Source organism: Humulus lupulus, chromosome X (assembly GCF_963169125.1).
Source record: "Humulus lupulus chromosome X, drHumLupu1.1, whole genome shotgun sequence".
Taxonomy (NCBI): domain Eukaryota; kingdom Viridiplantae; phylum Streptophyta; class Magnoliopsida; order Rosales; family Cannabaceae; genus Humulus; species Humulus lupulus.
Window position 1 is genome coordinate 18,025,150 of NC_084802.1, and position 72,089 is coordinate 18,097,238.

Genomic DNA, 72,089 nt, shown 5'->3' on the forward strand with positions numbered 1-72,089 from the left:
AGAGGAAGGTACCAAAAAGTTTTTGATATCTCAATACTTCGATTTCAAAATTTTTGGTGATAAACCTATTCTTCCTCAAATTCATGAATTGTAAATAATTGTTAACAAACTGAAAGTTTTAAAGATTGAGCTTCCCGAGGTCTTTCAAGCTGGTGCTAAAGTGGCTAAATTGCCACCAACTTGGAAGAGCTATAGGAAAAGAATCCTTCATAAAAATGAGGATTATTCTTTGGAGGAGATCCAAAAGCATATTCGAATTGAAGAGGAATCGATATGTAGAGATAAACTTGTGGAGGGGTCTAATGGAGAGACTTCCAAAGCAAATGCAGTGTCACAACCAAAACATCCCAAAAACAAAGGGAAAAATGGTAACGAGAAACCTTTGGGTCCAAAAACCAACCCAAACAAGTTTAAGGGCGAGAAAGGTCCTTGCTTTGTGTGTGGGAAAAATGGTCACTATGCTAGAGAGTGTAGGCATAGAAAAGACCAACAAGGACCTAAGGTGAACGCAACTCAAGAGGAAATATAGTTGCTACCCTTAGTGAGGCGAATGCGGTCCAAGGCAAGGTGAAAGGGTGGTGGTATGAGACATGTGCCACCATCCATGTCACCTATGACAAATCATTGTTCAAGACCTTTGAAGAGTCAAAGGGCAACCATGAGATACAAATGGGAAATGAGGGCAAATCCAAGGTACTTGGCAAAGGTACTATTGAAGTCTACTTCACCTCCGGCAAGAAAGTTACATTAGTGAATGTATTTTATGTTCCTGAAATGAGTAGAAACTTGGTAAGTGGTGATTTGCTCGGCAAGCCCAGCATTAAAGCCGTTTTTGAGTCCGGTAAACTTATACTTACCAAATCAAATGTATTCTTGGGAAAAGGGTACTCTTGTGAGGGAATGGTTAAATTGTGCACCAATGATGTAACTTTCAATGTTATCAATAAAAATGCTAATTCTACCTATATTGTTGAGTATGATTATTTATTTTTGTGGCATCTTAGACTATCGAATATAGGTTTTTCAACCATGAAAAGAGTAGTAAAATGTGGTATGATTGCATGCAATATTAAAATCTATGGTAAATGTGAAACATGTGTTAAGGCAAAAATGATTAAGAAACCATTTCCTAGTGTAGAAAGATCATCTAATTTACTAGATTTAATCCATAGTGATCTTTGTGAATTAAATGGTGTTTTAACTAGAGGTGGTAAAAGGTATTTTCTTACTTTTATAGATGATTTTAGTAGATATACCTATGTGTTTCTTTTAAAGCATAAAGATGAAACTTTTGATGCTTTTAAATTGTCTAAATTAGAAGTTGAAAATCAACTAAATAAAAAGATTAAGGTGCTAAGAAGTGATAGAGGAGGAGAGTACTTCTCTAATGAATTCAATACATTTTGTGAAGAAAATGGTATAATTCATGAGTGCACTGCACCTTATACACCACAACACAATGGTGTTGCCGAAAGGAAAAATAGGACTTATCTAGAGATGATAAATTCTATGTTGGTGTTTTCTAAGTTGAACTTCAAATTATGGGGTGAAGCGCTTTTAACCGCTTGTCACATTCTTAGTCGAATACCGATGAAGAAAAATGAGATATATCCATATGAATTATGGAAAGGAAGAAAACCCAACATAGGGTACTTCAAAATGTGGGGGTGTCTTGCATATTGCAAGAAAAACGAACCTAATAGAACAAAGTTAGGTTCAAGAGCCATAAAGTGTGCTTTTGTTGGTTATGCCAACAATAGTAAAGCTTATAAGCTATTATACTTAGAGTCTAATATTGTGATTGAATCTAGAGAAGTTGAATTTTTTGAGAATATGTTATGTGACAACAATTCTCAAGCTTCAACATCTCTAAAGGAGAATTTGTTATATGAGAACAATTCTCAAGCTTCTACATCCAAAGTTAATTCTCAAAAGGATGTAAAGCAACCCTTTGAACCTAGAAGAAGTCAAAGGCTTAAAAATCATAAAAGTCTAGTAGTGGATGAGATAGATTCTCAACGAATTTCATTTTACATGGTAGAAGGAAATAGAGAGGAAGTTATTAGGAAACTACCTATTGCACTTCTCGGTGAGGATGATCCTAAGACTTATAGAGAAGCTATGCAATCGAGAGATAGTACATTTTGGAAAGAAGCCATCAACGATGAGATGGATTCCATTCTTTCCAATAACACTTGGGAATTGGTAGACCTCCCACCGGGGTCTAAGCCAATTGGGTGTAAGTGGGTATTTAGGAGAAAATACCACACTGACGGCACTATTCAAACTTTTAAAGCTAGATTAGTAGCTAAAGGGTTTAGGCAAAAAGAGGGTATCGATTATTTTGATACTTATGCGCCTGTTGCAAGAACAACTTCTATAAGAATTTTGTTCGCTTTAGCTTCTATACACAACTTGTATGTTCATCAAATGGATGTCAAAACGGCATTCCTTAATGGTGACCTCAATGAGGAGGTCTATATGGAACAACCCGAAGGGTTTGTCCTACCAAAATATGAACATAAAGTTTGTAGACTTGTAAAATCCTTATATGGATTGAAACAAGCTCCTAAGCAATGGCATGAGAAATTTGATCAAGCCATCATGTCTATTGGATTTAGACATAACAATGGAGACAAGTGTTTGTATTCCAAAACTTGTAAGGGATATGTGATCATTGTTTGCTTATATGTGGATGACATGCTTATTCTAAGTAATAGCATGAAAGGGATAGAAGAAACGAAGAGGTTTCTATAATCAACCTTCAAGATGAAAGATCTTGGAGAAGTTGATACCATACTCGGTATCAAAGTAAAGAAACATAGTGGGGTTTTTACTTTAGGGCAAGCCCACTATGTTGAGAAAGTATTGAACAAATTTAACCATCTCAAGGTTAAAGATGCCAATACTCCATTCGATCATAGTGTAAAACTAGAGAAGAATGAAGGAAAAGCGGTGGCTCAATTGGAGTACGCTAGTGCTATAGGGAGTCTAATGTACGCTGCCCAATGTACTAGACCTGATATAGCATTTGCGGTAAGTAAACATAGTAGGTTTACAAGTAATCCAACTGTGGATCACTGGAAGGCAATTAGAAGAGTCCTAGGTTATCTCAAGAAAACCAAAGGACTAAGCCTTCACTACTCCAAATTTCCTTCGATTTTAGAAGGATATACAGATGCAAGTTGGATATCCAATCTTGGGGAAAACTTGTCCACAACTGGTTGGGTATTTACACTTGGTGGAGATGCAATTTCTTGGAGTTCCAAGAAACAAACCTGTATATCTCATTCCACTATGGAAGCAGAGTTCATAGCTCTAGCTACTACCGACAAAGAGGCCGAATGGTTAAGGGATCTGTTGATAGAGATTCCCCTAATCAAAGAGAATGTATCTACTATATCGATACATTGTGATAGCCAAGCGACATTGGCTAGAGCATACAGCGGAGGGTATAATAGGAAGTCTAGACACATTAGTCTAAGACATGGATATGTAAGAGAATTGATTCAAAGAGGAGTCATCTCAATATCATATGTGAGAACAAGTGAAAATCTGGCGGATCCTTTCACTAAGCCACTAACGAGGGATTTAGTGGCCGCATCATCTCGAGGGATGGGACTTAAACTCCCTAAAGAGATTCACGATTGATGGTAACCTATCTTAACACTAGTTATTCAACTAGTGTTAGGTTCAATAGGTAATAACAAGTCAATCAAGTGAATATTAGTTGTACTCAAAACAAGTCTCGTCTGAGATATTGAGTACTTGTGTGTTACCAAGTGAAGGGTTAAAACCGAAAGATTTTTTAATAGAATTCAGTCTTGTAAAGACAAGTATTTTTGGTAACAAAATACTGTAAGAATTCTACCTATATGGACCTAGGGGTGGTGCTGCCTCTCATGAGAATTGGGAGTATTCTCAAGAACGTCCTTGAATGGAAAGTGCACATTGCCATTAACGGTGCAAAGCGAGACATAGAGGTCTCAAGTGAATATCGCAAATGTGTGTGTGTTATCACCGATTTGTTATCATGAAAATATGGTTCAATGCCTAGTGCAACCAAATTTTCGACAAATTTTGTGATAATTACACTATAGTAAAGTTCAAGTTGAAAACACTTTGCTTTATGCACTAAAGCAATGACTCCTATAAGAGAGAGTGCTTATTTAATCAAGTGGGGAATATGTTATATTTTAAAATATAATGATTGATTAAATAAGTGTTACAATAGATAACTATTTAATCTAGTGGGGGAATGTTATATTATTTTATAATATAATGTAATATTATATTATATTATAATATAATGTTTTAGATTAAATAAATGTGACAAAGAGTGTCACATATTGTAACATATAATAGAGAGTTACAATATTTAGATATATGAGATATATCCAAATAATGTAACATATTTGGTGTTACAAATTTGTAACTTCCAAATATTACCCTTTATTGTGTAAATTTGTTGTTACACAATATTGAGATGAATTTCATAAAGCCATATGTGATATGGTTGTTAGAGATATGATTTTAACCCCAATAATGTGTTTTGGGAGTTACAAAACCATTTGGGAGGGTTTGGAACCGTTTAGAAAAGCATCACATTTTTTAGTGCTGAAAATGGTCGGTGGCCGCGGCCTGTGGGACAGGGCTAGTGGCCGCAGCCACTAATGTCTCTGGCCACGGCCACAGGCTAAAAACTGACCATTTTTTCAGTTTTTTCAATCTTTGTTGAACGACTCAAAAAACCCAATAACTCCCAAATCTCATTTTTAATTCCATATTAATCCAATTAAACATTGGTAACAGCCATGGGGGTTGGTGGAATTTGAAATTCAAAGGGTGTCTCTAAACTCTATAAATAGGAGCCTATAGCTCACTTGTAAGACACAACATTTCTATCCATTAGAGCATTTGGCTAGAAACACCTTGAGGCTTGATAATTCCAAAATGCATTTCCTATAATCTGTGAGAGATCCCTTAGTGCTTGAGTTAGGGGGAAATAATATTTTGGACAAAGGTTTCAAACCTTGTTCAAGTTGGTGATCCCCAACACTCTTCACTTTGGTAGTGTGAGTGAGAGTTGTTTATCTTTTGTTTCTTGTTCCTTTCTTTATTCTAATGTTTTTCATCTTTATATTGTTCTTCTCTATTTACTTGTATTTCTTGTTCAAGAGTCTTAATCTTTTCTTTTCTTTTGTTTCAAACACTTTACTTTATTTGTAACCTTTTGCTTAGAGTTGTATTTTACTATTCTCTTCTTCTTCATCGTCTTCTTCATTTTCTTTGTTTATTTGTAATTTTCAGTTATAGAGTTGTAACTCTTTTTAATCAATCATTATTTATTTGTAATATATTGCATAGAGTTGTAATTTATTATTATTTCCATTGAGGCAAAATACATATTTTCCTAACAACTCCTTGTTTAGAACCTTTGGCTGCCTATGATTTCCTTGCTTAAGGTCATATAATGCTAATAAGTTACAATATAGATCTATTTCTTGCATCTTTTTAGGTTATAGCACACAATACAAAGGTTACCTTTGTTTAATACCTAAGAGTCACAAGATCTATACTATTAGACATGTAATGTTTGATGAGTCCTCTTATCCATCATATATAACTCACTCACAAACCAACTCCACCACTCCATCTCCATCCACTACACCCGCCATAATTCCTCTCCATCATCTTTCGTCTTTTCCCACTGTTTCCAATTCTTCCACAAACCCCTCCAATCCCGTCCCCCCTCCATCCTCTCGTCCTCCTATCCCTCTCCCATCTTAATCATCAATATCTACACCACCACCTTCCACAACCCCTCATGATCATCATAATATTACTAATGTTGTTTCTATTGATGTTGTGCAGCAAACAACCCCTACTAATATTGATTTTGTGCAGCAACCTAGTCCTACTGTTGTTGATTTTGTGCAACCATCAACTCCTACTAATGTCCATCCCATGATGACTAGAGGAAAGTGTGGGATACATAAACTAAAGGCCTATGCAGTGAACTGTTCCTCTTTTGTCTTTGTTGTACCAAATACTTACAAGCAAGCTCTCCAACTTCCTTCTTGGAAAGCAGGCATGGAATCATAAATTAAAGCCCTTGATGATAACAAGACATAGAAGCTAGTCCAACCACCCTCCAGAGCTCACATTGTCGACTGCAAATGGCTATTCAAATTGAAATACAAACCAGATGGCACGGTGGAACGACATAAAGCACGTTTAGTAGCCCGAGACTTTACCCAAACACAATGGGTATTTTACTTCGACACATTCAGTCCCGTCGTCAAACTGGGAACCATAAGAGTAGTGCTTGCCTTAGCTCTGTCCAAACATTGGGTAATTTGACAACTTGATGTTCATAATGCTTTCCTTAATGGGGACATCTTTGAAGACATCTTTATGAGACAACATCCTAGATTCAATGATTCCCATAAACCTCTCATGTGTGCAAAATGACCAAGACACTTTATGGATTAAAATAAGCTCCTCATGCATGGTTTTCCAAGCTCAACTCAACTCTCCAACAATGGGGTTTCTCTTGTTCTCGGGCAAACAACTCCTTGTTCATTTTCCATTCCAAATGTATCATTGTCTACATACTAGTTTATGTAGATGATATAATAATCACTGACAATGATGCTATGGCTATTGACAAGTTTATTCTTCATCTTCACAATAAGTTTGCTCATCTTGATCTTGGCATGCTTCATTATTTTTTGGGCAATGAAGTCACCTATTCCAGTGATCAGATTCATCTTTGTCAACATAAATATATTAAAGATATTTTTACTCAGACCGATATGCTAGAATCAAAAGCTGCTCCAACACCTGGTTCTGTGGGCAAACTCTTGTCTCAATTTGATGGAATTCCTCTAGAAGATCCCTCTGGATACTGCTAGATTGTTGGGTCTCTACAATATGTTACTATGACTCATCCTGACATTGCTTTTGCTATGAATTGCACATGCCAGTTTATGCATTAGCCTACGTTGTCCCATTGGCTTGCTGTAAAAAGAATTCTCCGCTATCTTAGAGGCAAGCAAACTCATGGCATCACACTGATTGCATCTGCTCCTTTACATTTCACTGCTTTTATAGATGTCGATTGGCCTCCAATCCGGATGACAGACGAAGTACAGGAGGCTTCTGTGTGTTTCTTGGTGCTTGCCTTATCTCACGGTCCTCATCAAAACAATGAGTTGTCTCTCGCAACAGCATAGAGTCAGAGTATCGTTCCTTAGCAAATGTTGCTGTTGAGTTATCTTGGTTCAAGCAACTATTTGCTGAACTCAAGCTCTCCATAGATGTAGTTCTGACGATCTAGTGTGATAATATGAATGCTACACACCTTGCTTCCAATCCAGTATTCTATGCCCAAACAAAGCACATCGAGATTGACATCCACTTCATCCGCAATATGGTCACTCATGGCGATCTGAAAGTTTCCTTTGTTCACTCTAAAGATCAGGTCGCTGATGTTATGACCAAACATCTCCTCATACCTCGTTTTTCAGCTTTGTGCAACAAATTGACAGTCCTCCATAGGGGGGGGGGGGGGTGTTAGAGTGGATTAATTAAAGGCTCTTCACTGTATTCTGTTATAGCTATAATTAGTTTCTAGTTAGTTATTTTTCTGTTTTGAGCTTCAGCTCTCTTTGTACTCGGTTTCATTTTTCTCTATAAATAACAAGAGAATTGCTAAGGGGCACCAGTGGTGCCCAACAACACAAGGAGGTGACATACCGCTATTAGTGAAATCTAATATCGGGTCCCACACATTTTAATGTAATAATTATTATGAGGTATCGCTAACCAATTAAAGGGTGACACATCTTGTGGTGTTGTGATTCTTTGTTTGAGATTGAGATTTAATAATGTGATTGTTGAGTCTGATTGTAAGCGGGTTTGTTTGGCTTTGTCTAACAAAACGTCCCTCTTAGCTGAGTTTGGTTTGGTCATTGCAGATATTTTCTCGCTTTGTAATAGTTTTGTTGTGGTTGGGTTTTATCATTGTAACCGGTCAGCCAATTCTATAGCTCATGATCTTGCCAAGTTGGCTCTTTCCATTGACAATGCTATGATTTGGTGGCCTGGCCTTCTAAGATGTATGAGTCCTTGACTTTAGTGTTAGGCAGTTGCCTTTTAATGAAATCTTCATTTCTTTCAAAAAAAAAAAAATAATAAATAACAAAGGGCTAGACTCCTGATTAAAAAACAATCAAAGCCTTTTACTTCACTTATTCTTCTCTTAACTGTAACTATTTGAAAACTTTATATAATTATATATATAGATAGAAGACATTGTGTAGTTAACTATACGGTATAATTATTGTATTAAATGAATAAAACAACATATCAACATACACAATGTTTCATATATAAACATAGTTATGTATCTAATAGATTTTATTTTTTTATCAAATAAGCAACTATGTCATTATGAAACATCATTTGTATTTATTGCTATAATGATGTTATAAACAAATGTATCAAATGATGTTTCATATGGGCATATACATTGAATATATAACTTATTTGAATATAAACAATATACTTGAATACTTTCATACAAATATCTAAATAGTTTCTAATAATGTGAAACTAACAATTGGTTAAACAACTTGGGAGACAATCACTAATATAATTATTTTAATATTTTTTATTTTTATTTTTCTTCTTCATCTTCTAGTCTTATCAAGAGGTAACAACCCTAGAGATGCACATATAGTATAAAAGTATATGTCTTCTTAAAGTTAGGTAATTAGACTCCTCACAATAATAGTTCTCACTGGAGTGAATTGTTCGTTGTAGTAATGGCTTTTTTTATAATTTTTTTATTATTATGATAGTGCCTAATAATTTGTTGAGAGATTAGATAGAGAAGCCAAGATGTTGACTTTCATTAGCCAAACTTTTAGCTTGGTACCAATATACCGCGAATCATGTGCTATATAGAATTAAGTTGACTTACATTAGCGAAACTTTTAGCTTGGTACCAATATACGTGCTTCACTTAAAATAAAATATATAGGCTAAAGTTTAAGATGTAATTAACTACACCGTATAGTCATTGTATCAAATGCATAAAATGATGTATGAAATATACAAAATAATGTATCAAATAGACAGAGTTATGTTTTTGATAAAAGTTTTATAAATTTAAATCTAATTTATTGGAACTCATTTCCACGGTTGAGATTATTGACTATACCGTATAGTAAATAACACAATATCTTTATTGTAAAATCCTTTTTGGCTAAACTTTAATTTAGACAAAATATTTTAATTGTTTAAAGAAAAATCAGTAGCATATCTCTATATTGATTTTCGGTTTTATTGATAATATTTTTAGCTGGTTTTGTAATGTGAAAAGATCTTTAAGTGTGAATATATTTGTTGCCTTATTTATCTCAAATAATCAATTTTTGGTAAAAATATATTGTGCAAATATCTTGAGATTATTTTCAGGGATTATGTGGGATATATGTCTATTATAGAATTAAGTTGATGTCGAAAATGAACATGGTCAAAAGAAATGACCATGTTCGTTTTGCCAGATGAGACTGATTTCGTTGCTGACTCATCAGTTTCCTTTTCTGTCGACACAGAATGCATATTGTTGGCTGATTTCCTAAATCAAAGGAATTCGCAAATTGATTTCAAAGATACCAGAAAATCATGGCCTTTGACGATTTCCCTGCCTATAAATACCTTGCCAAGGCCTTTGGAATTTTCACCTCTTCCATTTTCAATATTTATAAACATTATGTTATTTTGAAGAGTGTCTTTATTTGTAGAGATTAAGTTTGTTCACCTTAATCTTTGTGAGAGTGCTGAGTGTACTTGTGGATATCTATCTAGTCCATTGTAAATAGATAGTATCTATTGTGAACGTGTTCATAAGGATCTTCGGGAGAGGATTCTATCTAAGTCTCACTTCGGGAGGAAGTGTGCACTCGCTATTCTTTGAAGGGAGTTTAAGAGAATCATCGTTTCATCAAACTAGATTCGTAGAGAAGAGTACAACAAGATTGCGGCAATAGTTTAAGAGGGAGTCTTACATTGTTTAAGTCAATGCTTTTGTACACTTTGTTTCTTTACTAATTGGTTTATTCTCTGGGCGTGGTCCCAAGGAGTAGGTTATCCAAAAGGGTTTCTGAACCTTGTAAAAATTCGCTGTGTTCTTTAATTTTTGCACTGTCTATTTATTGTGTTCAGTTCTGTCGTGACAAGTTCGGATTCTGTTCCGACAGAACTGCTTTCTGTGTAAACAATTAATTACCATTCCGCATTTTAATTAATTCATGGTTTAATTAATTTGGTAATTACTAAAAACGAAATTTCAATTGGTATCAGAGCGGGTCACTAAACTCTTAGTGCGATCTTGTATTTTTCCGTTTGTTTTGTGCTTTGTGAAATGTCTATCTTTGCAGAAGGTGGATCTATAACTCGCCCTCCATTGTTGAATGATACAAATTATCCATACTGGAAAGTAAGGATGAAAGCTTTTATCAAATCCCTTAATGAAAGGGCTTGGAGATCAATATTGACCGGTTGGACACCACCTGTCGAGAAAGATTTGAAATCCGGTAAGACACAGGTAAAATCTGAACTTGAATGGTCTAATGAAGAAGATAAATTGTCAATTTATAATAATAAAGCTTTACATGCAATTTTTAATGGTGTTGGTGAGAGTTATATAAAAATGATTTCATCTTGTGAGTCTGCCAAAGATGCTTGGGAAATCCTTCAAACTCAATTTGAAGGAACCACTGATGTTAAGCGATCTAGGCTTGTAATGTTGACCACATGATTTGAAAACCTTCACATGTCTGAAAAAGAAACCCTTACTGAGTTTTATGAAGAATTGTCTGACATTGCTAATGAATATTTTGCTTTAGGAGAAAAGTTGTCTGACTCTGTTTTGGTTAGGAAAATTGTTAGATCTCTTCCTGACAGGTTTCAATCCAAGATCACAGCCATTGAGGAGGTAAAGAACCTTGACACCTTGAAAGTTGAGGAATTGATGGGATCTCTTCGAACTTTTGAACTTAATCAAAAGATCCGCCAAGAGAAACCAATTGCTGTGAAGGAGAAATTGATTGCCTTGAAATCTTTCAAAGAGAAAATGGAAAGCTCAGATGAGGAAGATGATGATGAAATGTTCTTGTTATCGAAAAAATTTAAGAAGTTTATGAAAAAGATTGGTAACAAGAAAAACATGTCTAAATCCTCCAAAGGTAATAATTTTTCAAAACCTTTTGAATCTACTAATAAAAAAGGTATTCAATGCAGGGAGTGTGAAGGTTTTGGACATATTCAAGCTGAATGTGCCAATACCTTAAAGAAAAATAAGAAGGTCATGGCAGTCACTTGGAGTGACCAGAACTCTGAAAGTAGTGATGAGGAAGAAAAGTCTAATCTTGCCTTAACTTCTGCGTTTTCTTGCTTACCTCCTTCTGTGCAGGTGAATGAGAGTCTTGTTTGTTTAAATAATACTATTTCAATAGATGAGGGTTCCCATGGTGATTCAGATGAATCTGATTTGGATGAGGATTCTTTGAAAGAATCATACAAAAACATGTATGATCAATGGTTGAAAGTATGTTCAGATAATCGTTTGATGGCAAACAATAACAAAGTTCTCAAGAAGACAAATGAAGAACTTGACTCTCTTGTTAAAAAATATGAAATTGAGATTGTTGCTAGAGATTCTGAAATCAATCGTTTGTCTAATGAAGTTGATAAAATTGTGAAAGGTGTCAAATTGCTTAATCATAGATCTATGGTTTTGGATGATGTTCTGTTTGCAGGTCAAAAAGCTTGTGATTTTTCTAGGTTAGGATCAAATGGATCTAAACCTAAAGGAAAAACAATTTATATTTCTGGAAATCTTCCTATTGTTTCGACAACTGACCCTTTTGCAGGAACAACTCAAACTCATGTGGCATCATCTTTTCAATCTGTCACATCACATGAGAAACTGGCCAGAAATTTCGAGAATAAAAAATCTGGCCATTTTATTCCAATTTGCAATTTCTGTGGAGTGAAAGGTCATATTCGACCTAAATGTTTTACCTTGATGGATTTTCTTCACAAAAATTACTTTAATCATCATGGTAATTTGAGACAAATACCATTGAAGAAAATGACTCCGCTTAAGAAAGTTTGGGCGAAGAAAAATAAATTCAAATGTCTTGCTGCCTTTACTTGTCTTACAACATGTGCTTCTAACTCTTGGTTTTTTGATAGTGGTTGTTCTAGGCATATGACAGGTAACAAAAGCATACTCACTGACTTCAAGACTTTGAAAAATGGGGAAGTCACATTTGGAGATGGTAAGTCTTGTAAGGTACTTGGTAGTGGCACTCTAAATTCTGAAGGACTACCAAAGTTACAAAATGTTCTTTTGGTTGATGGACTTAATACTAATCTAATTAGTATAAGTCAAATTTGTGACCAAGACTTGTTTGTAAATTTTTCTCTTGATAATTGTTTTGTGCTTGACCAAGATGGAAATTGTGTTTTGAAGGGTTATAAATCTGTCGATAATTGTTACACATTATCTCAATCACACAATTGTCACACAATTACAAGGAGTGATACTAATTTGTGTCATGAAAAACATGATCATGTGGATTGTGAAAATTTGAGAAAAATTAGAAGTATGAGTCATGTTCATGATTTACCGATTTTAAGTAAATATTCTTTTGGTAAATGTGAACAAGGTCGATTGGGAAAACATTTGAAAATTTTCTCATGAAAATTGTTTTTGTGTTGATGATGTGTCTCGACACACTGAGGATCTTGTTGAAAATAAAACTTTGGTCTTAGAATATATTGAGTGTGACAAACAAATTGCACATATTTTCACAAAAGCCCTTGATACAGTCAGGTTTGATTCCCTCAGGAAATCCTTGGGGGTTTGCCCCAATTAAATTGGTTTGTGTTGTACCTTTTCCCTGTGCTTGAAAAAGTTGTGTGATGTCTCCATGTCCTTGCTCTCCGAAAAAGTTTCAATCATTATGTCAAAATATATTTTTACTTCAAGTTAGAAATTATAGTTAATAAAATTCATGCTATTTTTCGTCAAAATAGAATTAAAAAACAAATAGTCCCTCCAATTAATATTTCTTCAATTCAATCTGTGTTTTTGTGTGTGAGCTTTTGTTCCTCGAAAAGTATTTCAAAGCTCCATCTTAGAATAGAGCTACCTACACTGTTGTGTAAATTTCTTAACCTTGAGTAAGTTGGAACTATGTAACTAACAATTATGTAGAAGATACTCTACCACTGTTAAACACAAGCCTTCAGTGTAGTGTGAAAGCGTCTAATTTGGTTACTCATTGAGAAAAAGGCTGACAATTGCCACATAGGGCAATGTCCCTGAAAAAGGCTAAAAATTGCCATACAGGGCAATGATCTCTGCTTTCACAATCACACACAAATGCTTGCGATATACTGTTGGGCAAAATTTGTAAGTCTCATACACACTGATTGATTTGAGTGAAATATTTTTTGTGATTGGAATAAATGTTTTGTGATATCTTATTTTGAAAAATAAAAGCATGATTTATATTAAATATATTTTCTAAACCTTATAGTAAAGATGTGTTTTGATCTAATGATTGTTTCTTTTTCCACATGCAAGGGCACGAAGACATTAGGCACTAATCAAAATGGGATATTTTTTTTTGGTACATTCGGTTCTACTACTTAATATAATATCATAAAAAAAAATAAAATAAATAAATAATATATATTATATATATTTCTTTTTGAGGGAAATCAAATCTGAGTGTGTCAAAAAGGGTATGTTGTATCTTGATTGTTTTTGTCCTTATCTCATAATTTATTAAGATCAAAAGTTTTCGTTTTTGGCTTGTTTCCCAATTTGTGTCGTGCACTATTGTTGGCAGTTATTATTGAGATATTTGGTGTGTACTTTCCAAAAGTGTTTATCCTTTTTAATTGTCAAATAAAGGAATTAAAGATCAAATCCCTACCTTTTTCTGTCTTTATATTCAGATTTCCTTGGGCCCAATACTTCAACCGTCTCCATTCTTCTCCTTTTTGGTTCTTTGTTTTCCCTTGGCAGTTTTTCTCTCATTCTCGTGCTACAATGGTGAGAACCAGAGGAAGTGGCTCTCGATCTGTCAAGTCAGTGGCTGGTTCGTTGACTGCATCTCCATCCCTCACCAAGAAGAAAGCTCGGAAGAGTACCTTGTCTCATCCCATCCACATTGATGGTTCCATCACCACGAGCAAAGCCGTGGTCATTCCGGACCTTGAAGCCCCCAAAGTTCCGTCTGAACTTCCTCCATCGGCGGCTCCGCTCGCCTCTGTCCCAGGGTCTTCCAAAAGGGGTCGAGCATCTCCATCAGAGGATGTCTCTGATCATGGTCGTGATCCTGCCAAAGCCCATTCTGATTCCTCAGAGTCACCTGATGTGCTTGCACCCAAGAAGAAAAGCAAAGGTTGGTTCCAGGTCTCTTCTTCTCGAAAATCTCCTCGTTCCAAAGGGACTAATCCGTCTGATTCCATGCCAAAGGCTTCATCTCCTGTGGGTTCCACTCCTCGTTCCAAGTTTAGGTCAAAGGTAAAGAAAATTCCTCCACCTTGTTCTTCTTCTGAAACTGACCCTTCTTCATATTGTGTTCCCTATGATGAAGATCCCCTTGAAGACGACCCCTCTCTTGAGGAAAATGTTGGCTCTGAAGATGAATCTAACCCATCAGAGGACCCTCCTGTTTCACCAAAGGGCAAGAAATCAGTGAAAATTCCTGAGATTCGCACCAAGTCTCCTTTGGGTCCCAAAATCTCTCCAGGTTCTTCCTTTAAGGCTCACTCTCTGAATTTTTGTTTCAATGACAATGAGAAAAATATGAAGCATTATGTGCATCGTGATTTTATCTGTGAGAAAAAAATTTCATTCTCGGCCCATAGAGTGTTTGGGGTCATCAAAAATATTGAGGATCGAGGGTGGTTAGGTTCTTTAACCGGGCTGGATGGTTTTGTTCCTAGAGTTGTTCAAGAATTCTTTGCCAATCTCAATGATGATTTTTTTGATAGGAAGTCTTTTATGTTTGGACAAGTTTATGTCCGAGGGAATTGGTATTTGTTCAATGCTGCTGAAATTGCCAAGATTCTTAATTTGCCTCCTTCTGTTGATAATGTTGCTGTGGAGTTTAACAAAGATAAGGTGCTTTCGGAGTTGGTAGGACAAAATATGGTTTGGGAACCTCACTCAGTTCTCAAAGTAACCGATCTTACTCATTACTATGCTGTGCTTCACAAATTTTCCACCTCCAATTGGATTCCCACTACTCATACCTACACCATTACCTTTGATACGGCCTTCTTTCTGTACAAAGTCGGAACTGGTCTCCAAGTTGATCTTGCCTCTCTCATTTTTGACCAGATCATTGCCTTAGGGAATGCCAAAAAGAAAGGTCAATATTTGGTGTTTCCCCATTTGATCTACAAGTTTCTTGATTCTCAAAAGCCTCTTCGCTTGGAATATGAGATCTTGACTCCTCCTAGTGCCGGAGCAGACTACAAACTCAAGAAGGAACCATCATCTGTTAAAGCGACTAAAGGAATTGCTCTCAAGGCTGGCGATGCTGATTCTGTTGCTGCTGAACTCGCTGGTGTCAAGGCCACCGTGGAATCTGTTCAAACAGAAGTGATCAGCCTCAAGAGTTGTCTCTCAACCATGGTGTCTCACTTTGCAGCTGGTCCTTCCATCTGAGTCCATTTAGTTTTATTTTGCTTTTTTTTCTTTTTTTCAATAAATTGTAAAAGAACGCTTTTCTTTGTGTCTTTTTGTTTTTGGGTTACTCCTTTGGCTTCTTGCTAGACAACAAGGGGGAGTAATATGGTTCATTTTGGTCAGTTTATCATATTTTAAACTATTTGTTCCTATTTGAATTGCTTTTCGCAGGGGGAGTCATGCTATATTTTTTTTTTATCCTTGTTAATTTGTGATAATTTTCGCAGGGGGAGCAATCCATTGTTATTTTTCTATTTGCTCTAACCTGCCTTGTCTTGCAAGATCTTTTCAAAATAAACACTTAAAATATTCTTGTCTATCAAGTTGCCAAAGGGGGAGATTGTAAAATCCTTTTTGGCTAAACTTTAATTTAGACAAAATATTTTAATTGTTTAAAGAAAAATCAGTAGCATATCTCCATATTGATTTTCGGTTTTATTGACAATATTTTCAGCTGGTTTTGTAATGTGAAAAGATCTTTAAGTGTGAATGTATTTGTTGCCTTATTTATCTCAAATAATCAATTTTTGGTAAAAATATATTGTGCAAATATCTTGAGATTATTTTCAGGGATTATGTGGGATATATGTCTATTATGGAATTAAGTTGATGTCGAAAATGAACATGGTCAAAAGAAATGACCATGTTCGTTTTGCCAGATGAGACTGATTTCATTGCTGACTCATCAATTTCCTTTTCTGTCGACACAGAATGCATCTGGCTGGCTAATTTCCTAAATCAAAGGAATTCGCAAATTGATTTCAAAGATACCAGAAAATCATGGCCTTTGACGATTTCCCTGCCTATAAATACCTTGCCAAGGCCTTTGGAATTTTCACCTCTTCCATTTTCAATATTTATAAACATTATGTTATTTTGAAGAGTGTCTTTATTTGTAGAGATTAAGTTTGTTCACCTTAATCTTTGTGAGAGTGCTGAGTGTACTTGTGGATATCTATCTAGTCCATTGTAAACAGATAGTATCTATTGTGAACGTGTTCATAAGGATTTTCGGGAGAGGATTCTATCTAAGTCTCACTTCGGGAGGAAGTGTGCACTCGCTATTCTTTGAAGGGAGTTCAAGAGAATCAGCGTTTCATCAAACCAGATTCGTAGAGAAGAGTACAACAAGATTGCGGCAATAGTTTACGAGGGAGTCTTACATTGTTTAAGTCAATGCTTTTGTACACTTTATTTCTTTACTAATTGGTTTATTCTCTGGGCGTGGCCCCAAAGAGTAGGTTATCCGAAAGGTTTTCTGAACCTTATAAAAATTCGCTGTGTTCTTTAATTTTTGCACTGTCTTTTTATTGTGTTCAGTTCTGTCGTGACAAGTTCAGATTCTGTTCCGACAGAACTGCTTTCTGTGTAAACAATTAATTACTATTCCGCATTTTAATTAATTCATGGTTTAATTAATTTGGTAATTACTAAAAACATAATTTCATTTATTCTATATATATATGAATAAAATCATCATTTTAGAGACATTATTTTAAGAGAAATTTACAGGAAATACTAATTCCTTACAAATCTTTTTTTTTTTACTGTGGAACAGAGTTTCTTTCTTTTTTATGGTCTTCAATTAATTTTTACTATTTTACAATTTATTAAGGCTTTGTTTCGTCTGTAAGAGAAGGAACGATCTCGGCCGATTATTACCGAGAAAAATGAGTTCTGATGTGACTCTTGTTCCCATTATCTCTTCATGTATGAAGAGAATTCTCTGTTTTTGATAAGTAAAACAGGGTCTCTCTATTACGTAGAATATATAAGTTATAGTATCTAATATATATATATATATAAAGTAACAAGAATATAGTTAATTGGTGTATTATTGGTTATATGTATTCAACTGTTACCTTTAGTTGTTAGTTGTTTAGTTACAGTACTGATTAGTTATTTGGGTTGTTAAGAATATCGGTTAAGTCTGTTAACCGACTTCTACTGTGCTATATATATTGTACTCTGTTCTGTAATTCATTACATTCACAATCAATAAAATTCTGCCTTTGATTTCTTCATTTCCGCAATATGGTATCAGAGCGGGAAAGAAAAGCTTTCCCCCGATCTTGAGACTTCACCTCCATCATCGCTGTGTCACCTTCTTCTCCAGCGATCTCTTCACCAGAGTTAACTATCTTCCCAGCTCTGTGTTCTCTGCTTTCTGATCAAGTGTTCTCCACCTAATCTTTCTTCATTCCAAGATGTCAAATGAAAATCAACCAAGTCCAGCTGCAATCGGAGACAACTCTGCTCAAACCACTATCAGAGAATCCGTGACTCCGATCGTACAAAGAAATCAAGCTCAACAGATGGTTCAACAAAGGAATCCTCTGGAAGATCCATCAGATCCTTATTATCTTCACCATGCCGACAATCTAGGTAATGTACTGGTTTCTCAACTACTCACGGGACAAGATAATTACATGTCGTGGAGTAGAGCAATGCAATTGGCGATTTCAGTCAAGAACAAACTCGGGTTCTTGGATGGTTCGATTTCTAAACCTTCTCCTACTGATCCTATTTTGTGTAATGCATGGACTAGAAATAACAATATTGTCATCTCTTGGATCTTGAATTTTGTGTCTAAAGAAATTTCCTCTAGTATCTTGTATGACGAATCTGCTGCAGCTATATGGAATGATCTGAAGGTTCGGTTTCATCAAAAGAATGGGCCACACATATACAATTTAAGAAAAAGCTTGATGAATCTAAAACAAGATACCCAAGGAATTAGCATGTATTTCACCAAACTTAAAACTATTTGGGAACAATTATCTCAATACCGGCCCTCTTGCATTTGCAATAGCTGCACCTGTGGTGGTGTCAAGAAGCTCCAAGAACACTACCACATGGAATATATCATGTCATTCCTAATGGGTTTATCAGATTCTTACTCACAAGTTAGGAGCAGCATTCTCCTCATGGGCCCTCTGCCCGAAGTTAATAGAGTGTTCCATCTGGTTACTCAAGAAGAAAACCAGAGAGAAAACTCGAATGCTGCAGTTGATCAAAACCCGAGTATGGCCTTTGCCTTCCAAGGTGACAAGAACAATTCGAGCAAATCGGATTCGAATGGAAACAGGTCATATCCACAGAAGAGGAATAGACCTTTCTGCACTCACTGCAATATTCATGGTCACACCATCGAAAAGTGTTATAAAGTACATGGATACCCTCTTGGTTACAACAAGAACAATAAAGGGAAAGATGAAATGGCAAATCAAATTCAAACCAGCAGTGAAACTGGAGCTGCTGCTAGTGACAGTCAAACACTTCTCCCTCAACTCACCTCAACACAATATCAGCAACTCCTGAACTTACTTGCTGTGCAACAATCTGGTATGGCCACATCAGACCAACATATATCTTCAACAGGTAACACAGGTATCGTACTCTCCAATATATCTTCTTTTCCTATCCATGGATCATGGATCTTAGATTCTGGAGAAATAAGACACATCTGTTCTAATATCAAGCTTTTTCAATTTATCTGCAATGTCACTCCCACTAGTCTCCTGCTGCCTAATAATGAAAAATTATTGGTCAATAAAAGTGGTTCAGTTGCTGTCTCACCCCATCTAACACTAAATGATGTTTTATATGTGCCAACCTTTAAATACAATATCATTTCAGTAAGTTTTCTGACTGATCAAAATGCCCTTTATGTCAAATTCTTTACTGATTCTTTCATCATACAGGACACCATCCACAAGAGGATGATTGGAAAAGGTGAATCCAAGAATGGCCTCTACATACTGGATTCCACAGCTAATGATTCTCCTATTCTCTCTATAAGTGCTGATGTTTGGCATTCTAGGCTAGGACATCTTTCTCATAAGTACTTACATTTACTTAGAAATAAAATGAATTGTAACACTGCTATTTTACACAAAGATTCCCCTTGCTATGTGTGTCCCTTGGCAAAACAGAAAAGACTTCCTTTTCCTAACAACAATAACTTTGCTTGTAATGTCTTTGATCTTATAAATTGTGATATTTGGGGACCATACCACATTACTTCACATTCTGGACACAGATTTTTTCTTACTTTAGTTGATGATCATTCAAGATTCACTTGGACTTATCTCTTGAAACATAAATCTGATGCTTTGAATATTATTCCTCAGTTTGTATCTTATGTACAGAATCAATTTAACTGTATGATTAAGAAATTCAGATCAGATAATGCTCTTGAACTTGTTTTCAAAGAATTTTTCCAGAAACATGGTATTCTACATGATTTTTCTTGTGTTGAAACTCCTGAGCAAAATGTCGTTGCTGAAAGAAAGCATCAGCATTTACTGAATGTGGCCAAGGCTCTTTGCTTTCAAGCTCATATCCCTATTCGATTCTGGACAGAATGTCTAATGACTGCTGCCTTTCTCATCAATAGAACCCCTACACCTAACCTGAAAAATCGATCTCCTTTTGAGCTGCTATTTAAAAAGGAACCCGACTACAGTTATTTGAGAAGTTTTGGTTGTTTAGTTTTTGCTTCCACTCCCACAGCACATAGATCTAAATTTGCTCCTAGAGCTCGCACTTGTGTCTTTATGGGATATCCATAGGGAGTAAAAGGTTACAAACTTTATGACATCAACTCTAAACAGTTTTTCACATCTAGAAATGTTGTTTTTCATGAAAACATTTATCCTTTTCATAAACTAAATGATGATGTCACTAACATTGATCCTTTTACAGATCTTGTTATACCTTCTTCTGTTATAACTAATACTCCTATAAATGATTACCCTACACAACAAGCTAACCCTGCAGAACCAAGCTTACAGTCTCCAAGTGATAATGCTTCAGCTTCTACTGCACCTAGCATACAACCAACTCCCACTGATCCTATCAACAGCCCATCTAGGGAACCTGCTGCACCTCCCAGAAGAACAAACAGACTCACTAGACCACCAATCTATCTCAAAGATTTTCAATGTTACTCTTCCATTCAAGATCAATCTTCTACTCCACATCCTCTTAATAAATTTCTTTCTTACACTCGTTTAGCCAATTCTTACAAGGATTTTATCCTTGCAGTTACTTCTCAAAAGGAACCACAGACATACCAACAAGCAATACAATTCAGCCAATGGCTAGATGCCATGAACACAGAACTCACTGCCCTTAGGAACAACAAGACTTGGTCTGTTGTTCCACTCCCACCAGGCAAAAGAGCAATTGGTTGCTGTTGGGTATACAAGATCAAATTTAACAGTGATGGATCCGTTGAGAGGCACAAAGCTCGACTTGTAGCTCAAGGATACACGCAACAAGAAGGACTTGACTTCTTTGATACTTTTTCCCCAGTGGCCAAAATGGTCACATTCAAGTTACTCCTTGATGTTTCCACTGTGAAACAATGGCATATGTTGCAACTCGACATTAACAATGCCTTCTTAAATGTTGACCTCAATGAAGAGGTCTATATGCAATTGCCACCAGGACTAACTTTGTCATCTTCTTTGTCTACAGATTCGAACCTGGTTTGCAAACTTCACAAATCAATTTATGGACTTCGACAATCATCCAGAAAATGGTACAAAAAGTTATCCGAGGCTTTACTCCAAGAAGGGTTCAAGCAATCCCAGGCAGATTATACTCTTTTCACACGAGGCACAAATGATCAGTTCATTTCTCTTCTCGTTTATGTCGATGACATAGTTCTAACTGGACCAAATCTTGCTACTTTACACCAGCTCCAAGCTTCTCTACATCAGAAATTTAAGCTCAAGGCTCTCGGACCCTTACGATATTTTCTTGGCTTTGAAATAGCCAAAGGAAAAGATGGTCTGTTTCTTTCTCAACGCAAGTATACGATTCAATTAATCGAAGACACGGGTTATGCAGGCTGCAAACCAGCAAAAACACCCATGGATCCGCGAATGAAACTGGATGATCAACAAGGGGAACCTCTTACTAATCCTTCCTCATATCGTCAGCTGATTGAAAAACTTCTATACTTGACCCTATCGAGACCGGACATCACATATGCTGTGAATTGTCTAAGCCAATTCATGACAAACCCACGAAGCACACATTTACAGGCATTAAACCATCTACTTCGATACCTCAAAGGATGTCCCGGACAAGGTCTACTTTATTCACCAAATTCTTCCTTACATCTCAGAGGTTTCTCCGACTCTGATTGGGCTTCCTGTCCTATCACACGACGCTCCACAACCGGTTTTTGTATCTTCATAGGAGATTGCCTAATATCCTGGAAGACCAAGAAACAACCTACTATTTCTAAAAGCTCTGCCGAAGCAGAATACAGGGCCCTAGCAGCAACTGCGAGCAAGATCACATGGCTTCATTACCTCCTCAACGACTTGCAACTACAGCAAACTAAGCCAGCTTTCATTTATTGTGACAATCAGTCAGCAATACACATTGCCAACAATCCCACATTTCATGAGCGAACTAAACATATAGAACTTGATTGTCACTTCATTCGTGACAAAATTAACAACTCCACTATTCGCCTTATCCTTGTTTCCAGCAACCTACAACTTGCAGATGTCTTTACTAAACCTTTACCATCTACCACTCTCAATTCCCACATCATCAAGATGTCTGTATATAATCTATACAGTCCACCTTGAGGGGGGGCTAACAAGAATATAGTTAATTGGTGTATTATTGGTTATATGTATTCAGCTGTTACCTTTAGTTGTTAGTTGTTTAGTTACAGTACTGATTAGTTATTTTGGGTTGTTAAGAATATCGGTTAAGTTTGTTAACCGACTTCTACTGTGCTATATATATTGTACTATGTTCTGTAATTCATTACATTCACAATCAATAAAATCCTTCCTTTGATTTCTTCATTTCCGCAATATAAAGTATTTTCGACATTATCATCATTTCTGTGTATTTTTGTAGTTCCCACAGTGGTGGTGGTCAGCGGCGAAACATAAGATGATAATTTGATCTTTGCCATTACTTACTCATTACTGTCTTACATGAGAAACATACATCAAGAGAGAGAGAGAGAGAGAGATGTCATGAAGACCAGCAATCGATTGTTGCAGAGCGGAGCACCGAGATCAATCCAAAATTTTATAAACTTGTTTTTGAGGTCAATGAACATGTCACAGAAAGACCAAGAGTTGTGAACATGTCACCGAGGTAGCGGCTTCACTGTTAACGACGAACAAGATTTTAGCTAGATGAGGAGTAGACTTCCAGGCAGTGGTGAGTGTGAGGGATATGCGTATGGAAAGAGTCGATTGGTTACCATCATTTACACTATTATCTCTGTAACTATGGCATCAACTCTCTTACCAACTTTTTTGCTAGCCATATCTGCCGTCATCATTTCTCTAGTGTGATCACCACCTTTTCATTTTGGTTCATGTCAATCTTCTTCTTCTTCTCTCTCTATATATATATATATTTATGCATATCGTGTATATATTTTATTTTTATGATGTTTCTTAGTTTCATGCTAAGTCGGTGGGTGAATGCTTTTCTTGAATGAAAGCAACAAAAAAAAAATTCTGCATATTGAATATATATATATATATATTATACACATAAAGTTGAGTGCATGCTTTCCAATAATGAAAGCAACAAAAAAAATGTGCATATTAAATATATATATATACATATATAAAGTATAGCCCTCATAACAAAATATATATATATTATAGTATATAGAGGGCTATAATGTTTTGGGGGAGTATTGCAAATTTCAGTTTTTAGTATTTTTATTATTAATTTAATTTATGTTTTTTTTAAGTATACTTATAATTTTAGTTTATATTTAATATATGTTGTGTTATTTTTGTGTTATTTTTTTTTAATTGTGTAGATTTATTTGTAGTTGTTTTCATGTTATTTTTGTATTGTTTTAGATTTATGAATGATTGTTTTCACATTTGTTTTTAGTGGTTTAGATTTATCTCTATTTTTATTCCAATTTTATTTTATTTCTTATTTCTTACATTCTCTCTTAACTTATTATCCTACCACTCTCTCTCCATTTGTTTCTTTTATCTAGTCACATGTTATCTTTCATTCTTATTATTATATTTTGAATTTTAAAAAAAAAAATGTGTTAGTATGCGATAGGTTGACTTCTAGTTGTTCAATTGTTATTTTTTAGTTATTTTTTAATGCAGTGGGTTGATGTCTCGTTGTTATCAAATTATTGTTTTTCAGTTGTCTTTTAACGTGTTAGTATGTAGTGTGTTGATGTCTAGTTGTTGTCTAATTGTTATTTTCTAGTTGTTTTTTTTTTAATTATATTGCAGCGTGTTACTTTTTAAAATGTAATGGGGTTGCACTGTGTTGTTATGGGGTTGTTGTTTTTGTGTTGTTTAAATTTTATGTATAGTTTTTTCATGTTAGTTTTTAGTTGTTTAAGTTTATTTATAGTTGTTCTGTTGTTGTGTTGATGTCTATTTATTGTTTAGTTGTTTGCAGATATATTTTAATTTATTTTAAAAAAAAAACATGTTAGTATGCAGTGGGTTAATGTTTAGTTGTTGTCTTAGTGTTGTTTTTTAGTTGTTTTATTGACACAGTATTTTTGTAAATATAAAACTTTAAAAACGTATTTTTGATAACTTAAGTTAGTATTTTTGACAAAAAAAATTAGGGACCGTAAAAAAGCAAAAAAATACAAAAATAAGTATATTTTTTTAAAAAAATCTCATTTTAATCACATAAGAAAAATTGTTACTCAGTATAATAGTGAGTAACTTTTAATTGTAAGAAAAAAAAATGGTAAATAATATTTGGTTACTAAAAATTATTATATTGATATGAGGTAGCATATTTAATAGTTTTGCAACTAATGAGAATTTGCAATAATGCAATACAATAATATCGTAATTATGCACGTATAGAAGAATTAGTTAAATTCATTTACCAATTAAGTTTGTTAGAAAATTAAATAGTTTGTTTCAGCTGCAATCCTCATTTTTTATATTTTGTAATACTTAGATCTCGAAAATTAATTTTGTATTAATTAGATCTCCAATCTTTTCAAATCATATCATTTATGTCCCTAAATTATATTTTTATTTCTTTTTTCTTTCAAAATACATAAATAAAATATAAAAAATGTGAATCAATCTTAAAAAAAATTAGATTACTTAATTTATAACAATATCAAACATGATATTGAAAAAATATATATTTTCATGACATTTCAAAAATATTTAATGATTTTATAAATTAAATTAGTTTTTCATTAAAAAAATTCTTATAAATTTTTAATATTAATAACTGAACTATCACGAGATTATTAATATTTATAATGTCCATATTTATTTTTTATTTTACAAATTTTTTCTATAATGCAACTTATAAATAATCATATATATATGCACATAAATAATTTTATATATACTATTATTAAAAGAATGTATAAAATAAAAATGCATAATCATAATAAAAATTGACAATATCAAGATAATGGAGATAACATAGTTATTAATATTAATTATAAAACAACAATGTAGGAAAGAATATTTTTTTTAATAAAACATTAATTTAATTTATAAAAATATTAAATATTTTTAAAAAGGTCATGAAAATATTTTTTTCTCATGTTATGTTTGTTATTGTCATAAATTAAATGTCCAAACATTTTAAAAATGATTCACCATTTATTTTATATTTTTTATGTATTTTCAAAGAAAAAATTTAACAAAAATAACATTTAAGAACCTAAATAATATGATTTAGAAAAATTAAGGACTTAACTGATACAAAATTAACTTTTTAGACCTAAGTGTTATAAAATATACAGAATAGGACCACAACTAAAAATAACCCAAAATCAAACTCCAAAAGTTTGGTGGAAAGTATTAGACATTTAATACAATTTTATTTGGTGCTGTAAAGTGTATACTTTTTTTTTTGTACCAAGACATTATTATTAGAAAATTTCTAGAAGCCGACTCTACTCTTAACTCTTAAGCCATGATCGAAGGCTCCTAATTTTAGAAAGCCACCAAATTTTTAATACTATATTTAATTCTTTTTAAATAGTACCTGGCGATGAAAAAACCTAAATTTTTTATTTTGTATGACTTAAATACCAAAATTTTTTTTTTTTTTTTGAAATACTTTCTGTCTTCTGTCACACTTTTGTAGCAACTATAAGTACATCGTCGTTAAGTGTCAGGCAAGTGTTTATATGCCAGCCTCTGATTGATCTAGAATAATAATATTTTTTAAATTTATTTCAATATTTAAAAATTAAACAAAAACTCATTGAAAATCCATTAAATGATTAAAAATTACAAAATTGTGACTTTTAATTAAATTAAGATTAAAAACTATTTTCAAAAATTCAAACTTATACAACTTGCAATATCTCCTAATTGGCCTTGTTTAATTTGGGGTTCCACATTTAATGATGGAAAATAATTTAGTAATTTTACTTGTAAAAATAATTAATAAATAATTATTTATCTAAATTACAATTACATAATTATCATTTACAAAAATATTAGATTCAATTTTTATATTTGTAAATAATTTAAAATTCAAAATTAAAATATAAAAAGTTATATTTTGACGACATATTAAAATTCTTTTTATGGCATGTCGCTAAAAATATAACCATTCTAATGACTTAGCTATTGAAAAAAAAAATTACAATATACATATATTCATATAATATATTATATAGATATAAAATAAAAGAGTTATGATATGTGCACCAAAACATAACAACAAATGACGTGACAGTTTTATTTAACTAATCAAATTTATTTCATGCGGAACTTACTGTTTTAAAAAACAATACTACATCAGTTGGTGTAATGTTTTGATACCTAATTTTGGTGCCGATATTATTATTTAAAATAAAATGAATCTTTGAAATAATATTTTTATAACAATTAAAACCTAATAATAATTAGATAGTTAGGTAATCCATACTCAGCCAGACTGCCCTATCTAGGCATTCCTCTATTCTATACAAGTAAAGTTAGTATATCTATCCCTTCACACAGTATTTTCGAATAATTTCATTTTATTAGCTACTCATATTTGTCTGTTATTCTCTCTCTTTCCAGTTGAGATGGAGCTCTCATCAGCTTGTAATCTTTCACTTAAACCTAATTATTATTATTATCCAACTTCATTATTCCCAAGTAATAATAGTTATAATAATCTCAAGGCCTCATCTTATTACCAAACACAGAGACCTATCAAATGTTGTAGTTATTCTCCTTCAAAATATTGCTCCACCAAGAAGTTGCAGACAACACATCTACTTGGGCTCTATGCAAAACACAAATGCTTGAAACCTTTTTCAATCGGTCATCTTCCAAGGCCAAATTCCCTTACGGTACACATGCTTAATTACTTTATTTTTATTTCGCATTAGTATGTTCTTATTTTTTACGGTTCTAGAAAGATTTTTTCAAAAAGAAAAAATATACCTCATTTAAAAAATATAACTCACACATAACTTACACATGTATCAACTACACATATACTAAAACAGATGTGTCCAAAATTTTCAAATATTTTCAAAAATTTTAGACAGTTAGCCTACTTTTAATATTTTTTTACAAAATTGTGTTTGTCTAAAAATTCGACCGGCTGACTAAAATTTTCAACGAGTTGTTTGAATTAAACTATTATTTGCAGCAAAAAAACCGCTGCAAATAATTCTGGATTTTGTCGTAATTGACCTTTATTTGCGGCGAAAATTTTAAATAATTCACCCCAAATACAATATATTTTCACCGCAAATAGTGTAACAAAAATTAAAAAAATTAATTTAATATATTGTTATACCCAAAAATTGGAAATCAATGACGTGGCAATAAATGTGACAAGTAGCAGTGCATGGTCAGTAAAAGACACGTTAATAGTCAATAAATACATTGACTCCTTAGAGTTGTGATAAAGTGACCCGGTAGACTGACGAAGAATTTAGACTGCTTCAAAGATGTCATAACCAAGCCAAGTGCACCTTGGTCCTAGGAGGCTAAGGAGAATGCATCCTAGGAGGCTAAGGGGAGTGCATCCTAGGAGAGCCAAGAGAGTGATCCTAGGAGAGCTAAGGAGGTTGCCTCGGACCTATCCGGGGTGAGATGCCAAGGAGGTTGCCTCGGACCTATCCGAGGTGAGAAGCCAAGGAGATTGCCTCGGACCACCTTGGTCCGAGGAGAAGCCAAGGAGATTGGTTCGAGGAGAAACATGGCATACTAGAGGAGAGTGCCATGTTAGAGGAGAGAAGTGCATGTCCTACCACCTTGGTCCGAGGAGACCCAAGAATTTGGTCCGAGGAGAAACATGGCATGCTAGAGGAGAGTGCCATGTTAGAGGAGAGAAGTGCATGTCCTACCACCTTGGTCCGAGGAGACCCCAAGAATTTGGTCTGAGGAGAAACATGGCATGCTAGAGGAGAGTGCCATGTTAGAGGAGAGAAGTGCATGTTCACCATGCACAAGTCCTACCACCATGCACGTTCGACCAGCACTTGCATGGGTGGTCAGTAGGAGGTGGATCAACTAGCTAGAGGAGACTAAGTCAAGATTCCCAGAGACAGCTTCAACAACATACGCGGGAATCTCTCATTCTTCCCACAAATGGGGGGTTTGTTACATTTCGAATTTTGAATGTTTCTTTGTAATATAAATATAAGATGAATAATAAAATATCTCTATCGTAAGGGGATATCAGTTGAGGATCCCAGGCCTATAAATAGAGAGCTTATGGGATGAGAGAGGAGCTTCTTTATGCTTCTTCTTTCTAGAGAGAGAAAATTGGGTCTGTGGATTCTAGAGAGAGAAAGTGCTGATATTTGAGAGAACTCTTGTATTTTCACAATTTGTACTGAAGAAACTCAGTTGGCTCAGTCCATCTGATCTTGAGTATAGATATATAAATCACAACTCTAAGTGGATTAGGCTATTACCGACAATCGGGGCTGAACCACTATAAAATCTCTTGTGTTGTTTATCTTTCTGTTCATAAACTGTCTGTTGTCGTTTACATTCTCTTGAAGGCTTGTCGTATTTGACTGTACGCCCTGGTTTTCCCACGGGCTGATTAGCAGGTCGAGCCTCGGACTAATCATGGTTAGTCCGTAAATTCCCCCAGGCCAGGGCTCCTGTTTTCGAGTTCGTACTCTATTAGCTCGAGGTATCCTCAAGAACTCGCCAAGGTTGCCCAAGACTGGGGGAAGGAGTCCGAAGGCCGAAGGTCGGGTCAGGGGAGAAGCTCGTGGTACGAGCTGCTCCTGGATCTCTGACCCTTTGTAAAGTCAACACACGCAAGATAAACGTGCCTATATCTGACATCACGTGTCCGATATCTCCCTGACTTTTCGGACACGCAGCAGGAACGTGCGTATTCAGACACCCACGGCTGGGTTGGGCCGTGCGGCCCATTATCTTCTTACCTATCGATTTGACCATACTTATGTGTCAGGTTTAGGAATTAATCATGAATGTCACAGAGTTGATATGACAAATAAGAAGGTCATGGGATGACCTCCCTACCGACTTGAGGTGCCTTCTCCTATAAATATGGAGACCCTGGGAGTTGATAAGGGTTGGAACAAATAGTCTCTGAAGAGATATACTTTGTAACCAAATAATCAGAATATATCAATAATATTGACTAGTGGAGTAGAAGGATTTTAACCTTTGAACCACTTAAAAACGTGTCTTGAGTCACCAAGTTCATCCTTTAAGATTTCATATCTGTGACGGTTCTACTTTCAGCACTAATCACTTTCTCTTCTTCTCTTAATTACCTGTTGGCGAAGAACCGCGTCAGCATTGACGTTCTCACGTCGTTGGCTAAAAACGCAGCCAACATATATAATAAATTTTAAATCAGAATTGTAGTCTCCATTAATTGATAAGAAAATAGATCATACAATCTAATATTAATAATTGTCTTAATAGTATTAAAACAAATAAACACTACTATTTATATACTATATAATTTATCATAAGTTGATTGCATCATCATCGTCACTGTCTTCTGAAAACTGAATGACTGAGAGCGATGGAGATCGTGGCGGAGGTGCTGACGAAGACGTGCCATTTCTAAATGTAGATTGAGGTGGGACTGCAGGGGAACATATGTAGTCGTGTCATCTCCGAACATATATGGAGGTTGTGGTGGAGCTTGTGAAGGTGTAGCCGCATACATCTCCCACCATTGAGTTACTTCATTTGATCTCATTTTTGAGGTGGTAGACAGGATTCAGGAGGAAGGCACTGAGACAGGAACTCAGTGTTTGCTTTGTATTGTCTCAGCAACTTAACGATAAGACAATGCATTGTTTCCAAACTATAATTAAGCCTTACATTAATTTTATAATGATTGATATTAATTTTTAAACTAAAAAATTTATTTCATTTCTTAAATTAATTATTATAGAAAATTTTGATTAATTTTTATTTTTATTTTTTTACATATTATTTTTTTATCTTTTATAATTATTAAAATCTAATTTTATTATTTATTAACATTTGATTTGAATTATTATTAAGTTAAGTTATCTAAATAGATTAATTTAAACCTTCATTTTATAATAATTCATAATTTTATTAAACATTAATTTTTATAAGTTTTTTAATTATTAATATTTTATTTTATTTCTTTAAATGTTAAAATATAATTTTATTGTTAAAGTTTAATTTTAATAATTTATTTAATTAATTTAATCTTACATTAATTTAAACTTTCACTTTATTATAGTTATTTCGTAATTTAATTAAATAAAAATCTACTCAAATTTCGGCAGCATAACAGCTTATTTCTACCTATCCCAAAATTTAAAACCCTGCAAATAATACTTAAATCCAGTCCCAAAACATACAAAATATTTAATACAATAAATTAGTAAAATAATTCAAACCAACATATTTTTTTACTCATATTACTAACATCATACTTTTAAATTAAATAAACAACAAAATTTTATCCTAACAAATCAAACTTAGAAATTATTTTACATCAAACTTTCGAAATTAATTTTAACTAAATAAATAAATAAATATTAAAATGAAATCAATAATCCAAACACAATAACATTTTTTCCTATTATAACATAATTAATTTTTTTATAAAAATATTAACATAACCAAATATATATGTACCTATCGGTAGTGGGCAATCTAGGCATCGGTGATTTCTCGGTAGTGAGCAGTTGTGACATTGCTCCGGCTTAGCGGTGGTGGTGGCGGCAACACAATACAATGAGAGCAAGAGTGATTATACATAAAAAAAATTAAATGGATAAAAAAATGAGAGAGTTAAAGGGACAATACCTGTGTTGGCAGTGACTTTGGCGTGGTGATGGACTATTTCCGGCGGCAGTGGTGGTTGTGAAAAAATTGGGTTTTGAAATTTTTTTGGAGAAAGAGTTTTTTTAGACTTTTCAAGATGAAAAGGGCCGGATTGTGACGAGGGTGGGGCATATGGGGTCGGGGTGGGGCAGGTGGGATCGGGTGGGGTCGAATGGGGTTCGGAGGTGGGGTTTCCGGTAGAAATCTCTCGGAATTGCAAAGAGAAACGAAGAGGAGAGAGAGTGTGGCGCAGAAATGAGGAAGAAGAAAGGCTTCTGGAACATATATCAAGCCTTTTATTTGCGGCAAAAAATTTCCCTGTAAATTCCCTAGGACTTCGCCACAAATGTGGGGCTGTGATAAGCAATCAGCAAAACGGAGTTGTTCCATTAAAACCCTAATATTATTTGCGGCAAAAATTTCACCACAAATACTACCTAATGCATCGCAAATAATTTAGTGAAAAATAAGCTGGGAAATTTTCCCACCATTTTTTTCGTGAAAATTTCTTTCGCCGCAAAAGCCCTTGTATAAAAAGTTGACTTTAGTGTTCAAAATGCACAAATCGATCTCGATCGCTGTCGATCTGACCCATATGTGATAGTCTAAGGCATCCTTGACTAATTACGGACTATTCTTGACCTAAGCAACAATTGGTTCACTATTCGAGGTGTTCTAGGAATTATAATCGCACTAATCAAGAGTGTTTTGTTGACTTTAGTGTTCAAAATGCTCGAATTGGTCTCGATCGTCGTCGATCTCACTTATATGTGGTATTCTAAGGCATCCTTGAATGATTATGGAGTACTCTGGACCTAATCAACGGTTAGATCTCTATTCGGGGTGTTCTAAGAATAATAATCGTACTAATCAAGAGTGTTCTTGTTGACATTAGTATTCAAAATGCACAGATCGGTCTCGATTGTCATCGATCTCAACTATATGTGGTATTCTAAGGCAACCTTGAGTGATTATGGACTACTCTGGACCTAATCAACAGTTAGAAAGCTATTTGGGGTGTTCTAAGAATAATAAGTGCACTACTCAAGAGTGTTCTTGTTGACTTTAGTATTTAAAATGCATAGATCGGTCTCGATCGTCGTCAACCTCAACTATATGTGGTATTCTAAGGAAACCTTGAGTGATTATGGACTGCTCTGAACCTAATCAACGGTTAGATCGCTATGCGGGGTGTTTTAAGAATAATAATCGCACTAATCAAGAGTGTTCTTGTTGACTTTAGTGTTCAAAATGCACAGATCGGTCTCGAACTCCATCAATCTCAACTATATGTCGTATTCTAAGGCATCCTTGAGTGATTATGGACTAATATGGACCTAATCAACGGTTAGATTGCTATGCGGGGTGTTCTAAGAATAATAACCACACTAATCAAGAGTGTTTTTGTTGACTTTAGTGTTCAAAATGCACAAATCGGTCTCGATCGTCGTCGATCTCACCCATATCTGGTAGTCTAAGGCATCCTTGATTGGTTACAGACTATTCTGGACCTAATCAACTGTCGGTTCGCTATTCGATGTGTTCTAAGAATTATAATCGCACTAATCAAGAGTGTTCTTGTTGACTTTAGTGTTCAAAATGCACGGATTGATCTTGATCGCCGTCGATCTCACTTATATGTGGTATTATAAGGCATCCTTGAATGATTATGGACTATTTCAGACCTAATCAATGGTCGAATCGCTATTCGGGGTGTTCTAAGAATAATAATCGCACTAATCAAGAGTGTTTTTGTTGACTTTAGTGTTCAAACTGCACAGATCGGTCTCGATCATCGTCGATCTCACCTATATGTCATACTCTAAGGCATCCTTGAGTTATTATGGAGTATTCCAGACTTAATCAACGGTTAGATCGCTATTCGGGGTGTTCTAAGAATAATAATCGCACTAATCAAGAGTGTTTTTATTGACTTTAGTGTTCAAATTGCACATATGGCTCTCGATCCCCGTCGATCTCACCTATATGTCGTATTCTAAGGCATCCTTGAGTGATTATGGACTATTCTCCACCTAATCAACAGTTAGATTGCTATGCGGGGTGTTCTAAGAATAATAACCGCACTAATCAAGAGTGCTTTTGTTGACTTTAGTGTTCAAAATGCACAGATCGGTCTCGATCGCCGTCGATCTCACCCATATCCGGTAGTCTAAGGCATCCTTGACTGATTACGAACTATTATGGACCTAATCAATGATCAGTTCACTATTCGAGGTGTTCTAAGAATTTTAATCGCACTAATCAAGAGTGTTCTTGTTGACTTTAGAGTTAAAAATGCATGAATCGGTCTCGATTGTCGTCGATCTCACTTATATGTGGTATTATAAGGCATCCTTGAATGATTATGGACTACTCCAGACCTAATCAACGGTTAGATAGTTATTCGGGGTGTTCTAAGAATAATAATCACACTAATCAAGAGTGTTCTTGTTGATTGTAGTATTCAAAATGCACAGATTTGTCTCGATCGCCGTCGATCTCAACTATATGTGGTATTCTAAGACAACCTTGAGTGATTATGGACTATTCCGGACTTAATCAATGGTCGGATCGCTATTCAGGGTATTCTAAGAATAATAATTAGTATTAATCAAGAGTGTTATTGTTGAGTTTAGTGTTCAAAATGCACAGATCGATCTCGATCGCGGCCAATCAAACCCCATTTATTTATTTATTTTCAAAAAAATTATTGTAAGAGTTTACAAGAAAGACAAAGAGAAAATTGAAAGAAATAAAAATTGAAAGAAAAGTTAAAAAAAATCCAAAAAAAAAATACTATTAACACCAAAGTTAATTATTTTCTAAACCTAAAATATTTTTTTATGAAAAATTTTATTTTGTAAAAGAGTAAAACAAAAGTTATATTTTTCTTTAAAATTATTAACTTCTTGAAACCAAAATATTTAATAAATTTTATTTTGTAGTTAAAATATAGAAAAATTAAAAATTGTTGAAAAAAGTATAATTTTTTTGTTTAAATTCAAAAATATTAGCGGCGAACATCTCGCTTCAAATACTTATGATTTCGCCGCAAATAACCTCATGAAAATAATAGTGAATTTTCCCCTCTGAAATGGTTGACCAATTTTTTGACCTCATTAGCTGCGACTAATTTCGCTGCAAATAACCTTAAATTTCGCCGCAAATATCCCTGCGAATGAATCAGATTGGCGGGAGTATTTCCTACCAAATCTAAACCCTTTTTGCGACGATCTACTCGTCGCAAATAATTCTCTTTCGCCGCAAATAGTTCCATAAATCTATAAAAATATTTCCGAAGATTATTAGCGGCGAAATTGAAATTTCGCGGCGAAAAAAGATCGCCGCAAATAATGTCGCCGCAAAAGACTTTTTTTCTTGTAGTGTCAACTGTCTAAACTTTTCGACTAGCTGTCTAAATTGTCAGATGTCATTTTGTAAAAAATTATCAAAATCATACTAGATTGCAAAATAATTTTAAAAAATAAGTTATTTTGTCATGAGACCCATTATTATTTTATGAAAAACATAATATATAAATTTCTAATTGAAATATAATGTGCTGCTAGGCTTGGTCTCATCAAAGTGAATTTCCTAGTACAATAGTTACCAAAGGTTCAAATTTTGGACATGCTTCGTGGAAATTCGTAAGGCCCATTCCATTTGTAGCAGTATCTATCATATGCACGTAAGTAGCAATTTAAATTATATATACATGTATTATTTTATTTTTCTGATGCAATATACTTCAATAAGTTTTTATTAATTTGTTTCTTACCTATAGATTTTTGTTTTTGTACTTGTTGCTTGTACGTAGTTCTTTGTTTGGAGCAGAGCTGTTAAAGAACCCAAATCTATTTAGCTGGCAATTGATGTTTGATGCATTCCAAGGCTTAGTGGTTATATTACTATACCATATTTACATAAATGGCCTCAATCAGATTTACGATTTGGAAAGTGACAGGTATGTTATAAAACTACTTCTCTTGTATATAATTTTTTTAGAGCATTGCTACATGATATTTGTGGTGCCCAACGTAATCATACATAAATTGATGTAATTAAGTATTGAGTCTATTTATTATACATTAATTGATGTAATTAAGTACTAAGTTTATTTATTTTATTTTAAATTAAAATATGTAAGACCCAATATAAAATTACACCAAGAGCAGTACACTATATCATATGGTATGAAGGTATAAATTTTTTTATGTGTATTTTGCATTAAAATTAATCATACCTTATTATTTTATCAAGAGTTGGTTTTTGTAATGAAAAATGTTCAGTATGATCTTAATATTTATTATATATCATTGTATATAAAAAATGTATGCAATATTACTCATATCTTACTTAATTATATACATGAATTTATTCTTCTCGTATTTCTAAATACTTATTTACTATTAGATACAAATAATGTGCAATACATGTTAGTTTTATTTAAAAAATTTATTTAAATTTTTTTGATTGTTATATAAATTTTAAATAAATAAACAAATGTATTATAATAATAATATTTTATAACATTTGAATTTATATTAATATAATTATTAAATATCTAGTTTTGTATTAAATATTATAATAATGATATTTTATAATATTTGAATTTATATTAATATAATTAATAAATATATTTTTTAATTAAATTTTAAATTATATTCCATTAAATATTTGTAATATTTCTTTAAAGTAAAAAAAAATCGTCAAAACTAAAAAATTCGTTAAATATATACTTTTTATATAAAAGATAGAAGAGATATAGAAATTTTTTTAAAAAAATAATTAGTTTTCATGTTTTTTTTTATCAATTTTACATTTTTACAATATTTCTTTCAAAGGTACGGTTGTCAAAAAATTTCCTTCAAAATTAGGACTTTTAAAATATGTATTATTTTTCAAAGCAATTACAACTAAAATCTCTTAAAATTTTGTCTTCTGAATAATTACAACCATTCATATACTTATTGTCTGTAAAACCCAGCTTCGACTCATCAGTCTTCCCTATATCAAATGTATATAACTTTGAAAATTTCTAGTTTTCTACTATTGTTTATTTCAATAGCTAGGATGTTTGTTAGAATTAGTTTTGAAGTTAGTTTGGGCTGTTAGTTTAGTGAAGAAGTTGTTAGCTGATTAGTTACATATTAGAAACTAATTTCCTCTTAACAGTAGCTTATATAAAAGACAACTCTGGTCAGACTTGTAATAACCCTTTTTATTTTTCAATATACAATTTTTTTTCCCTCTCATTTTCTTTCTCTGGTTTCTTATAACTAATATGGTATCAACGCCTTGGGCATAGATCCGAACCTTCCTTCATCTTCATCCTTCTTGTTCGATTCCTTGTTCGATTTCTCATGGCTAGTGACACTCAGAGGAAACCCACCACGATCCAGGTACCTCTACTGACGATGACCCTTTCTTAGTTCTTGATCAACCAAATCGGTCCTCTACGGAAGATACTCGAAGCCCCTACTACTTCTCTAATGGCGATCATCCAGGAGCAAATCTTGTTTCCAAGATCCTTACTGGTGGTAAAAATTACAACTCCTAGAAATGTTCGATGATGCTTTCTCTTCTTGCCAAGAACAAACTCAAATTTATCAATGGAAAGCTTCCACAACCAGATCCGACTGATGATGACTATGATATCTGCTATAGATGTAATAATATGGTTATTTCTTGGATTCTCCATGTCGTTTCTCCTGATATTGTCGATAGCATCATGTATTTGGATGATGTCGCTGCCATGTGGTCCGAGCACCATGATCGTTTCCATCAGAATAATGGTCCCCGAGTGTTTCAAGTCAAATGTTCTATGCAAGCCTTGGTTCATGGTTCTAATGATGTCACGACTTACTTCACCAAACTCAAATCCCTTTGGGATCTTTGCAAAGAATTTCACCCATAGCCTGTTTGTAGTTGTGGCGCAATGAAGGTTTTCTTAGACTATCAAGAACAAGATCGGGTTCTTGAGTTTCTTGTGCGACTTAATGATTCATACACAACATCAACAAAGTCTATGATGCCATGATCCAAGAAGAACGACAAATAGGTCTCTCTAATCCTCGGCTAGACCTTGCCGACATCAGCTCCAATTCTCATGGCCAATTTGCTGGGAGTGCATCTTAAACACAACCAAAGATTGTTTGCAATCATTGTGGCATTGATGTTCACACTATGGCCAAATGTTACAAGTTACATGGCTATCCTGCAGGCTACAAGTTCAAAGGTTGTCCCACTGCCTCCTCTCTTAAAAAATAAGCTGCTCATTTTTATGGGTCTCATAATAAACTCGATGAAGATAATTCGGGAAATTCTAACTTGATTTCCAATCTTTCCTCCTCAACGTGCCAGAAAATAATTTCTCTTCTTGCCCAGAAAGTTCAAGTTTCGCCTCCTACTTCTTCTTCGTCCTCACCTTTCGCTGACCAGCCTCTAGTCTCCAATTTTATTGGTACATCTCTTTCTTTGTCCCAAACAACTTGGATCATTGATACAGGTGCTACGCACCATGTTTGTCACGATTTAGCCTTGTTTCATCATACTAGTTGTCCCAAATAACTTGGATCATTGATACAGCTGCTACGCACCATGTTTGTCACGATTTAACCTTGTTTTATCATAATAGTGCCAATAGTTCTATTACCTCTATTACTTTACCCAATGGTCAAATACTAAGATTTCCTCTATTGGCTATGTTATTCATTCTCCTGATCTTACTCTTTTTAATGTTCTTTGTGTTCCTGATTTCCAATATAATCTTCTTTCTGTTAATTCTCTAACCAAATCTGCTTCTTGTTCTTTCCTTTTTCTTGCTGATAAATGTGTGATTCACGACAATGCTCAAGTAGTGCCAATTGGGATGGGTGAAAGACTTGGAAACCTATACTATCTGGATCCATCCACACTTTCTTTTTCTACTATATTTAATTTTTCTGATTCTAAGATTTGTTCTGACACTTTGTGGCACTATCGATTAGGCAACCTGTAACGGCCTGCTAATTAGGGTTCGTTATCCAGTGTGTTTAAAATTAGTGCAAGACTCGCTAAACGAGTCATTTGGACTAAAACATGTGAATAAGCCACAAAGGGTTCAAGTATTTAAAATTTTGGTCAAGACATAAACATTTCCATTAAACAAAACTTTAGTATTTACATATGATCCCAAAATACAAGTTTAAAAATTCCATTACAACTCAGGGATTACAAAACGAGCCGACCTAAGCAACAAAACAGGGTCCAACCCTAATTCCCCTGCGATATCTCGACCGTAGTGGCCGAGAGGACTACATATGTACACATCACTGCTATCGCTCTCCAACTCATGGCTGGCCAAGCTTCTCCTTACCCTTACCTGCACAAAGCATGTGTGAGCCAAAAGACAAAGCAAGAAACATGATCAGACAGTTCACAGAATATAACTGCATGTTTAATAGTAGTAACTGGAACTAGCATACACATTGTACATATGAGTGACCATAGAGTCACACAAGTGCATGTTGCACTCCCATTTATTCATATGGCATCCGAGCCAGTCAAGGGCATAAGGCACTCCCAGGGTGGCCTAGCCACAACGGCCTGCGCTCAATGTGCATAACACCAAACACGGCCTATAAGCTGAGTCATGCAAATTCTCAACTTATAAGTAAAGTCTTAAGAACCCTCGACTTATAAGTCGGGCCCTAGAAACCCTCGACTTGTAAGCCGAGCCCCCATTTTTCCAAATATACCTTTGACTAGCAGGTCAGGCTTTAATCAGATATAACAGACAAATCCTTGGCTTATAAACCGAGCTCCCCGGTCATAAAGAACAGTCACATAATACATTCATCATACACATAGATACAATGCATTATAGTATACTAAACAGATATACACAGGAAAAATTATAATTATGCTCATCAGCTGGGCCTGAGCCCTAATCACGTTTACACTTAACAAATGGGCCAAGCCCCAATCATGTATCTCACGTGTTGGGTGCAGTTTTCTTACCTTTGGTCCAAGTACAGGCTACCAATGAACGACCCTCGAGCACAGTCCTCAAATCTGAGCTTTAACATAAATCTAGTCACAATGTACCCAAAAATAACAATCCAGCAAGCCTTAATCAAATAATAACTTTGAAATAATATTCTAGCCTCCCGGACCTTGAATTCTACTAAACTTGGTAGTAAAATCCTTCCCAAGCCTTAACGTTTGAGTTCCTGAGATTTAAACCTTCATTTCCCCTTTTTTTCTTATTTTGAGACGCAGTTCGCCCCTTAGGGCCGCGACCTGCTGCAAGTCAGAGGGCAAAGCCCTCTCTACTGAAGGACATGGGCCGCGGCGCGCTAAACCCTATGCTGCGAAGCTTGGGTAAATTTCGGAGGCCCCAGGTCTCTGCATTCAAATGGGCCACGACATCTGATGAACAGGGTCGTGGCTTGAGCCTCGAAACCCAAAAATGTCGTTCATTTTTTATACGTTTTCCCCGAGCCTAAACCAACAATTCACATCCAAATCATTCTTTAAACCTAGAAATGAGTCTATATTTCCTATCCATACAGCCTAGTCATCTTAACAATCCTATAAACAACTTCATATCTTCACCAATTCTCAAAATCAAACCAAAGTTCATTCCCTCATGCAAGCTTAAAGTTACAGCAGAATTCAAGATAAGGAAATCAAATTGAATCCTTACCTCTGTGATATCTTTACCCTTGAGCTAATCCCCAAGTAAAACAAGCCTAACTCTTCAATTCTTTGGCCTAAAGTTTCCCCATAATTCAACAACTTCCAAGCTTCAAGAAGAGGGAGAGAGAGAACTGTGAGGTAGAGAGAGAGTAAGAGCTGAGACTTGGTGATCCTTCCTTCTGTTTCTTTCTAAGTGACTCTAGAGTCTCAGCTGCCTAAGACCAAGCTCAACACTTTGCTAAAAAGGTCCAAAATACCCTCAAGACTATCTTAAATCCTCTAGTGTCACCAAGGGCAATCCCGTCAATTGCCACTTCCCGCCAAATCCTCAGGTGTTCCTATAAATCCCCAACTATCTCCAAATAATAACCATTTAATCCCCTATTACCCGATATACCCCGATAATGTACTAAACTACCAAAATACCCCTAGGCTCACCCCGAACCAAGCATTTAACCCCATTGTGGCTTTTCCACTAACTTGCTCATTGGACCGCCTTATGCCGAATAACCCAAAAATATTCACAAAATAATGTGGTCTCAATCATAACACACACACATATATATATATTTATAATTATACCCTCAACGGGTCTAATTTATGAAAATGCCCTTCTAATAATAAACAAGTCTACATGCATATTTAATACTCCTAAACATGCAAACGTAGTTATATTATAATATAGTTCACATAATGACATGCTCATAACACATAAGCACACAATTAATACAATTATTGCCTCCCGACCCCCTAATCTAGGCACTAAGCCACATTAGGGAATTTGGGGTGTTACAATTATCCCCTCCTTATAGGAATTTCGTCCTCGAAATTTTACCTGAACAGCTCAGGATACTGGTTTAGCATGGTTGATTCAAACTCCCAGGTCGCCTCCTCGACCTTGTTGTTCCTCCATAACACCTTAACTAAAGGTATAGTTTTATTCCTCAGGATCTTGTCCTTCCTGTCTAATATCTGGATTGGCTGCTCCTCAAAGGATAAGTCTGTCTGCAGCTCCAAATATTCATAGCTCGGTACATGAGTCTCATCAGATACATACTTTTGTAGCTTTGAGATATGGAACACATTATGCACAACTGACAATGCCGGAGGTAAGGCCAATCTATAGGCCACCTGACCGATTTGCACCAGGATCTCAAAAGGTCCTACAAACGTAGGGCTTAGCTTGCCCTTCTTCCCAACCCTCCTCACCCCCTTCAGTGGAGAGACTCAAAGGAATACATGGTCTCCCACCTAGAACTCCGCGTTCCTGCACTTCAGATCCGCATAATTCTTCTGTCTACTCTGTGACGCGAGCATCCGAGCTCTAATCTTCTCGATAGCCTCATTGGTCCTCTGAACTGCCTCAGGACCCAAGTATCTACATTCACCCTTCTCATCCTAGTGAATAGGTGGTCTGCATTTCCTACCATACAACATCTCATAAGGAGCCACTCCTATGGTCGCCTAGTAGCTGTTGTTGTAGGAAAACTCTATCAGAGGCAAATATATACTTCAGGACCCCTCAAAGTCCAGTACACATGCTTTCAGCATGTCCTCCAATATTTGGTTAGTCCTCTCAGACTGACCATCGATCTGAGGGTGATAAGTTGTACTAAACTTTAGTTGCGTGCCTATTGCCTTCTCCAAACTTCCCCAAAACTTGGAAGTAAATGTGGGGTCCTAATCTGACATGATCGACCTCGCAGCTCCATGAAGATGTACTATCTCTTTCACAAAGAGATTTGTACACTGGTCAACAATATAAGTCGTCTTCACTGGTAAAAAGTGAGCTGATTTGGTGTACCTATTTACAATCACCAACACTGAATCATGCTGACCCACCGTCCTGGGCAACCCCACCACAAAATCCACAGTGATGTCTTCCCATTTATACTCTGGGATGTTTAAGGGTTGTAGCAGCCTCGCTGGTCTCTGATGTTCAGCCTTGATTTGTTAACATGTCATACACCTGGCCACATACTCGGTTATGTCCCTCTTCATCCTGGCCACCAATATAAAGTTCTTAGGTCCTGGTACATCTTCATGGTGTCGGGATGCAGCGAGTACGGGGTAGTATGAGATTCATTCAGAATCTCCTGTCTGATAACAGTATCCATTGGAACATAGATCCAGCCTTTATATCTCAGCAAACCCATATCAAATACTATATAGTCCCTAGCCACTCCAGCTAGGACGTCCTCTCTAATCTTCACCAGCTGTGGCTCTTGTAGCTAACTTTCCTTTATCCTTTCTAAAAGAGTAAAATACAGGGTAATATTGGCTAATTGGCCCACTACTAGCTTAATCCCTGCCCTGGTCATATCCTCTGCCAACTCCTTGGATATCTGCCTCGACTGTATAATTGCCCTAGACCTCTCCGACTTAGAGCATCTGCTACCACGCTGGCTTTCCCCGGATGATAAAGGATGTCGCAATCACAGTCTTTCACCAGTTCCAACCAATGCCTCTGTCTCATATTCAAATCCTTTTGTGTAAAGAAGTACTTGAGGCTCTTATGGTCAGTATATATTTCACACTTCTCTCCATAAAGGTAATGCCTCCATACCTTTAATGCAAAGACAACTGCTGCCAATTTCAGATCATGGGTAGGATACATCTGCTCATAATCCTTTAATTGGCGTGATGCATAAGCAATCAACTTCTCTACCTGCATAAGGACACAACCTAACCCTTGTCTCAAAGCATCACAATAAACCATAAACTTCTCCTGATTTGTTGGAAGACTTAAGACTGGGGCAGTAATCAAACGTTGCTTCAACTCCTGGAAGATGTTCTCACATCTGTTTGACCACGCAAACTTCTGACTCTTGCGTGTCAATTAAGTTAGTGGAGTATCTATCCTTAAGAATCTTTCCACAAAATTTCTATAATAACCTACCAACAAAAGGAATCTTCTACCTGAGAGGCATTCCTTGGCCTCATCCAATTCCTAACAACCTTTATCTTAGCTGGGTCTACCTTGATTCCATCTCTACTAACAATGTGACCCAAGAAAGTCACCTGAGGTAACCAGAACTCACATTTCTTGAACTTTGCAAATAATCTGTGTTCTCTCAGCCTCTGTAAGACCAACCTAAGGTATTGCTCATGCTCTTCCTCTGACTGTGAATATACTAGGATATCGTCGATAAAAATGATCACAAATCGATCTAAATAGTCCTTGAACACCCTGTTCATGAAATCCATGAATGCGGTCGAGGCGTTAGTCAAACCAAATGACATGACGAGGAACTCATAGTGCCCATATCTTTTACGAAAGGTTGTCTTTGGTATGTCTTCCTCCTTGATCCTCAATTGGTGATAACCAGACCGAAGATCTATCTTCGAGAACACCATTTTACCTTGAAATTGGTCAAATAAGTCATCTATCCTTGGCAGAGGATACCTGTTCTTAATGGTTAGCTTATTCAGTTCCCTACAGTCTATGCACATCCTCAGAGAATCGTCCTTCTTCTTCACAAATAGGATTGGCGCACCCCATGGCGAAAAACTGGGTCTGATAAAACACAAGTCTAACAACTCATGTAATTGTACCTTCAGTTCCCCCAACTCTGCTGGGGCCATTCTATAAGGTGTCTTAGACACTGGCTTTGTCCCTGGTGCTAGCTCAATAACAAATTCTATCTACCTGTGCAGTGGCAACCCTGGTAACTCCTCTGGGAACACATCTAGGAATTCACAAACTAACCTAATCTCTTCTGGTCCCACTATCATGACCTAAGTGGTATCCACCACGCTAGCCAAGAATCCTAGGCAACCTCCTCGCAATAGGTCTTTAGCCCCCAATGCTGAAATCATAGGTACTCAGGGTCCATGCATAGTGCCAACGAATACGAAGGGGTCCTCACCCTTAGGCTCAAAGGTTACCATCTTCTTCTTACAATTAATGGTTTCCCCATATCTAGTTAGCGAGTCCATCCCCAAAATCATATCAAAGTCGATCATAACCAACTTTATCAAGTCAACCGACAATTCCCTACCTTCCACCATCACTGGAAGTGATCTGACCCATCTCCTGGAAACCACTAACTCCCCAGTGGGTAATAACGTCCCAAACCCCACAACAAAGTAATCACATGACCTACACAGTCTATCAATTATCCTACTAGAAACATCAGAATGTGTAGCACCGGATTCAATCAGCATAGTATAAGAAATGCTAGCACTAGAAAGCTGACCTGTGACCATTGAGGGCCTAGCCACAGCCACAGCCACAGCCACAGCCTCAGCCTCAGCCTACGTCAATGCAAACACCCGAGCTAGAGTTGAGCTATTTGCCTTCTTTGGTTCCTCCTTCTTCATCCTTGGGCAATCCTTCTTGAGATGCCCCACAATCCCACATAAGAAGCAGGACTTCGCCTAACACTCTCCTATATGACGTCTTCTACATCTGGCACACTCTAGATATGTCTTCCAGTTCTCATTGTTGCCCTGGCAGCCAATTTGAACCCCACGTGGCCTTCTATCAGGACCGGAAGCCAAAAAAATATATGGGGTTTTTCTTTTCTAGTCATTGGGGCCTCCGCCCTTACCTAATCCTGTGAACGGAGGTTCTGTCCTGCTCATATCCTTTATGGCCGCGTTCTCGCGCCAAATCTTGTTCTCAGCGCCTTCTGCAGTAAGGGTTCTCTTTACTACCTGAGCGTATGTCGTCACTCTAGGTACTGTGGTAATTCTGACATCCCGGGCTATCATAGGTTGTAGCCCCTGAAGGAACATTTCCTTCCTCGTCCCATCAATGGGTACCAATTCTACAGTGAACATGGCTAATAAATTGAACTTTAGGGGGTATTCTGTCACTGACATACTCCCTTGCAACAGTCTACTAAATTCCTCATCCTTTGTAGCTTAAATGGCCTCATTATAATACTTCACATTAAATAGAGTTCTAAACTCTTCCTAGTTCATTGTGGTTACGTCCTTAGTCTGGGACACCCCCTCCCACCAAATTCGGGCATCCTCTCGAAACATGTACATGGCGCATGCCACTCTCTCATTGCCCATCACCCTCATAAATTCTAGGATAGATGTAATCATAGCCATCCACTGCTCTGCCTTGAGTGGATTTGCGTTACCCTAAAAAGCTGGAGGGTGCTGTTTCCTGAATCGTTCATACACTAACTCCCAATAGTTCTCTAACTCTGTTTGCTGCTGTATGACCGGTACTAGAGTAGTAGATGGGGCCTCTGATGCAGCGTTCCCTGTCGGAACTTACTGTTGCCTCAACTGGCGAAGCTCTTCATCCTGTCTCTGCAGCCTAGCTTGCATATCAGCAAGCATCTGTTGCCAGTTTTCAGGAGCTGACGGTGGGTTCTGACCCTGTTCATTACTTCCAACCTGATTCTCAGCGCCGGCTGGCTCATTAGATTTCCCTGGAAGCATACTTCCAAGTCTATCTGCAATCAATGACTCGGTTTATCAGGCAGTAATAACAATATCCCATGTTAATCCACGGTTCAAAACCTATCGCATAAGCACTCACAAGCATAGACAATGCTAATAAGCATCCCAGTAATTCACACATATTAAATCATGCTAATAAGCACGACGATTCATGATCATACTCAAACAAGATGCTAATAAGCACGTTCTTAACATTTACAAACATTAACAACGCTAATAAGCACGTTCTTGGCGTGCATATACAGAACATAATGCCATTAAGAATTTTTAACATCCAAGGGTAAGAAGGATGCTAATAAGAATTTTCTAGCATGCATAGATGAATGACAATGCTAATAAGCATTCCTTTTAACATTCAACGGTGCTAATAAGCATCTCTTGGCATACATACACATATAGTAGCACTAATAAGCGTTTCTGACATAAAAAAACAATGACAATGCTTATAAGCAATCTTACTGTATTTACAAGCGACTATTATGCTAATAAGCACATCCTTAACATACATATAGCAGTCAAGGGTAAGACCTAATCAGAATAACGCATGCTTTCTATTTAAACAAGCAGGTAAGACACATATATTTCATTTAAAATTGCACACATAACTATATTAATAGTTACCCAACCCTTAGTCAAGCTTTTCTTTAGCAGTGAGTGTACATGCCCAGTCCATCATCAGGAACCCTTAAACCTTGGCAGCTCTGATACCAAGTTGTAATACCCTGCTAATTAGGGTCCATTACCCAGTGTGTTTAAAATTAGTGCAGGACTCGCTAAATGAGTCATTTGGACTAAAACATGTGAATAAGCCACTAAGGGTTCAAGTATTTAAATTTTTGGTCAAGACATAAACATTTCCATTAAACAAAACTTTATTATTTACATGGGATCCCAAAATACAAGTTTAAAAAGTATATTACAACTCAGGGATTACAAAACGAGCCAGCCTAAGCAGCAAAACAAGGTCCAACCCTAATTCTCTTGCGATATCTTGATCGTAGTGGCCAAGCGGACACCATATGTACACATCACCGCTATCGCTCTCGAACTCATGGCTGGCCAAGCTTCTCCTTACCCTTACTTGCACCACAAAGCATGTGTGAGACAAAAGACACAGCAAGAAACATGATCAGACAGTTCACAGAATATAACTACATGTTTAATAGTAGTAACTGGAACTAGCATACACATTGTACATATGAGTGACCATAGAGTCACACAAGTGCATGTTTCACTCCCATTTATTCATATGGCATTCGAGCTAGTCAAGTGCATAAGGCACTCCCAGGGTGGCCTAGCCACAATGGCCTGCACTCAATGCACATAACGCCGAACACGGCTTATAAGTTGAGTCTTAACGACTCTCAACTTATAAGTCGTGTCTTAAGAACCATCGACTTCTAAGCCGGGCCCTAGAAACCCTCGGCTTGTAAGCCGAGCCCCTCCCTTTTCCAAATATATCCTTGACTAGCAGGTCAGGTTTTAATCAGATATAACAAAAAAATCCTCGGCTTATAAACCGAGCTTCCCGGTCATAACAAACAGTCACAGAATACATTCATCATACACACAGATACAATGCATTACAGTATACTAAACAAATATACACAGGCAAAATTATAATCATGCTCATCAGCTGGGCCCGAGCCCTAATCTCATTTACACTTAACAAATGGGCCAAGCCCCAATCATGCATCTCACGTGTTAGGTGTAGTTTTCTTATCTTTGGTCCAAGTACAGGCTACCAATGAACGACCCTCGAGCATAGTCCTCAAATCCAAGCTTTAACGTAAACCTAGTCACAACGTACCAAAAAATAACAATCCATTAAGCCTTAATCAAATATTAGCTTTGAAATAATATTCTAGCCTCCGAGACCTTGAATTATACTAAATCGAGTAGTAGAATCCTTCCTGAGCCTTAACGTTTGAGTTCCCGAGATTTAAACCTTCATTTTCCCCTTTTTCTTATTTTGAGACGCGGCCCGCCCCCTAGGGCTGCGACCTACTACAAGTTAGAGGGCAAAGCTCTCTCCGCTGAAGGACACAGGCCGCAGCGCGCTAAACCTTGCACCGCAGCGCTTGGGTAAATTTCTGAGGCCCCAGGCCCCTGCGTTCAAATGGGTCGTGATACCTGATGAGCAGGGCTGCGACTCGAGCGTCAAAACCCAGAATTGCCCTGTATTTTTTCTATGTTTTCCCTGAGCCTAAACCAACAATTCACATCCAAAGAATTCTTTAAACCCATAAATGATTCTATATTTCCTATCCATACAGCCTAGGCATCCTAACAATCCCATAAACAACTTCATATCTTCATCAATTCTCAAAATCAAACCAAAGTTCATTCCCTCATGCAAGCTTAAAGTTACAGCAGAATTCAAGAGAAGGAAATCAAATTGAATCCTTAACTCTGTGATATGTTCACCCTTGAGCTAATCTCCAAGTACAACAAGCCTAACTCTTTAATTCTTTGGCCTAAAGTTTCCCTTTTATTCAACAACTTCCAAGCTTCAAGAAGAGGGAGAGAGAGAACCGTGAGGTAGAGAGAGAGAGAGAGTAAGAGCTGAGACTTGGTGATCCTTCCTTCTGTTTCTTTCTAAGTGGCTCTAGAGTCTCAGCTGCCTATGACCAAGCTTAACACTTTGCTAAAAAGGTCCAAAATACCCTCAAGATTATCTTAAATCCTCTAGTGTCACCAAGGGCAATCCTGTCAATTGCCACTTCCCGCCAAATCCTCAAGTTTTCCTATAAATCCCCAACTATCTCCAAATAATAACCATTTAATCCCCCATTACTCGATAAACCCTAGTATTGTACTAAATTACCAAAATACTCCTAGGCTCACCCCGAGCCAGGTATTTAACCCCATTATGAATTTTCTGCTAACTTGCTCACTAGGACCGCCTCAAGCCGAATAACCCAAAAATATCCACATAATAATGTGGTCTCAATCATAACACATATATATTTACAATTATACCCTCAACGAGTCTAATTTATGAAAATGCCATTCTATTAAGAAATTGCCTACATGCATATTTAATACTCCTAAACATGCAAACTTAGTTATATTATAATATAATTCACATAATGACATGCTCATAACACATAAGCATACAATTAATACAATTATTGCCTCCCGGTCCCCTAATCCAGGCACTGAGCCACATTAGGAAATTTTGGGTGTTACACCACCCCTCTTGTATCAAATTTCATTCTTTGAGACATTTTCAAAATTCTTCTTGTTCTGATTTTCATTGTTCTATTTGCCATTATGCCAAACAAAAAAGATTGCCTTTCATTTCCAATCACAATTTTGTTGCTGCCTCTTTTTATTTGATACACATAGATATTTGGGGTCCCATTTCCACCATCGCAGTAGACGAATGATATTTATATATTTTCTCACCATTGTTGATGATTGTTCACTGTAGAAATGAGGCCTTGTGGAGTCACAAAGTATATAGAGTAGGTAGGCATAGTTGTAAACAGAATTCAATATAATGTAAAGAGCAGAGTTAGAAATTACATGCCTAACAAAATACAACATCTAGATCGAGAATGGTTTGAACATTTGTAATAGATATCATTGACAGGCCAATTTATGGTGCTGGTTAGGTTGTAAATGGATTGTTTTGCAATACATAGATCTGATTTACCAAAAAAAAAAAAACTTGGGTTTATTTTTTGCAAACTAAGTTTGAAGCTCATCAAGCTATTCCAAAATTTATTTCTTTAGTTCAAACACAATATAATGCTAAAATCAAATCCATTCGATCTAACAATGCTAAAGAACTTCAATTTCCTACTCTTTTTTATTCTTTAGGCATTATTCACTATCATTCTTGTGTTGGGAGACCCCAACAAAATTCAGTTGTTGAAAGAAAATACCAACATCTATTTAATGTTGCTCGAGCTCTTTTATTTCAGTCACACATTGCTTTATGCTATTGGGTTGATTGCATATCCACAACGACTTATCTTATTAATCGCACTCCTACCCCAAATTTGAAGCATAAGTCTCCTTTTGAAATTTTACATCATAAGACTCCATCTTATCACCACCTTAAAGCCTTTGGTTGTCTCGCATATTCATCCACTTTACTTATTCAATGATCAAAGTTTTCTCCTAGAGCATTTTCTTGTGTCTTCATTGGTTATCCTTTTGGCATGAAAGCTTATAAATTCCTTGATTTAGAGACTAACAGAGTTTTTTATTCCAGCGATGTTTAGTTTCATGAATATATTTTTCCTTATGTTTTTGTTTCAGCTTCTTCTTCTAACCATTTAATTTTTTTCTCCAACTCTTTTCTTCCATTCCCGAATAATACTACTGTTTCTGACATGTCTTCTGATGCAGCAACTGATTCTTGTCCTAATGCTTCTGATTGTTCTTCTCAAAGGTCTACTCATACCATTAAAAAGCCATCTTACTTGTGTGATTACCATTTCAATTTACTTATTGATTCTCTTATATTTTTTTTCTGCTACATCTTAGATACCTATTTGTCTCACTTCTCATCCACTTTCTCAAGTCCTCGACTATGTCCGCTTGTCTTCTACTTTTCGCGTAGCTTTGCTTTCAATTTCTAGTCATTTTGAGACCTAAAATTAATCACAAGCAGCTGGTATACCTGAATGGGAGGGAAACATGTTGTTGGTTGCAAATGGGTGTACAAAATTAAGTATCACGCTGATGGTTCTGTGGAACGGCATAAGGCGCGGTTGGTTGCCAAGGGTTATACACAATAAGAGGGACTCGACTATACTGATACTTTTGCACCCGTGGCCAAGCTTGTCACTGTTAAGTTGATTTTGGCTCTTGCTGCCATTAATGGTTGGTTTCTTCACCAACTTGATGTCAATAATGCATTTTTGCATGGTGATCTCCATGAGGAGGTGTTTATGACTTTACCTTAAGGGTATATTCCTAAGGGGGAGTTTCCGTCACATCCCGTTTGCGAGTTGCAAAAAATTTTGTATGGCTTGAAGCTTCAAGCCAATGGTTTGAAAAAAATTCAAGTGCCTTAGTGGAAGAGGGTTTTCATCATTCACCTACTGACCATTCTCTTTTTATTAAGCATTCAGCCATCAGTTTTGTTGCTCTATTGGTGTATGTGGATGATGTCATTTTGGCCAGCAACAATTTGGAAGACATTGAGGCATTAAAAGCTAGATTCAAACTGAAAAACTTAGGCAACTTGAGGTACTTTCTTGGCCTAGAGGTAGCTCGTTCATACAAGGGAATTTTTGCTTCACAAAGATCTTATGCATTGCAACTTTTGGAGGATGTTGGTTACTTAGGATGCAAATCAACAAGCACTCCCATGGAACCAAACTTGAAACTTAGTTAAGATGAAGGGGACATACTTGAAAATCCTTTGGTTTATAGAATAATCATAGGAAAGCTTCAGTACTTGACAATCACTAGACCATATTTGTCTTACTCAGTTAACAAACTCAGCCAATTTCTTATAGCTCCTTAGCTTCCTCACTTGAAGGCTGCTCAAAGACTGCAACAGTATGTGAAGGCATGTCCTGGACAAGGACTATTGTTTCCAGCAACCTCTCAAATAAAAATGAGAGCTTATACCGATTCGGACAGGGGAGCATGTCAAGAAACAAGGAGGTACACCTCGTGCTTTTGCATCTTTCTTTGTAGCTCTTTGATATCTAGGAAAAGTAAGAAACAACACATTGTTTCGAGGTCATCAGCTGAAGCTGAATATAGGGCCGTGACGAATACAACATGTGAGATTGCGTGGTTAATTTCTATTTTGAAAGAACTCAAAGTCACTCACAATGGTACAGTTCAGCTACATTGTGACAATTAAGCGACTTAACATATTGCAGCCAATCTCGTGTTTCATGAAATAACCAAACATATAAAGATTGACGGCCACTTAATAAGGGAGAAGATTCAATTTGGTGTACTCAAAATTGTTCATATAGCTACACGAGCAAATGGCAACATCTTCACCAAGACTTTATTTCCCACTCAATTCAACTATCTCAAGGACAAGATGGGATTGACAAGCATCCTTAATCCATCTTGAGGGGGAGTTTCAACAGCTAGAATGTTTGTTAGAATTAGTTTTGAGTTAGTTTGGGTTGTTAGTTTAGTTAAGAAGTTGTTAGCTGATTAGTTACATATTAGAAACTAATTTCCTCTTAACAATAGCTCATATAAAATGGCAACTCTGTTCAGACTTGTAATAACTCTTTTTCATTTTCTATATACAAACTTTTTTTCTCTCATTTTCTTTCTCTGGTTTCTTATAACCAATAGTTTATAGAGGTTTTTTTTTAAATATTTTTATTTGTATTTTTTTACTTTTTTACGGTCCCTGATTTTTCAAAAATACGTTTTTTAAAGTTTTATATTTACAAAAATACAATGTCTATGAAACAACTAAAAAACAACAATAAGACAACAACTAAACATTAATCCACTGCATACTAACATGTTTTTTTTTTTAAAATCAAATATATATGCAAACAACTAAACAACAAATATGCATCAACACAACAACAGAACGACTATAAATAAACTTAAACAACTAAAAATCAAAATGAAAAAAATATACATAAAATCTAAACAACAACAGTGCAACCCATTACATTTTTAAAAAGCAACACACTGCAATACAATATCGAAAAAACATCTAGAAAATAACAATTGGACAATAACTAAACATCAACTCACTGCATTAAAAAATAACTAAAAAGCAACAATAGAACAACTAGAAGTCAACCTATTACATCTAACACATTTTTTTTTATAAAAAAATTCAAAATATATCGGAAAACAATTAAACATAAATTAGACATCAACATAACAACTATATTTAAATTTAAACAACTAAAAAACAACATAAAAACAACTATACAAAAAACCTAACAACTATACATAAATCTAAAACCTAAACAATATAGTGTTAAAAAAACAACTTAAAATCAACTAGACATCAACCCCACAACAATACAATCAATACATTGCATCAACCTAACATAAGCTAAAAAATAACAACAAAACAATAAAAAAAATAATTTGGCAGAAACAAGAAACATATATATATCCATGTACAACATAATTACATAAAATATATATATAAAGAAACAAATTAAATAATTAATAACTTAATATTTATGGTTGTTGACACGTATATAAAAATAAGAGTTGTAACAGGTATTGGGTATAAAGTAATGTTCAAGAAAAAAAACAATTGGGCAGTGACCATTATGATGAATATGAGATAAAAAAAATATATTGATCTTCCAATAAGAAGAAGAAGAAAAATAACAACTAAAATAAGTATATAGGATAAATAGCAAGAAGAAAAAGGAAAAAAATGATTAAAGGTATAGAAAAAAAAATGGTAAAGTGCCATGATTAAAGATGTGGGAGTATTATTGGGTATAAGTACATTGTCATCATTTTACACTCAAATATTATTTTATTAAATTATATTCTACACTTCTACCAATTAATAATAATAAAAAAATGATGATGATGTGATTGTGTAACAGTAAAAAAAAAATGATAAAGAATAACAATTAAAGTAGATCAGTGTTGGAAAAAGAGTGTATGAAAATAATAAAGAAATAGAAAATAAAAATATAAATGTAAGATGATGTTCACGATAATACACAAAATCATATTTTTGATAAATTAAAACTAATGATACTGTATTAAAAAAAATAAGGAGATAATCTCATGGTGGTATAGAAAATAAAAATAAAAACGTGAGAGAGAGATATGTGGGTGGACATCAATGGACAAAACCGTATAAGACAAAAAAAAAAGTAAACAAACCGTTTCAAAGAAAAAATTAAATAGTATAAATGTAAAAATTTCCAGCCTTCAGTAAAAATGAAAAAATATAGCTAATTTAGATATTTTATGTAAATTTCCAACGTTTATAATAACAGGCTTCTTTAGTGTTAGCGGTATAATTAAGAATTTATTTTAAAACTTAAAACACATGAAAACAATTATATGTTAAAATATAGGGGACATTTTTATGTTTCTAAATCATTTATATAATCTCGACTCGTGGGAATTTTGCTCAATTAAGAGGAACAATTAATTTATTTATTTTTTAAATAAAAATCAAATTTGGGTAAAATTAATATTTTATTATTTCAGTAAAATTAGTAATATAATGACAAACTTTTGGTGTTTGTGTTTTATTTTCACCTTTTTTAGGATAAACAAACCAGATTTACCACTAGCTGCAGAGGAAATGTCAGTTAAATCAGCTTGGTTCTTGACAATATTTAGTGCAGTAGCCAGCTTACTATTGATGATTAAGTTGAAGTGTGGACTATTCCTTACTTGTATGTACTGTTGTTATCTTGTGATTGGGGCTATGTATTCTGTTCCTCCCTTTAGATGGAAGATGAATACTTTTACATCAACTCTCTGGAACTTTTCGGTATGAAATGTTTTACTTTTTCATTTACAGACATTATAACACTTATACTTTAGCACCCTTTAATGGGATTGATGTCATAATAAATTAAAATATGTCATGTATCAATAATGTTAGACACTTTAAGATCTCTTATACCAATGCTCATTCATTTATCATTAACCCCAACTAATTAATTGTGTAATTCTACTGCTTAATCTTATATATATTAATATATCTAGTTACCATACTGTATTTTTTTATTAAAAAAAAGTTATATTATCTATTTCTTATCATATACTGAAAAAAATAACAGAAAAAAATTTATATAATACACAGGAAATAGGTATCGGTATAAATTTTCTGATCAACTATGCTAGCAGAGCTACTCTTGGACTTCCATTTCAGTGGAGGTAGGTTCCAAATTTTCATAACATACCTCAAGTAAAGGAATGCAAAACAAACACTCTCTATCTTATCTTGTATGCCACATTTTTTCGAATAATTGAGAATTTTAATATATTAGATTATATTTTTGAAGTTATTTTATTTTTAAAATATTTCTTCTTGAATTATTGACATTATATAGTTTTACCTTTATTTAACATGACATGTCATCACCATTGTCGCTAAGCATGCCATGTAACCATTCCATCTTTTTTTTTTTTGAAGGAGAATTCCTTTTGTCCTTTCGTACATATATTTAAATGGTAAAACTTTACCGTAACATTTAACCAAAATTATTTTTATTATCTTATATATTTATAAAAAAATATGTATTTAACGATTTTTGTTTGTTTTAATAACCCAAAAATTGAACAAAATATACTTTTAAAATCAATTAAATAAATATTTATTGATTATATTAATAAATTTTTTAAATATTATAATAATATTTAATACAAAACTAGATATTTAATAATTATATCAATATAAATTCAAATGTTATAAAATATCATTATTATAAGGGTCATTTGGCAAAATGATCTATTTTTTGAAGTCATTTTGTACTCTAACCTAGTTTTGATAATTTATGATGTCGAAAACAAAGTTCAAAATAGTTAGTTGCACACATATAAAAAATGTACTCGTGCAACTAATTATTTGAACTATATTTTTAACACAGTACATTATTTTGGAATTTCCTGAAATCTAAACAGATATCTATTATAACTTCAATGTATACTGTCACGTAAAAGAATTTGGATTATAGTTTTTTCACATGGTAAAAATACATTTGTCCCCACCTGTAGAGACAAAAATGGTATCTCTACCTAAAAAAGTACTATATATATATTAATATATATATGGATACATGAAAGCTCAAAAAAAAAAAATTAATGTCCTATGAAATTAATTTTTATAACAATATCTAATAAATATTTATATATATAAATTTGACTCAGGCCTCCATTTACTTTCATCATTGGCTTTGTTTCAACTTTAAGTATTATCTTGAGCATCCTAAAAGATGTTCCTGATGTAGAAGGTGACAAGAAGTAAGTTTTTTTTTTCCCTTTTCTTTTTAATTGTATGCGATTATAAACAGTTCTAACTAATTAAATAAAAAAACGCAATCATATATAAACAAAAATAATATTATCATCTTAATTTTCAGGGTTGGCATGTCAACGTTACCAGTAATATTTGGTGCTAGAACCATAGTATTAGTTGGTTCTGGATTTTTTCTCCTAAATTATGTAGCTGCTATTGGTGTTGCCATTATGTGGCCTCAGGTACTCACCACTAAAAAATCAAATTAGCAATTTTTTAGTTGTATCATAAAATCTTTTGTAATTAAATGTCATTTATATTCGTGATAAAAAATTATTTTGTCACTAAAAAAAGTAATATTCAATCACAAATTTATTTTGTCACACTTAAATTTTTGTAACTAATATTTTTTTAGCCACAAAAACATTTTAGTAATAATAGATATATGTTAATATTTTTTATCACAATTTTTGTTTTGTTTTTAATCACAATAACTTTGTTGTAATTAAAGGTAGAAAAATGATGATCGATCTTATAAAATAGTAGGAACAATATTAATAATATATACCTTCAAAACCTTAGTCTTTTCAATTTCTTATCTACACAGGCTTTCAAGGGTTACATAATGATTCCTGCTCATGCAATCTTTGCATCTGCCTTAATCTTCAAGGTTTGTCATATAAATCACAACTAATATATTTCTTTATATAAAAAAATATATTGAGAACGAAATTTTTTTATTTTAACGATTTTTTTTGTTAACTTTAATATAATATTGTAAATATTTAATGGAATATACATTTAAAATTAATTAAAAATAAATATTTATTAATTGTATTAATATAAATTTAAATATTATAAAATATTATTATTATAATAATATTTAATATAAGACTACAAATTTAATAATTATATTAATATAAATATAAATTTAAATGTTATAAAATATCATTATTATAATAATATATAATACAAAGTTAGATATTTAATAATTATATTAATATAAATTCAAATATTATAAAATATTATTATGATAATAATATATAATCTTAATTTTTTTACTAATTATATTAGTATGAATTTAAATATTATAAAATATTGTTATTATAACAATATTTAATACAAGACTAGATATTTAATAATTATATTAATATAAATTTAAATATTATAAATACATAATTTTAATTTTTATTAAAAAAAATATCATTTCTATTTAAAAAAAAAAGAAAACATATTATTTTTTAATTGATCTAACTTATATAAATATATATTCATATTGAATAATAATAAATATTATAAATATATTATATATATGTATCGTTTGTAAATAAATAGTATAACTGTGTAACTACATAAGAAATTAAAATAACATTTATTTTCTATCAAGAATAAACAAGATTATTCTCCAATCATTAAGGTGTAATTTGAATAATATCATTAATGTTTTGTATTATAAATAAAGTATTTGTGATATAACAAGTTATCATATTATATATATTTAAAAAAAAAACATAAACAATGTTTTGGTTTAATTTTTTTAATATATTTATGTAATTATTTTATAAATAATATTGTTTATTTATTTGAAATTTACATGATAATTATATAAATTTAATAAAAATAATTAATAAATTTTATAAATAAACTAACCGAACGTGCATGGTATGTTTCTTGTGTCTAGTATATATATATATATAGGGATGAATATAACTTCGATATAATTTCATTTTTAAATTATTTCAATAATTCTTAAATTATTTAGAGTATGCAACGGAATCGATCTTAGTATATTCTTATTAGCATCTCCAATGAAATGTTAAATTGGTGATGCATTGCTAAAATATACACTTTGCAAAAAAGTTACTCCAATAGTGTACCAAAAGTTGTGCCAAATTTGGCATACGCTAAAAGTTGGACCAAATTTGACACACAATATAACATGATGTATATTTTAAATCACCATAAATGCTACACTTTTTTATTTAATTTTATGCAATATTTTATTATTGTTTTTATCTATCACTATTGGAAAACCCTTTTCTATTTCAATTTACCAACCAAATAATGAAATGAAATAAAAAAGCATTTCATTCATTTCCCTTAAACCAAACATTATTATTTTATTATTATCTTTAACTATCAAGAATAAAATAGTAAAATTATTACTTTTGGTATATTTTCAACAAATATCAAATAAACAATAATAAAATATTAATTTTTGCATAAACTTTTACAATAATTTTACATTGTAGCGTAATACTAAAATTTGTTTCGTATTACTCATTGATTTTTTTGTATCAAATATATCACATTGGAGAGATGGTCTTACTTATTTTTATTTGTGTGTGCATATAGACTTGGTTGTTGGACAAAGCAAATTACGCTAAGGTAATAGCAAGATAATACAATATGAATTGAACTCTCTCTCTCTCTCTCTCTCGCTTTTTCTCTGATTATTTGTTTGGGCAATACATGTACAGGAGGCCAGTGACAGCTACTATCACTTCCTGTGGTTTCTAATGATTGCGGAATACATTTTGTATCCTTTCATCTCTACCTAACCTAATTTCATTTACTTGCAATTCGCTTACTGGGCTTGTACTACTTTTTCTTTCTATTAATTATGGGTACCAACATCTTAAAACATGTGTTATTTTTAATTTAAATATGTGAGACAATCGTATCAATAGAGATTATCATTTATTCGAACAAAAGAAATTGAGGGTAGCTAGATGAACAAATAGAAGCCAGATGATTTTATATTTATAGTATCTTTGACACGCCTCCTCTTGCACACAGCCAAACTTAAACAATATCATAACTTAACCTAATTTACATTATGTAAGAAAACAAAATATATCATATCGAAAATCTAGGGTAATCTAAAGAGAATATTTCAAGAGGCCATTGGTGAAATTAATATATCACAATACTTTTGTAGTAAAAAAAATGCGCCTTAAATTTTGTCTTCTTTAGAAATTAACCTAATACTTTCATCGTGATGTACCTGCTTTTGTATATAAATCTATAATATTTACTTATATATTTTTTCATTTATAATTTATAATTTATAATTTTTTTTTAAGATACGACCACTAATGCTTAAAATGATCAAAGGAATTATATCATCCAATTAATTAGAAGATGGAATTGTTGTTCTATACAAATATATAATAGGGAAATTCTCTAATTGTCCCACTAAACAAGGATTATTATATCCTATTCATATATTTCGATACTTCAATAATTATAATCTGAATATTTAATAGATAAGTTTCTATGGTTGATATACATTACAAAAACAATTATATTATTTTTTATTTCAAATATATAGAGTTGTCCTATCATGCTTTTAGTAAATTGCTACATTGCTACGTTGAATGTAATCATTAACTAAAAATCTAAACAGTTAAAATTTTATGTAACCATCAAAGATAAATTGAGTAATAACTCATATATATGTATTTAATAATTAATAATATGGTAAATACTATTTTGGACACTGTGTTTTGCAAAAATTACTGATTAGTTCCCGTATTTTGTTAAATGATAATTTTAACTTTGTGTTTTGCAAAATGGAACAAAATGATACATCTGACCAAATTTTAGTAAAAAAAATTTAATATGACCAAAATGCTCCCAAATGTTAACTTTAATTTAATTTAAAAAAAATATTTAATGTATTTTTATATTTAAAATAAATAAAAAATAATTAATAAATACAAAACGTAATATTTAAATTAAAAATATAAAACAAAATCAAAATCAAAACAATAGTAGATAATTAAAACTTAAACAAAATCAAAATTAAAATCAATATCTATCCTAAATAAAAATAAAAAAAAGATTAAACTTTCTTTTCTTCATCTTTCCTTGCTCATGTTCTTCATCACCATCAAAAGGAAAAATATTATTTTGGCCCCTGTATTTTTCCTGAATACGCGATCGACCCCTGCGTTTCGTTAAATGACAATTGATACCCTGTGTTTTACAAAGTGGATCAAAATAGTACCCAAGACCCGATTTTGGTCAAATATTTCAATTATAAGATCAATTATTGGGTCGTTAGTGATTCTATGGGTTCAGAGAAATGGAGAAAGTGGTCGAGGAGCTGATAATGAAAGATTATATTTGAATTTTTTTTTACCAAAATTGGGTATAAGGTACTATTTTGATCCATTTTATAAAACACATGGTCCAAATTGTCATTTAACAAAACATACGGGCCGATCACGTATTTGGAAAAAATACAGGGGCTAAAATGGTATTCACAAATTACTAATACAAAATTATATTGAATCATCAAAACCCCATAGTCCACTAAATCAAACCCAAGAATACATATCCATACAAAACCAGATTAGAAATTTTTTCATATAAATTACAAAATCAATCTCAGAAATCCAAATGCACAACAACATAAGATTGGGAAGTCAAATGCACATCAATCTCAAGTTTACAGTAACATTCAATTTCAAAATAAATTAAAAAAAAAATCAAAAGCATATATGTGGATGGTTGCTGGCGATTTCTGCTCTTTGGGACTGGTTTGGCAAGGGGTTGGCTCTCATTTGTTAATGTGGAAAGTTGAGAAAGATCCATTAAAGCTCTATGTCGTGAAGTACAACTACGAGTGAAGCATTGAACTAGAAATCAATCAGAAGAATACCAAGAAAACCATATTCGGTTTAAAAAAATGGCATCTCCTATCACACTAGCACACCAAATCTGGATAGAATTGCCTCCGAGTCGCACTAGCGCACTCGATCTAGATAGGAATGGCCTCCTTGTTGCACTAGCGCACCAGATCTGCGCCTCCCCTTATTGCACAAGGCACCAGCAAGCTCTGCAACATCCCCCTTGCACCAAGCACACTGCAAGCTCTACGCCTTCAATATCGACCTTGAGAGAAAAAGAAGAACAAGAACAAGATGAGAGAAGGAGAGGGGGGGGGGGGGGGGGATGGGAAGGAAGGGGAAGAGAAAAGAGAGGAGAGAGAAAAGAAGAAAAAAATTTAAATATATATTTTTTAAATATTAAATTAAATATGTATTAATTAAGTACGTAACATTTATTTTAGACAGTTTTAAATATTAATTGGTTTGTTTTAGGGGTATTTTGGTCATATTTAAAAATAGTTTGACCAAAATCAGGCTCAAGGTATCATTTTGTTCCATTTTGCAAAACGTAGGGTCCAAATTGTCATTTAACAAAACAAAGGATCCGATCGGTAACTTTTACAAAACACAGGGTCCAAAATGGTTTATACCTTTAGTAATAAAGGATAAACTCAAGCTAAGTATTACCTTGGTGTATTCTGATTTCTCTAATATCCAAGCCTATAAAACATAATGAATATTTTTTAAGAATTTGTTTTTAATAATTAATATATTATTGTCAAAATAATAAAAACATCCATGTTGTTTTACACTACAGATTACTATATATATATTTCACGATATATTTCACAAAAAGCATTCATGATTGTTGACGTCATTTTTCGTCAACTTAATTATATAGAGAAATAAGTAATTAACTAGGAAGGAAAGAAAAAACAAGAGATTTTTAACGTGGTTCAACAGTTATAATCTGCCTACGTCCACGACTCACTGTTATTATGAACTTTGTCTTAAAAGCTTCAAACAAGAGCAATTTGGCAAAGTTTTTCTCAGTTCAAAATTGTCCTCTCCTACAAATAACCAAACCTAGGCTATTTATAGACCTGGTTGCAATTTCCCCAATTTAAGAAAGTTATAATCAAATATTTAAATTCAAATAATAATAACAACACAACTTAAATGCATTATTTACATGAAGATCCCATAAAAATAGGGATTCAACACACGGTTTTAACTAATCCCAATGAAATAGGGATTTCCTAACAGCTTTTCAGTGTGGTAAACGTATCCTCGAGCTTGAACATTGCTTCAACACGCTTTCGAGATCATTCATAGCCTCGAGCTCATCATTCTAGTCATTTCCTCCTCCACACTCACTAAGTTTGTCGAGCTCATCCCTCGGAGAAGGTTAATGTCTTCGAGCCTGCTAACACTTGGTCAATTCTTTGTAATCTCATTTTATTATCAATAAAAGAATAGAAATCATTTTTTGACTTGGTCAATCACTTTGCTCACATGTTTTATTTTCATGATTATTTGTTTAATATAAACTTCTATTAAATCCCAAGCATATATCTAATCGTATTTATAGTGACGTAATCACAGTGGAATATAAATATGATTATATGTTCAAAATAAGTTAGTCCTGAGATTAGTGAGTGCAGAGGATTTACACTGACTTGCTAATCTACGATAGGATTTACTTACACATCACAGTGTTATGTTCTTTCCAGAACATTAGCAAAGTTGATAAGATCGGATGTATTTGTTACATCGGACATGATCGATATTGACAGTTGATAAGATTAGTAAACATATCGTTATTATCTATTCTAGTCATATCATATAGTTGACCATAGGTCAATTCAATCTCAATTTTGAGTGGTTACTATTCTAACTGATTGTATTATTAGAGTTCTTTGACTTGTTCGTTACCAGCTTACCCTACGGACTAGCCCATACTTAAATCTCGGGAACTCGGTAGTATAATTGAGTGGGAGTGTAAATCATAAATATGAACATCTATAGCTTCTGATGAAGAAGTGAAACGATGGTTTCCTTTTAGTTTGGTTCAAGGTGTTAAATGATAGAGATCTCATTTCAGTAATTAATATTAGTTTACTGAAATATTATTTACAAGGAACTAAGTGTTTTAAGGATAAAATTCAATGAGGGGTAAAACAGTATTTTAGTCCTATCTCATTGTAGACCATCTATAGAGGATTGAGTGGCAATTATGGCTGTAACAATAGATAATTAATATCGTATCTATATTTGTTATAGAGCGTTCCATGAATTCAAGAGTGCAATTCCGAGTCTATAGTGGAGTCACGAGGAATTAATAAGTTAGTAAATTTATTTGTTAGATTTATGATAGCTTATTGGAGCTTGATTTCATAGGCCCATGGTCCCCATTGTACCTTGGATAAAATCATCTAGATAGTCTCAATTAATTTATTTAATTATCAATTAGAATTATCAAAGTTGACTAGGTCAATTTTGGATAGTTTCACAGAGTTATGTAATTTTTAGAAGAAATGAGAAATTAGGGCAGATTATTAATTAAGATAAACTGGTATCTAAATTAATAAATAAGTTTAAATCAAGGTTCAAATTATAAATAATTAATTTGATAAATTATTTAAATAATTATTTAATTAATTAAATCAATAGAAAATAATACATGCCTTGATTTTAAGTCCAATGAGCTTATAATCAAATGGAAAATTTCATGGGCCTAAAGCCCATGATAATTTTGACTTAGGGATGTTAATTGACTATTATTTTATTGATTTTTTAATTAAATTAAATTGCCTAATTGAGTCTATAAAAGGAGAGCTTAGAGAGAAGTCAAAACATAAGTTTGACAAGTCACAAGTCAGATTTTCTGATAGGTTTTAGATTATCTCTAAACACAAGTCATTTTCTAAGCCTCTTATTATTTTTCTCTTCTTATCTCTGTATCTATCTCATGTGTTGAGAATTGCCCACACTAGTCTATGTGATTCTAATGATACATTGGAACTGTGAAGAAATTAGAAGAACAATTCAGTTTCTTGATAATACTCTACGACAGAAATGATACAAGAGTTAGAGAAACTGAAGGAAAGACTATTTCATTTCGCTGCGTATACTGTAAGTATTCTTATCTTTGTTTCTCTTTGAATTCAATTTTAGAAACATGCACTAGGTTATCTCATACTAATTTGTTTAATATTAGATCTACATGAAAATAAATAAAGATCATGTATAAGTTTTCCAAACAACTGGCCTCAAAGCCTTTGGTAATCTTTATTTTCATGCATGAACATGTTTAAAATTGGATTTATTTGATATGTTTGAATAATTGGATGGTTTTCATGTTTTTATGAAGCATATTGATTTTATTGGAATTTTAGAAAGTTTTAAGGTTATTTTGTTGTGTTTTCTATGATATTAATTTTATATATGCTTTATTTTGTGTAAAACATGTTTAAAATTAATTAGAAAATTGTTTTGGTTTGAAAAATTGCTCAATTTTTTTTTGCACTGGCTGCAATGTATGCGCGCACCGCGCGCGCCTAGCCCTGCCACCGCCCGTGCCCCGCGTTCGTCCCTCGGCCGTGCCCTCCTGCGCGCGCCACTTGCAGCCCAGCCAGTGAACAGTACCCTGTACAGGTAATGTTCATATTTAAATTTTTTTTTTAAAAAAATTAAAGAAAATTTAAATTGTGGAAATTTATTATTTATAATCAAAGCCAAAAATATCAGATTTGTTTTGTATTGAAAATTGTTTTTTTAAATAAGATATTTTTGTTAGTTGAGATTTAAATAATTAGATATTTTCTACAAAGATTCAAATTCAAATTTAAAATAGACTAACAGCTTAATTTTAAATATTTTAATATATTAAAATATTAGAATTAAGATATCAGATATTTAAGATATTTTCTTTTAAATTCTTGATATTTTTATTAAATCTTTATTTGAAAATATAAATATATTTTTATTCTATAGTTTTTAATGTTTAAATTATTTGAAATTTGAATATTGTTAGTTAGATATTTTTATGGATATTTGAATTTGTTTAACTGTTTTAAGATAATTTAGGATTGTTATAACTGTTTATATTTTATTTTTTTAATAGTTAAAATATTAGCTAATAGTTGTAACAATACAAGATATTTTTGAAAAACAGTTAAGATATTGATTTTAAAATTGGTTAAATTTTGAAAAATATCTTTTTTTTTTCAGCCAATTAATAAAATATTTTTTTAATAAATGGGATTTAAATTAACTTTGTTTAGTTGTTGATAAATCCTATTTAAATTAATTTTTTTTTTCAAATTAACCTAAACAAAGTTGATTGTTGATAAGTGAAATTTAAATTAACTATTGTTAATTGTTGATAAATTTTATTTAAATTGACTTATTTTTGTAAAAATTAAATTAATTCGAATTTTTGATAAATTCTAGATAATTAATTGTGGTATTTTTGCAAATGAAATATGTTGACGCCGTTTTTCGTCAACAGATAAAAGAAGAGCACAAAAACAATGAATGACAATGGCCAAACGAAACAAACAAATCAAACACACGATTTTTTACGTGGTTCAGCAGTTAAATCTGCCTAGTCCACGAGTCTCTGTTATTAATCTCAAGATTATCTCTGAAAAATTCTTTAGCATGAATTCTCCAGAGTTTTCTCTCAAGGATCAGAATTTCGGTCTTTTACAATGGTGCATGGCTTCTCTATTTATAGAGAAGGATGCAGAATACTATCCCACATATTTCGGGTAGTTACTCTTTTGTGAATAAAATAAATGGCTTTAAATGCCTATAATCAGATAAAAAAGGAAACGTCCCTGAAGACCAGGAAACGCATAACTGATTAAATAATATCCCACGATTCTTGGGGATTTACATTAATAAATGAGGATTACATCTCATGTTTATAATACTTGTTGATATTCAAAGCGGCGATCGCGTATCTCTAAGGCTCTTGCCTCCCAAGTTTCCCATCATTGCCTGAGCCAGTGACATCTCCCGAGCTAACGTGGCTTTCGAGATAGTACGTCGAGCTCAAGACCCCTGCTCCGAAGTTGTTCCTGAAGATGAGGGTGCTCTCAGAGCTCCCTTTCGAGATCGAGATCATTTCGAGGTCACGATACTTGAGGTCGTGTATCGTACTTTGCAGGCTCGATTTACAATCCTAGAGCATGCCCTAACCCTCACGAGACCATTTATTGCGAACTCAGCTTTCGAGGTCATATTTACTATAGCTCGAAATCTGGGTATAACAAAATAAATTGTGGTACTTTTGCATAAATTCATAAAATTGCTCATATAGCAACATGATTAAGCCCATTCAATTATAACATGTCTGTTTGCACTATATGTGTGGCATTTTTGCAATTGGGCTTAGATGCATATAGTGACCCATATGTATGTTAGATATGTGGTATTTTGCCAAATAAAATATTAATAAAATGATAGGTTTTATTTGGGCCCATTAGAAAATGTAAAGTTTAAATTCATCTCTTGTGGGTGATTCCACTTGTGAAGGCCCATTTGCTTTGCATGACTATAGTGGGCCTAATCAATTAATAAAACAAATGTTTAAATTCCTGTCTTTTGGACCTTGTATGGAAGATAGAAGACCTTTGTAGTGGGAACGACATAATGGACCCAACCCTCCTCCATAAAAGCCCAATTGTTAAGGCCCATTTACCTGAGTTTGACTTAATTGTATAGGTTCATTATATTAGTTAAACCTAAATATTGATTAGCAACAAATTAATTATAAATTAATTGAATTTGTTTTAATGTGACACTTTAGAATTAATAAGAAATTATAGGACTTTGGTTTTAAAAATTTTAATCTATTTTTTTTTTTTGAAAAACCATAGTCATTAATTTTTTTTAAAAAAATAATAAAAATACTATTTTTAAGTTTATAATGAGCTTATTTTAAAATTTATATTCGATCTCCGCCGTTGGTTTAACATAGTCAATAGCTTAATGGGGCCTCGAGGCGCTTTGATTCGTCCCCCTACGGAAGGTGTTCATTAGTTATTTTGACAAGGTTAGATTTCCAAAGATAGATAATTATAGGTCAAATTCTACTAGACTCACCCCTACGGTGACTACTAGGACTAAATCTATGATTATTGAAACCATGAGTCTAGCTCATAAAATAAGAGATTTTGTTTTCTTATTTTGATCGAATAATAGGTTGTTAATAGTGGTGTCCATTATTAAATGAGTTTAAGACTCTATTTAACTAGTGGTATTTTTGACTCTCGCTAACCGGGACAAGGATATCACATATTAGTTAAAAACCTAAAGAAATAGAGATATGATTGTTTTTGGTATTTTTTTTTCTCATATTTACATATTTTTGGTATATGTTGTGCTATTTCTTGAAATTTGTGTGAATAGAAGTTTTATTGAGCAAATGTGATTGATTTCTATTTTATTGATAAATTGTAGTTTTAAGTTAAGTAGTGTCGGTGTCTACTCCCATCCTTCTCAACTTTCGATGGAGAAACTCACTAGAGAAAACTTCCTCAAATGGAAGCAGAATATCAACATAGAGTTGATTGATGACAACTTCGAATTCATCATGATTGAGGAATCCCTAGAACGAGCACCGTGTCCGCATGTTCGTGATGGCACCATAAATGCTTGGATAGCGCCGTCTCCGCATGTGAAGAAACTGTAAATGCTAGAATGGCATCGTGTCTGCACGTTCGTGATCAACTCAACTATGGTTTGACGCAACTCATGAACGAGTTTCACACTTTTGAGTCTATCATGGGTGGATGTAATGACCCAACTAATTCTAAGACTTTGGACCATTAAAAACTACTAGACTTAGTTACTATTTTTGAGAAAACATACATAAGAAATATTCACAACTTTATTAAAAACTCCAAAGTAATTATTTAAAATACATAAATGCGGGGTATGGGATCCCATTGTTATAAAATAAAACATAACTTTAAACTAAAGGAATTTGTTTACAAAGCTAAATGCGGAAAAACACATAAAAACATAATTTAAAGAGACTAAAAATAACTTCGTCCTCAAATCGTTCACGCAATCCATTGAATCCCTTCATCCTTAATACACAAATCAAGCTGCCAAGAATCCTTCCGCCGCCATAACTATTTTCCTGCATACATAAAATTAAAGGAATGAGCCTAATGCTCAGCAAGGAAAAATCTACTAACACATATAAGCATATACATAAAACTATATCATAAACATATACTATAAAACATATATTCTATAAACTACAATGGCCATCATACCTCTTGGAGCTTGTTAACTAAGCAAGTCAAATGCCCATAGATTTGTGGGGCTTGCTAGCTAAGCAAGTCATATGCCCATAAATTATTGGGGCTTGCTAGCTAGACAAGTCATATGCCCAAGGACTATATACTATACATAATGTAAACATAAGATAACATAACATAAGCATAACATATCATATAAACATATAAAATTATATCCTATTTTCCTTACCAACACCGGGATTTTTGAGAACAAGGACGGGATTTGGAACACTCCTAAAATCAACAACAAGAATAGTGAGAATTGCTAAAGAAAAGAGGTGGAAAGAAGAGAACTAAACCACCAAGAGGAGACTTACCGAATAGAAACCTTAAGTTCAAAGAACTTGAATACCTAACAAAGAATGCAAACAACGAGTTAGGATTTGAGTAAAGAAAACTAAAGGAAACTAAGGAACCATACAGAAATGAACTTAAGATTAGGAATACCTTTGAATGTACTAGAACCAAACTGCACCTTGATATTGAAAACACACTATTTATCTTACTTCCCAAGTGTTTATAAAGCTTAAGATGATAAAGCTTTTTTCCCAACCCAAGTGTTTATCACTTTATAGTAACCCTAGCAGCTTGAAGGCTCTGAACACAGCTTGAAGAATGAGAAAAATTGCTGGGTACTAGGTCCAATTTATAGAGTTCAAGGAGTGAACTATCTCCTTTTAGCTTGAATAAAAATAATGAGTATTAATTGAAAAATATTTGAATATTCGTTCAACAGGTGCTGAAGACTCAGTCAAAATGTTCAGAGGCTAGTCAAGAGGTTAAGGAATGAATCAAGATCGGTTTCAACAACGTTTGAAATTATGGCCCTAGGGCCGATATATCGCCCATCATAGGCGATATATCGCCTGGCCCTATGTCCCGAGTGCTCGTCGTTTTGTTTGTGCGAAATTGACGTGTTTTTCGTATTCCCAGTGTGGCGATACATCGGCTCCTATGCTGCGATATATCGACATACGTGAATATATTAAACACGTAATTTCACTTTTACAACATAATTTGAATTGATTATCAGGTTTGACTGAGTAATACGAGATTCCAACAAGTTCTGGAAGGGTTTAGAGCTTCTAGAAACTTCTATTTTTGAATTATCCACTTAAAATGCTTAAATCCTCAAATAAACAAGATTGTAACAACCCAAATTTGCTAATAAGGATTAGGGCCTTGATTAGTGTGCCTGGAGGGCAATAAGTAAAATATTGTTATATTATGTGAATATGTGATAGAGATGCATGTTTAGTTGAATTAAATATGCATGTGGGCCCCGTTTGGGTATTAGGGGTGTGTTTGTAATTTTAGCCCGTTGAGGGCATAAATGTGATAAACGTGTTATGTTTGTGATATATCTGTGTAGCACAATCCGAGACAGTTCTAGGGAGCCGTTAGTCAGAAAGTCACAATGGGTTGAGAATTCAACCCGGGGTGAATCGAGGGGTATACCGGGTATGTGATATTTTTCGGGGTTATCGGGTTACGGAAATAAATATTTGGAGATGTATTTGAGGTTAGAATGTCTAGGAGGGAATATTGGGAAATTTTACCATTTTGCCCTCGGGGACGCTTTTGGTATCCTGAGCCTTGAGGTAACCTTAAAGCTTAAGCTAAATAAAACAAAACAAAGGAAATATTTGGAAACCTGAAGAAACCGACTTAAGCCTCTGCCTTTCTCTTCTTCATTTATTTTCAAAACCACACTAAAGGGGAAACCTTGAGGAAATAAGCTAGGAAAATTCAGAGATTCAAGCTGGAGCTTTGGAGAACTGAAGCTTGGAACCTAGAAGATTAGCTCAGAACTTAGTTAAGTAAAGGTAAGCTTTTATCTTGATGGATTATATTGTTTTTCAACTGTTATTTTTCAGAACTTGCATGTGAGAAGGTGGTGAATTGCCTTGAGTGTTTAGTTGAGCTTTGGGGGCTAGTCTTTGTTAGGTTTTGATGTTGAAACTGTGTTAGAACCTTTGTGATAATTAGTTTGGATTGTTGGCTTGACTATGGGGATAATTCGACTGGTTTTTGAGGTAAAAATAGTGAGTTTTTCTAGGTTTGAGGGGTTGGGTCGCGACTCTATTCTTGCTGAGCTGCAGCCCCTTTGAACTTGGGGCGTCAGGAATTAGAGACGCGCCGCGGCGCCCTTCAGGAAGGGTCGCGGTGCGTGTGGGCAATTTTGAGGCAAGGCCTTGGGTTGAGCTGGGGGCCGCGGCATGAGTCCCTAGGGCCGCTACGCTTAAGGTATTTTTGGGATTTTAAGAGGTTTTAGGCTCGGGAATCCACTAGTTAAGGCTCAAGATTGATTTTATCACCCGGATTGATAGAATTCAATGCCTCAGAGATTAGAATTGTGGGTTGAAGTTATTTATTGGATTAGAGTTTGATGGGTGGATATTGTTAATGTGTTGTAATTTATGCTTCGGCGAGGCTTAGACTAGGGAACTGTGCTCGGGATATCGGTGCTTAGAAAGCTCGGGACACAGGTAAGAAAACTACTGTTCCCATAGAGCTTGTGTTGCAAGGCTCGGCCCTATTTGATTGTGTTGCGGGGCATGGCCCTTTGATTAAATTTATGTGTGTTATGATACTTGTTTGGTATATTATGTGTATGGATTAATGATGGAACGACGATGGTCGGGAACGGTGAAGGCCAGGAATGGCAAAGGCCGGGAACAGCGAAGGTCGAGAATGGTGGTGGTAGTAGTAGTAGTAGTAGTAGTAGTAGTAGTAGTAGTAGTAGTAGTAGTAGTAGTAGTAGTAGTAGTAGTAGTAGTAGTAGTAGTAGTAGTAGTAGTAGTAGTAGTAGTAGTAGTAGTAGTAGTAGTAGTAGTAGTAGTAGTAGTGGTAGTGGTAGTAGTTGTAACAATGGATAATTAATAGCGTATCTATATTTGTTATAGAGCGTTCTATGAATTCAAGAGTGCAATTCCGAGTCTATAGTGGAGTCACGAGGAATTAATAAGTTAGTAAATTTATTTGTTAGATTTATGATAACTTATTGGAGCTTGATTGCATAGGCCCATGGTCCCCATTGTACCTTGGATAAAATCATCTAGATAGTCTCAATTAATTTATTTAATTATCAATTATAATTATCAAAGTTGACCAGGTCAATTTTGGATAGTTTCACAGAGTTATGTAATTTTGAGAAGAAAAGAGAAATTAGGGTAGATTATTAATTAAGATAAACTGGTATCTAAATTAATAAATAAGTTTAAATCAAGGTTCAAATTATAAATAATTAATTTGATAAACGATTTAAATAATTATTTAATTGATTAAATCAATAGAAAATAATATAGGCATTGATTTTAAGTCCAATGAGCTTATAATCAAATAGGAAATTTCACGGGCCTAAAGCCCATGATAATTTCGACTTAGGGCTATTAATTAACTATTATTTTATTGATTTTTTAATTAAATTAAATGGCCTAATTGCGTCTATAAAATGAGTGCTTAGAGAGAAGTCAAAACATAAGTTTGACAAGTCACAAGTTAGATTTTCTGATAGTTTTTAGATTCTCTCTAAACACAAGTCCTTTTCTAAGCATCTTATTATTCTTTTCTCTTCTTATCTCTGTATCTATCTCATGTGTTGAGAATTTCCCACAATAGTCTAGGTGATTCTAAGGATACATTGGAAGACTATGAAGAAATTAGAAGAACGATTCAGTTTCTTGATAATACTCTGCGATAGAAAGGATACAAGAGTTAGAGAAACTGAAGGAATGACTCTTTCATTCGGCTGTGTATACTGTAAGTATTCTTATCTTTGTTTTTCTTTGAATTCAATTTTAGAAACATGTTCTAGGTTATCTCATATTAATTTGTTTAATATTAGATCTACATGAAAATAAATAAAGATCCTGTATAAGTTTTCCTAACATGTGGCCCCATCGTTCTTGAGTCCGAAAAGCATCACATTATAACAGTATAGACCTTTATCAGTCATGATGCTCGTATGTTCCTGATCGGGTGCATGCATGGGTATCTGGTTATATCCAGAATATGTGTCCATGACCGACATGATGTCGTGACTTGAGGTACCATCCACGAGTTGATCGATTCGAGGTAGGGGAAAACAGTCCTTTAGACCCACCTTTTTGAGGTCTGAATAGTCAATGCAAGTTCGCCACTTGACATTGGGCTTCGGGACTAGAACTGGGTTTGCTATCCAATCTGGATTGAATGCATCTCATATAAATTGATTTTCTTTTAGCCTTTCGACCTCCTCTTTCAAGGCCTTCTTTCTTTTGTCATCGAGGAGCCCCCTTTTCAGATGGTTTGGGGGGGGGGGGGGGGGGGGGTTGTCTATGTTTAACGCATGGTTTATAATGTTTGGGCTGATCCCAACCATATTTGAGTGTGACCATGTGAATACATCCTGGTTTCCCTCAGGAAGCAGATTAATTGCTATCTTGCATCCTTTGGAAGGTTCTTCCCATTCTTTACCACCCTGGTGGTGTCCCTATCATCAAGCTCAATGTCTTCAAGCTCTTCAATTGGACCGAGTTCGGCCTTGTCCTCACCTATCCTTGGGTCGATTTCCTCTTTGACCTTTATACTGCATCACTTATTTCTTCAATAATAACCAATGCTTGTGCATTTTTTTTTTACTCTTTCCCCTCATCGAGATGCTGTAGCATTCTTGGGTGACCAGTTGGTCTCCTTTCAATGTCCCAATGCCACTAGGTGTTGGGAATTTTATGGACAGGTTCCTAAAAGATGTAACTTCCCCCAGCCCAATTAGGGCTAGTCTCCCAAGTAGTACATTGTAGGCTGGAGGGGCATCAACCACGATGAACTCCATTATCTTGGTTATCATGTCTGGGTAGTCTCCTATGTCCCTCCCCTGAAAATTCGTATAGTGTTGTCGCACAGGCTTTTAGGTCTCGAATGGAAAGTTTCATTTTTTCCAGAGTGGCCTTATAGAGGATGTTGACCAAGCTCCCATTATCGTTTAGGACTCGGGGCACCCTCTTATTGGCAAGTTGATAGGTTATGACCAGAGGGTCAATATGAAGGAATTGGATGTGCGAGGCGACT

At 34.1% G+C, this 72,089-nt stretch overlaps 1 protein-coding gene across 1 annotated transcript; it reads left to right on the forward strand.

Moving 5' to 3' along the window:
- Nucleotides 1-26,768: 26,768 nt before the first annotated feature.
- Nucleotides 26,769-57,786, forward strand: LOC133807175 (2-acyl-4-prenylphloroglucinol 6-prenyltransferase, chloroplastic). Its single transcript, XM_062245346.1, has 10 exons — nucleotides 26,769-27,113; nucleotides 34,653-34,771; nucleotides 34,901-35,047; nucleotides 53,401-53,629; nucleotides 53,945-54,018; nucleotides 55,012-55,104; nucleotides 55,224-55,341; nucleotides 55,707-55,769; nucleotides 57,455-57,487; nucleotides 57,580-57,786. Exons 1-10 carry the CDS (start codon nucleotides 26,844-26,846, stop codon nucleotides 57,658-57,660), a joined length of 1,227 nt encoding a protein of 408 aa, XP_062101330.1. The 5' UTR covers nucleotides 26,769-26,843; the 3' UTR covers nucleotides 57,661-57,786.
- The last annotated feature ends 14,303 nt before the right edge of the window (nucleotides 57,787-72,089 follow it).

Coding starts and splice junctions, on each gene's coding strand:
- LOC133807175 (XM_062245346.1), top strand. CDS start 26,844: ATGGAGCTCTCATCAGCTTGTAATCTTTCACTTAAACCTAATTATTAT. Junction 34,772..34,900: donor GCAGTATCTATCATATGCAC/GTAAGTAGCAAT, acceptor GCTTGTACGTAG/TTCTTTGTTTGGAGCAGAGC. Junction 55,770..57,454: donor CATCTGCCTTAATCTTCAAG/GTTTGTCATATA, acceptor GTGTGCATATAG/ACTTGGTTGTTGGACAAAGC.